A 72,089-nucleotide genomic window follows, 5' to 3' on the forward strand; every position below is an offset into this window, starting at 1 on the left:
TTACATCTGCAAGCATAGTCCGAACATCAGACAGGATGGCATTGTCTCCCTCAATCCGTGCAATAGCTACTGCTATAGGTTTCAGGAGTTTCAGGCTGCTTACCACTCTCCCAAAATACATCATCCAGGAGGATCCTCTTGATGGGGCTGTCCATATTGTCAGACTGTGATATGGACATTTCTTGGAGAGACTCCTTCCCCTCCAGGAGACTGTCAAACATGATGACAACACCATGCCAACGGGTGTTGCTGGGCAGCTTCAATGTGGTGCTCTTATACTTCTCACTTTGCTTGGTGAGGTAGATTGCTGCTATAACTTGATGACCCTTTACATACCTAACCATTTCCTTGGCTCTCTTGTAGAGTGTATCCATTGTCATCAGTGCCATGATGACCTTGAGGAGCAGATTCAATGCATGAGCAGCACAGCCAATGGGTGTGATTTGAGGGTAGGACGCCTCCACTTTAGACCAAGCAGCCTTCATGTTCGCAGCATTGTCTGTCACCAGTGAAAATACCTTCTGTGGTCCAAGGTAATTGACGACTGCCTTCAGCTCATCTGCAATGTAGGGACCGGTATGTCCGTTGTCCCTTGTGTCTGTGCTCTTGTAGAATACTGGTTGAGGGGTGGAGATGATGTAGTTAATCATTCCTTGCCCACAAACTTTTGACCATGTCACGACTTCCACCGAAGTCAGTCCCTCTCCTTGTTCGGGCGGCGTTCGGCGGTCGACGTCACCGGCCTTCTAGCCATCGCCAATCCACTTCTCATTTTCCATTAGTTTTGTCTTTGTCTTACACACCTGGTTTCAATTTTCACCTCCCCCAATTACCTGTTCATTATTTAACCCTCTGTTCCCCCATGTTTGTTTGTGAGTGATTGTTTCTATGTAGGAACGGCCGTTATTGTGGGCTCTGTTTTTGTATTACATTTATTATATGTTGAGTAAAATAAGTTTATTTACTCATATCTGCTGTCCTGCGCCTGACTCCTATACACCAGCTACACATAGACCTCCTGACAGACCACCCATCATAGATGATTGCAATACAGTCTGCTTTCTCTATGATTTGCTTGACCTTCACTTGAACTCTGATCCAGCATCCAGCAAATTAGTAGATAACGCATGTCTGGTTGGAGGGGTGTATGCTGGGCGAAGAACATTCACAAACTTCTGATTCCAGGAGGACCATGAGCTGTTGCTGTTGATAATGTGTCTGATTCATCATTTTCACCTCAAATAGAAGTAGAGGGACTTTTGTCAGAGGTTGCTTGTTGTGAGCACTGAGGGAACTGTATGCACTTGGCCAGATGATTCTGCATCTTTGTTGCATTCTTCACATATGATTTGGCACAGTATTTGCAAATGTACACAGCTTTTCCTTCTACATTAGCTGCAGTGAAATGGCTCCACACATCAGATAGTGTCCTTGGCATTTTCCTGTAAAGATTAGAAATAAATAAGTAAAAAAACAACAAATAGAATTCCATGTACAGATAAATAGTTAAGCAGTTAGATTAAACAACTCCTTTGTAAGATAAATGTTTTAAAATGACACATGTATGGAAACAGGTGAATTAACACTCCTCAGTTAGCAGGCACAAGCAAGCTAAAACCCACTTTGTAGCAAAAATTAACTAGCAGAAATTGTTAACAAGTTCGAAATTATTTAAACAGACTTTGCTGTAGGCTACTATGTACTAGTTAACAAAAAATCATGTATGTCATATGAAATATATTCCCGCCACCCAGAATTGTAATCAAAACTTACCAGAAAGCATGTAGTAGTGTGGGCTCAATAGCATCTCATTAGTGTGCAAGATCTTGGATATCAGCTGTACATGTGATGGAAGAGCATGCAGAGGGTTGCAATTCCATTGAATTGGAGATAGTTTAACCAAAATATACCACAAGACCTAGAATTGCCTTATGTGTACCCCACAAAAAAGGTTAACTGCTTTAAGCTAACTTTTTGGATGAATTTAAGCAAAATTCACAAAATTCCCGGGCTTAACTTCCCATGGAAAATGTCCGGAAAAATTCTGGAAATTTAACGGAAAGTTTCCAACCCTTTGCAACCCTTGTCAGTGCTCTCAAAATCAAACAGATGGAGCTAGTCTGGAACAGAAGGTATGTAAAGCTTGGATCACTAGTTGGAATTGTCATTCAATTCTTTTTCCAATTGGCCATCTTTGAGTCTTCATAAGTGCTGTTTACTGTGTGTGTGTGTTGGCAACTTATAATGTTGAACCTGACACATACTACTGCTTGTGAAATTCACTTAGTGAATGAATGATTGATTGGATATCTTTTGAGAAGATGGCCAGAATGGTCACTGATACTATTTGATACTATTTTTGAAATCCCAACTACTATCTGGATATTCACATATTTCAGTTTCAATAATACTTAGCCACAGCGGTGTTCATAGAAACTGAAAAAAACAGACAACATAAAAACACTGAAACAATGACAAAGACCAAATAGTATCTAAATAGGACTGATGCTTTTGGCAAGTTATAAGCTATACAATCTGAAAAGTAAAACAGTATGAAAACAGTATGAGAGATGTACGGTATGTTACAAATATATCGTTATACTGATACTCTGAGAGCAGTCTGCTACAGTCTATGTTTAAAAATCTGTCAGAAGCTTTCGAGGCCCAGTTCAGTTTTACTCCTCAGAGCTTAGATATTTCATTGAGTCCATCCAACTGAAGTGCTATTGAATCTAGTGTAAACCATAGGGATTTTGTCCAGCCAAGTAATATTCCGCTCAACCTTGCCGCAGTTACCCTGTCAGTAGATCCATGATTACTGTACCCTGGAGTGGGCCGAAAAAAGCGGAGTATTCTAGAGTTTAAACTTGTGGTATAGTCACAACTGCTATTCTATCTGCATTTCATACAAAAACACGCTGTTCTTTGCAGATCTCGGCAGTGCTTTTCAAACCAACCACTAATGTCAATAAGTGAATGCATTACCAGTACCATTGTATCATTCAGATTCATTCATAGGGGATCATTTGGATAAACACTACTTAGGTAAAACATTAAAACAGTGATGTGGGAGAGGAGATTACCTGATTTTGTTCAAGTGTACATTTGATTGAGGACCTGATGGCTGCATTGCAGTAGAGAGAGAGCATAGCTACTTGAATTCCGAGCACAAACAGTATAATCTCATCACAGTAAAACTCCAAATATCCCTACAACAAACTTCAGCTGTCATTTACACTAGATGTTTTTTTTTGAACAGAAGTTAATGTCGGCTTGTACTTATGCTGGTTTCAAACCTGAAAACAGGGGGTTTAGAGAGGGAGCACTAGCTAACTATGACGGCAATGTCTAAAAATGTGAATTAAGAAGAACAAGTACCGTGATTTCAAGTAGTAAATTGAATGGATTGTGGCATCCACTGGAATAGTTTGCAGCAGCAAACAAAATGTGCTGTATTTAACATTGGTGCACAATGCTGAAAAGGGACAATTGCTTATCTCCATGGAGATCAATAATGGGTACAGGATCACTGTGTAAAGTGTCTGCAGGTTTAATGCAGATAGGATGTCATTATTATTTTCTTTCTCATAATGACGGTCATTATGCACGGACACTGATTGAATTCCATTTGTTACCTGCGTTTGAGCCTGGGTGGAATAATTACCATTTAAGTATCTCCATTAAAATTCATACATGAAATGTTCATGCCCAAACCTCCTGTTAAAAATAACTAAAATATTCTTTGCATGTGAAATGAATTTGATTATTACCCAAGGCCTGTTTTAAATACCTGATTAAAGACTAAAGTCTAACTGTATGAAATGTGTTTTCCACGTGTTGCTTTTTTGCTATCATTTCTCAGAAGATGCACAAAGAACAATAAGAAGAAATCACTGGTAGACATCGCCATCTTTCTCAGCCTTCTCACTTAATTAAAATGGATCTTCTGGTAAATGTAATCAATATCTAGCACCCAGTCTAAATTGGACATAGTACTGTTGGATAAACCTAAAGCATATCCCATAAAGATCAGGCGTTCCAACAGTTCTGTGCACGTACCATTAGACAATGCCATTTTGACAACAATTGCTGTATATTTGGGAATTGAATGTGGTCGTGTTCCATTTTGACAACAACTATAGCCCTCTAATTATGCCATCCATTTTATGCTGGTAATACTGGACAAATGATCAATTCAACATTACAATGCTGCACGGGGATGATGACAGGTGAAATAGTTATTTTAAACATCTTAGAGTCATTGGTCTATAAAAGTGTGTTTGTTTATCCCTGGGCGCATGCATTCAGCACCAACAAGAACATGTCACTTCTCATTTCCTGTTTTATTGGCGTTCACCCTGCACATATTTACCCAAGTGGAATTAAGTGTGCTTGTGTAGCAGGTAAATAAGGCATGCACTTCCCTAATACAGCCATCCTGCTGTAGCATTCTGCTGTGGCTGAGCATTGAGGCTGCAGAAGAAAACACGGTGGGGATCTGGTGAGACCCAATCAATCACTGACAGATTACTGGTAAAGCCACTTCCAGACCCATTCAAGAGGGACAAATGTAGAATTGCAACTGAACAACTTCTAGTTTTAAGCCAACAGTGGGTCTTCCTGGTTATTTATCAACGTCATTGCTGGTTAGCAGCACGGCTCGCTGTGCAACTGTAGTTCACAGCAGATAGAGCCGAGTGGCAGCACAGCTTTGAAAGGAGTGTTTATGCCCTTAGCTGTGGCACTGTCAGCCTTGTGGAATTTACTGTAAATCACATTGCTTTTATTGCAAGATTTAGTAGCTTATCCTCTGTGGGCTCTATTCACTTCAAGCTTGTCCCCATTAGGATTTTAGCCCCAGTCCATAAAGGGACTTGGCTACACATCATGAAATAATGTGAGAAAGCAAACCTTTCATTTTTCATTTTTCTGTTATTTTCTACCTGGACTCTTCAGCAGCCATTGAGTTTTATTGTGGAGGTTGCTTTAGACTTTTATTCTTTATCAAACCACTTCCTCCTCCAAAACTCTCTTATCAACCCCCCAGAGGGCCACACAATCACTGTTACTTTTATTTCTATTCATGGACCTTGGTGATTTGCACTAGCTTTATTTGTTAAGATGCACCTGAGGACCGCATTTTGAAATGACACAGCACAGTGCTTACTTTAAGTATACGAGGTACAAGAAGGCAGTCAATTAGAGTGATATTAACAACATTTACCCCCCCCCCCTCACTCCCCCCGAAAAAAGCTCAAAGGCAGCTAAATATTTCGTTTAAGGCTTAATATTTTGTTGACAGTCTAGATTTTAAAGTGAAAACTAGTCCATCTGTGTTTCGCTAGATACATGAGATAAGATGTTCTCATCTCTATTAATAATAGATTAACGTTAAGTTATAGATATCACGCATGGCAAAATAAAAGAGAACTGTCTAAATACAATGAACATAGAACGAGACAATTATCAGATTCCACAAAGCAGGGATCTAGACTAAAACATTTCCTATTTGTTTAAAATATCTCGAATGACACAATCTCCTTCTTTGAGAGCAGCCGTTGTTTGGTTTTCTCCAAAGCTAGTGTTTCATGGCAGAAATAATAAACCAAGAGCAGCCACTTTGAAGTGATCAGAGGTGACATAAGAGGCTGTAGGCAGAAGGTTAAAAAACAGCCAGTCACATGCCTCTGCAAACCCCTAACCTTGTTCCTGAGGAGATGAACAATTTTACTGTGTGAGACATATCTTGAGCAAACATTCTAGCCACACTACATTCTCATTGCGTCAAAGAGCTACTTTTTGTTACAGGTGTAGTGGGCCCAGATCGTAACCTCAGATTGATCTAAAATGTACTCTGATTATCATAATGTAGTGGTTTAGTTAAATATAAACTGCATAATATTGTTGAATTCTGCATTATGCAACCTGTTGTCTATATTATGTATGAACTATTTCAGTATATACTTCATATCTTGTATGAACTATTTCGATATGAATCATGTTGCAATGAACATTTTAGCTGAGCATGTTACAGTGGTTCGTTAGTGCAATGTGTTGTAAAATAACATACACTTGTATCGGAATTGTAACAGCATTATTCCTCAACCTATGTGTTGAAAACACGGTATAATACCACATTTACTGGGTTTTGTGTATCGTATTTTGTGAGAATGATGCATTTCCTTTCCATTAATTAATGATCTCTGAGGGTAATGAATGTTCATTTGGTCAATCCTAATGAATGATTAACAGTAACAGTCATGCACATGAACAAAGGTGAAAACAGGGAGAGAAAAAAAACAATAATTCCTGATCAATGTTCCTTTAAGTCTCTTAACTTGATCACCCACCGTAGGAGGTTTCAGATAGACATGAGCTGCATCCCTGATATGTGGGGGAGTCTAGATGATGTGTGTATCTACGTGCTGTAGCAAGAGTTCAGGGAGGCAGCTGAGCAAAATAATTTAGAATGTCCTACCTGCTGACACAAGGACAAAAGGCGCAGACAGAACATTCTCATATGAGGGAGGAGACAATGGACGTGGCTACACCTGGAAATGCACTGCGGTTGTTTTATCCCTGACCTCTAGAGCACACTGAGGCCATGTCCCAAATGGCACCCTAGTTCCTATATCGTGCACTACTTTTGACCAGAGCCCTATAGCCCTGGTCAAAAATCGGGCACAATATAGCCTAGTGATAGGGTGCCATTGCGGACGCAGCCTGAGATTGTCAGAGGCTGTTCTTAGGAGCAGACAGAGTCTGGTAGCTATAGCATTAACTGGGCATTGTAACACTCAGGTAGCGCAATCCCAGCACTGATGAGCAGCAGCGTGTTCTCACTTAATTCCAGGGTTGGAAACATCTCAAGCAGGAGATTAGTACCTGATCTGATTACATCTACTGTTCTGTCTGTACGCTCTCTCCTCCTTTGTGTTCACCTTGTATGATCTAAACAGCTTGAAGTAATGAACATGAACAGAGACTAATGTTTGTAGTCTCCTTTCTAGAGACTTTTCTTTATCAGTAAACTATCTATTTATCTTGCTCATCCTTTTCTTTCAAATGAACAATGCCATATTACCTTGCAAAAACCTTAAGAGATGGAATAAGGAGGGAATGATTGGAAAATTGACAAGCAACACAGAACAATCAAGGTAGGATATTCTTTCCCACAGGCTGCAAGCTATAGGTATTAGCTTTGCACCGCTGAATCAGTGCAGTTATTACCTTGCAGTGTGTGAGCTGGAGCTGTCATTGGTCAGAGCGGCACAGCAGCTGAGGCTGGGCTGCCTATGTGTACGAATTCTCTAAAGAACTCAGGATCTGCTGGAAGTGGCATGGGGAGGTCTGTGGGGAGTGCTCAAGGCTAAACCAATGCATCACGCCAAGGCCCTTGCACATGAATTTGATAGGGCATTGTGGGACTAAGGGTGCAAGGATCCAGATCCCATGTCTAACTGGGGCTACTCCTAGCCTGCCATCCCAATGGGCTAGAGAGATAACCTCCTCCCTTCAAGGAGCTGTGGAATGATACAAGAGAGATGGAATTAGGGATCTAATGATCAATGTCATATAATGTAACTAACATCATACTGAAATAAGGATTTAGCCAATACATTTCTGAATCAAGACAAGCAGGGAATATCCAGCATCTTTTTTCCCCAAAGACACATTTGACGATTTTGAGAATGCATTACTGTATCATATGTGTTGTTGTACACCAATAAACATTGTACACAGAGACTTTAATTATAATGAAATGTGTGTAGTAATTATATAATTACCCTAACAGATCAGTTTCAGATACTGGAATGCTATATGTTGATCACCAGTGCATTACCTATTTATAGCCTAATCATTATAGCCTTGGTTTTATAGCAATTTCTAATCATACAGGTGAATATATTCGTTCTTCATACTGAAACTATATATTTCATGTGAAATGTATTGTTCATAATGAAAAGCAAATCAATTATCCAATGTAAACGCAGCCTACCAATATATACTGGCACGTCAATGTTTTTGGAAGCGCTTTGAATTTGCCACCTCTGCTAGAATACATGCGCAGTGCGCCGCATTATGCCTTCTGTAGAGCAGCTGTCCAGTGTTTGAAATTCCAACATGGCAGAGGCTGTGGTCAGTCTTCATTTGACTTGGAATGGTTTCAAATCGCAAGCAGCCGCGCTTAACCTGAACACCCATTCACCAAGCATATCCAGTGGATCGATGTTACTCTAATCTTTGAAGCTGCACTGTCATATATACAGGTAAGAGTTAACGTGTCTCTATTTTAGATATGAACAATTAAAAAGAAGCGAAGCTGCACTACGTAAGAGAAAGCGCTTTACGGTATGCCTCTGGAAGCGTTCTCACGCATCATGCAGAATTGCAGGTTTAGAATCTCTGTGGTAGGCACATATACAGTTATCATGTATTTAAAACATTTTAGATAGGCATTTTCAAATACAGAAGTACTGCGAGGATGTGAAGTTTATGCCACCGCTGAGAATCACTCAGGCGCTTGAGCAATTAATGATTTCAGAATCAATCATTGTGATGAGGGCGATACAAATTGTTTCAAAGTAATTTTCAAGTGAACGCATGTATGATATTCTGAAGATAACAAACTTGCCGCGATAACTGCTTGTATGAGGTTAATAAATACGTACGTTGACATTGCGCTCTTCGTGGTGACAATTGACTGCATGTAATCTATTATTAAAAGTAATGGGACATCATGATGCTTTAATCGCTTCCTCTAATGGGGTTGCACAAAAAATATAAATATTTTTATGTCATCATACGAAGCCTCAACAAGGAACAAGGAGAACTGACATAGGCTTTACATTCGTGGTCATGTGTTTTGCCTCTCCACATGCTAGCCAAGAGATTTTTTTATTTTTTTTATTTTCTTTTTAATTATATGCATGTAGGTTAAAATGAATACCTGACGAAAGGGCCCACGTTTCAGGCAGTGATATTCGATAGCTGAGAGGAAAAGTGAGAAGCAACCTTTGGAATTCCTCCTCGTGAAAATTCCGATTCTGCTGTTTTCCTTTTCCCTTGTTTTTAGGCTTGAAGACATGATCACTAGCACCGGTATTTATGGTATGTTGGACTATTTCACTTATTGATTACATGATAACTGGGAGAAATTTTCCGGTGCGTTTATGGTGTATGCATGGCTCGTTTTAATGTTGAAAAGTTTAACACTGGATGAGGTTGCAATTTCAGAAATAGTTTGTTCTAGAAATATCATGTTTATCATGTGGATGCACTTGATCATATTTGGGATTTGCTATAATGTTATTTTAGTGTATGTGTTCAAAATTAAATTTTAACTAACCTACACTAGTATGCTACTACTAATAATGATAATAATAACAATAGTATAGGAATAGCATAATACTGAAACTAGCCTGATAATAATGATAGTTATTATTTCACATTGTGTAAATTAGAAGTTTGTGTGTAATTTATCTGTCTTTTGCATTCAAAATGTCTGGTTTTCGCATACTGTTCCATCTTATCTATTTTTGCATGTGTCCTAAAACGTATGTTCTGATGTATTGTCCTATTTAATTCACCATTTATCTTTACATGGTGTAAAATACTTCCCCTATCCGCATAAACAAAATGATAGGGAGGGTTTCAGATTAACATAATTTAAAAGTAGTATTTGAGAGTGGGAGACCAGCTCTTATGTCATAGGCAAAGTGATTGCCGGGTGAGGTATTTCTTCCACGTATGTTACAAGATCTAATGTATTTTCACTACTGTTTTCGCCTGTCTCTGATTGAATTAAACCAACACATTAGACCACTGGCATTAGCTCCAAATTGAATGGTCATGCAACCAGCATAGTCCAGGGGCTGTTTCCTCATTTAAGACGTTCATGCTTATGAAGGTGTTTGGGTTGTTAACTCTGTTTTTGTGGTGAAATGAATGGGTAAGTGGCCCATCAAATCTTTACATTTTGACATTTGAGCAGACGCTCTCATGCAGAGCGATTCACAGGAGCAATTAGGGTTAAGTGCCTTGCTCGACAGATGTTTCACCTAGTCAGCTCAGGGATTCGAACCAGCGATCTTTCGATTACTGGCCCAACACTCTTACCAGCTAGGCTACCTACTGTGTCAACAGCCGACCTATGCACCTGTTATTAATCCGATGTTACTTTGTATATGCCATTTCTGATATGGAGAGTTGATAAATGAGAGTTATTTAATACCAATAAATTACATGTTAGCCTACTTTCATGGCTACGGTCTGCCTCACAGACAGCAGAAGGTTAGAATTAGAGGAAATGATTGTGTGTGAACTTTCAGTCCAGGCGTGTATTGTGAAGTAGGCCAATGTGTGAGTTAATCAATAAGGACAATGATCAGCAGCACGACTCCCACATTCTGAAGTGCTGTTTAGGACCCCTCAAATCAGTCTTGTGTCGGGCTGTCTTTTTCACTTTTGAACATTATGGGAAACTTTGCTCATTCTTTATTTTAATATCAAAGCATTCACATTCAGCATTTACACATTATTTGTCTTCATCCGAATTGGTTAGCCTATTTCTATAGTGTACAGGGGCACATATTATGATCCACTGCAATCCACAGCACACTTCACAAGTTTTAGCAGTTGTTTGGGCGATTAAATACATTTACTACAGATTCATACTTCACATTATGATATTGACACACGAGGATACATCCTGTGTCAGAACTTCTTGGTTTAGCTGGATGAAGTTTTGATCCTCAAATTGAACACTTGTTTTTCGCAATACAGTAATCCAAAATAGTTGTGTTCACACATCTCATTTGCATTTATATGAGAGGGAATTAAATCATCAACAGAGAGCTGAAGTGTGTTTTCATTCCTCTTCAGGAAAATGTACACCACAACCACTTCCATTATGCTGGAGTGTTTTGCTGTAATGTGTTTTCATAAAAGTGGACATGACCATACAGTACACGTGTGTTTTATTTGGTATTTCTCATTGCTTTTTCACGTGCCTGATGGTTTTAGGTGAAACTAACTATTTGCATTCAACACTCGCTCTCAAGATGTAGCGGTGTGGTTTAAAAACTGTGAATTAAGCGTTTCTGCTTTCTTTCAACACATGAACATCTTACATTTTACATGTCAGTTATGAGTACAGTATTCTTTCATTTGGCTATTACTAGCTGAGGATAGAATAGATAAGAATAGATTACTAGGACCTAGTCCCATTAATTACTATGTCCTAACATAGTACCGGCGCCATAGGCTGCTGATAGGAGATTTTCTTTAGTCCTGATTGAACCTTTTGGCTTCTCCAGTGTGTGTGGTGAATGCCCTGACAACTCTGTTTATTTCTCATTTGGTTGCACTTCTGATTGTGGTTGACATGGATCCTCTAGTTGAGTTTTGCGCTGCGCTTGATGACAGATGCTGACCACTCCCCTTTTCACCACTCTCTTTTCGGCTTACGCCTGGCATGTTGACGTATTAGCAGAGTACTTATGAGCAAATACTGTAGCATGATAGATCATAGCTTTTGATAGCGTGACTACGTTCTACTACAGACTTATTGTTTTTCATTGCATCCACATTTCTTGCGACACCCTTCATAATTTGGGGTTTTATATTGGGAAAGATGCAGTATGTAATTGTTGCAATTAGGCAAATTACATTTGCAGTGTATATTTTTTTTAAACATATAGTTAATAACTTTATCATAAACAATGCAAATGTACATGCACACACTCCTGAATAGTTTAAATACATGTGTTGCCATCAGTCTTCTGTGTTGCTTAAACAAATGTATGTCATTTTAAGAATTTTTGTTTTTTCTTGTTTTTAACTTTTCTCTACATTACAACCCTATTGATTTTGGACAGCATGTATACGAATCATATACCAACAGTTAAGCATGCTGCTGATGAAAGAAGAGTGAAACTAGTAACGTCCTTGAAGTCCTAAAAAGGCTTAAAGCAGATAAAGCTGTAAGACTACACCAGCTGTATTTGGCGCATGTGACAAAACATTGATTTGATTTGATAGTACATGCATTTGATCCGAATAGTGCTGAGTCAGTGAAATTATATTTTTCATTGTCCATGAAAAGGTATTCTTGACCATTTAGAGTACTGTACAATTCAAATAGTATTCTTCAGCAACCCTTGAGAGAAGAACATAGGATATCAATTCTGGATGCTACTCAACAAGATTGGGATGCTATTCAATATGGGGATCTTTTGTAGCTCAGTTGGTAGAGCATGGTGCTTGCAATACCAGGATAGTGGGTTCAAATCCCAGATCCACCCATACGTAAAATGTATGCACGCGGGGCTGTATTTCGCTTTGGATAATCATATACCTACATTTAAGCATGCTGAAAGAGATGTGAAACTAGATAATGCATTGGATAAAAGTAACTTCTAAATGGCCTTCAGAAAGTATTCACACCCCTAGACTTTCTCTACATTTTGTTGGGTTGCAGCCTGAATTTAACATTGATTACATTTAGATTGTTTTGTCACTGGCCTAAACAGAATACTGCATAATGTAAAAGTGGAATTATGTTTTTAGATTTTTTTTGATCATTTAATTAAAAATGAAAAGCTGAAATGTCTTGAGTCAATAAGCATTCATCCCCTGTGTTATGGTAAGCCTAAATAAGTTCAGGAGTAAAAATATGTTTAACAAGTCACAAATTGCAGAGTGAAAAGAAGGAAGCCTGTACAGAATAAAATATTCCAAAACATGCACACAGTTTGCAACAAGGCACTAAAGTAACACTCCAAAATAATTTAGCAAAGCAATTCACTTATTGTCTTGAATACAAAGTGGTATGTTTGGAACAAACACATTACTGAGCACCATTCTCCATATTTTCAAGCATAGTGGTGGCTGCATCTTGTTATGGGTATACTTGAAATTGTTAAGGACTGGGGAGTATGTCAGGATAAAAAAATATATCAGAATGGGGCTAAGCAAGGCAAAATTCTAGAGGAAAACCTGCGTCAGTCTGCTTTCCACCAGACACTGGGAGATGAATTCACCGTTCGGCAGTACAATAACCTAAAACAAACCCATAATCTACACTGGAGTTGCTTACCAAGAAGACAGTGAATGTTCCTGGGTGGCCAAGTTACAGTTTGACTTAAATCTGCTTGAAAATCTATGGCAAGACTTGAAAACAGCCTTTTGAAAATAATAATGGGGAAATATTGTTCCATCCAGGTGTGCAAAGCTCTTAGAGACTTACCCACAAAGGTGATTCTAACATGTATTGACTCAGGGATGTGAATACTTATGTAAATTAGATATTTCTGTATTTCATTATCAATAAATTAGCATAACTGTCTAAAAACATGTTTTCACTTTGTCATTATGGGGTATTGTGTGTAGATGGGTGAGAGACAAAAATATATTTAATACATTTTGAGTTCTGGCTGTAACATAACAAAATGTTGAATAAGTCAAGGCGTATGGAAACTTTCTGAAGGAACTTTATATTATCATTATATATGATACCACCACATTCTCTTCTTATTGGAGCAACAAGTCCTCACAAAACATAGAAGGCACAGAGCCTTACGATATTGACATTTCTGTCCCCTCTCATTATATATAAACCTCAAAATTCACCGGTCAAACATGTTTGTTTTTTTAGCCAATATTTTAGATACTTTTCACTCTAGCATTTTCCTAACCAACACCATACATGATGACATATCATACATATACTGTATGTATACACTTTTTTAAGTTATGCAGTTGAATTGTAGAATGTAGCTGTTTTGGACACATTCATTCCACCTTGTCAGATGCTTGGGATCCCTGTCCAACAGTAAATAGCAGAGACCAACCTCTGAAGCAGAGTCTAGAGCCATAACATACGCACAAGCTTCACTGCTTCCGATTAACACCAAGTATGGAGATTGTAGACCACAGACAGTCTGGTAGAACCATAATGAAGCAGTGGGATTTCACCGTTGTCTGTAGATAGCGTACCTTCCTCCCTCAGGGAGCTACAGTATAGGGTGCATTATGATACGTGAGGGCTCGAATTGGCTTCAGTGGAAGATGTGACCAGAGCCATTTCCTGTGACACGGTGTGTGTATGAATAGGGCTGACAGTTTTTTATTGTCCTTTAATAGTGACAATTAAAGTGAGCTTGTGACTAACTTAAGTAACTCCTGTGTAAACACCCCCTGGGAGGTCTTGCGGGGCTGTTGTAAATTGATAACACGCTCATCCGTACTGACGGATACATTTGTCAGCAACTGTAACAAATCCCATTCAGTCTCTCCCGTCTCAATTCTAGACAAAGCCTTGTGCAAATGAAACCAGTACAAGGTTGGCATTTTTGAGCAAATATGTTAAGTGTTGTCTTTCGTGCTTTTCGTCTGAAAAGCGAGGGAGAGCCCAAGGGAGTGAGACTCATGCAAATAGAACAAATCCCATCTCTTCTCAGAGCAGCATCCCCCTCTTCTCTCTACCTCTCTCCCTCTCTCTCTCTCTGTCTCTCTCTCTTTCTCTGTCTCTTTCGTCTCCCTCATGGAAGCTTGCTATGTTATCTTTGTGTGTGTCTCGGTGCGCTGACAATTTCTCCAGTGATCTAAGTTGGGGTGCATTAGAAAGTGGAAACAGCTGTCTGTTGCTATACTGAGAGACGTGTGTGCTCTACTGCAAAGACGAAGGATCATGAATCCTTGACATCCTCCCCTCCCACCCCTTCTACCCCTTCTACCATCTCATTTAGACACAGGGACTGTCTGCTCGCTGTGTTTTTTTTGTTCTGACTGACAGCATAGCATAGGCATGTTCTAAAATGCATGTGGATTCATTATCAGTTGCTTGTGCTTACACTTCATATCTCCTTCCTTCTGCCCTGTTCTCTTATTTATGCATACTTTCTGGATCTAAAGACATACGTTTCTATTTAGATCCTTAATAAACGTAATACACTCACACAGGGATAACACTGGACATTAACTGACTCCGTTATCATACTTCTTGGCTTTATATCCAATAGATGTGGGTTAGTGTAGGCTACTTCTGATTGGCTATTGTGTTACTTCCAAAAACTCTTAGTGGTATTCATTTGGTCTTAAAAGGCACTAGGTCCATTTCTTTTGAAGCACTTGTCTTTGGGTTTAGCCTCAACTCAGATATATGCTTGACATTTACTGTACATGTTGTGGAAAGAGAAGCGTTTTTCAAACAGTTGCTTTATTCAACCTTTTCTGAAGATTAGTAGTTGACTGTTGTGTTTAGTGTATTTAGAGCCAGATTACCTCTAACCTTACCCTCACCTTAACCCTAGCCATCACACTTAAAACCATAACCAGTGGCTATAGAAGATAGTGAAATGAGGAACATTTGCACATAGAATTGTAATATGCATACATCCTTCAAGAGAATAGTGCGAATGATATCCGTTAGGCATGATACCAGGTAGCAGTCAGTCATTAACACATCAATTGTTTGACTGACCAACATGTTAGTCTGCATAACCTCATCCGTCCTGATCTTTTATATAGATCGTACTATTCCACAGTATATTGAGCTTACTTAGTGGCCGGTAATAACTTTAAATGATTTCAAAATTCCTACAGCAAAATTCCTCACTCAGGCCATGTATGTCATATGGCTAATTTAAATAATTTAAATGTATCATAACGTTAAAGCCCTTTTCTTGCCATTTGAAACAATGAAATGTAGGTTTTGTTTCATCTCCTTCACATATACCTGTCTCTGTCTCTCTGCACTCATAAAGAGTGGAGGCAGCACAGAGCCTATTAGGGATTGGTTAGAATAGACAATCCCCAGGTGTACTAAACTAGGTTTAGCAGTAATGCTTTTAATCTGGACTTGTAGGAGATTCATGTGCATTCATAGATTTGCTTCAGTAATGATCATACCTCCAGTGGCAGTGAGAGAGACATTTTACCTAAATCACTGAGGTCCTCATTACACTGTTTACATTTTAATTAGACATGCTAAACTTTTGATTTCTAATGGCCATAATGATTGGAGATTTTCTCCTCTTTAGTTCAAGGGAGGCAGAGGCTCCATGCTGAGCATACAGTTATACTGTAAGGGCAGGAGGAGCCTTTTCTCTGGTGACAGCTCAACGTGCTAGAAAATATATATATTTTTAAAGGCCCAGTGCAGTCAACATTTTATTTTTGTATCATATTGTACAACATCTGATGAGACTAACATTGTAAAAGTCAGATTGTTTTAATCAGTTTTATTTCCTGATAGTTGCTGGTTGAAAGTACAATCTACACAGGACCTAATCAGCAGGTTTGCATGGGCAGGAGTTTTGGCTTTCCATGGTGACATCACCATGCGGTAAACTGGTTAATATACCAATAACAAAAAGAGATGCAAATCTCTCTGCCAATAACAGCTAGTTTTCAGTTCCCCCCTTCCTACTCAGACCATGCCTGGAGCTGGCCCTGAGTGCTCTCTTAAACATGTTTGGGCTAGGGAAATTATTGTCAAATTGTTATCATATCAAGAAATCATCAAATATTTTTTGATATTTTTAAAATTACAGTATATTCTTATGTATTAAAAGTTTTGTTCTTGCAAGGACTTGTATAGATGCCTAGACGTGGCTCCCTAAAGCCGATCTTGCCATGTGAGGTAGCCTATGGGATGGCAGGAAAGGTCAGACACTCAAGGATTCTATTCAACAAATTCTACAATTGAATGATTTTCAAAATTAGGGACATTTAAAAAATTGTTAGAGTTTATCATTCTGTTCTTGAGTATGTAGCTTAACATTGAACAACCTTGGGAAAAAAGGGAGGCGCTTTTTCCTGCTTCAAGGTGTTTCCTTGCATAATGCTTTTAGAGTTTTCTATAGCATTTGAAGTACCTCACAAGAGGATAAGAGAATATGTTACTGTATTGAAATTCCACTTGTCTTCTCACAAAACACATGCCTAATCTTTTGAGCGAGGCCACCATCCTTGGTAGCCTCCAAGCCCAGGTATTCAACAAGTCTGGAACAGAACATATACTCGACTGAAGATTCAGGTCAAAGCTTCCAATTAACATTTTGTCTCTTTTTAGAGCTAGGGTAAATCTAAGATCACGCAATAGTTAACATTCTTTTATTTACTATAATATCCTCCTTGAGTGTTTGAAATTCATTGTATTATTCCAAGTTCATATTATCTTCTAGTCTCTTCATCTTGGTAAACTTTGTGTTGAATTGCAATTGGGAACATGGAAGGAGTCTGCGTGTACTGTAATTCAGCCTCCATAATCATAATTTGTAAAATGCCAGGTTGATTTCTTTTAATTAGAGATTTTGCCACAAAAGACATTAGTAGCTGTACAGCTTCTTACTGACTATACCAGAATAGATTCACATAATGACACCGTAATTGTGTAATTACTGTATTGAAATGAATGTCTCAATAAAGTTACACATTAATATTCAAGAGACTAGGCATGCGTTTCCGTGAATCTGAAAGTCAATGTTTTAGCTGCTTTCCTGTCTTGGAAATTCCTTCTGGAATGATGAATAGAGTCATCACTTTGACTGGTTAATTGTCTCAAATTGATATTTTGATGTTTCACTAAAGAACACATAAAAGAAGTCAAATCTTAATTAGGAAGATGATCATAGGGAGACGCGCTATCAGTGGGGCTCACTAACTTCACATTGATTCATTCATCCTCGGCGGAATTGTGTGGCTGACAGGTTGGCTGGGTGCCATGGACTAGCAGAGAGAACCTTGAGTGCCGGGGAGAGGATGGGTCTGAGGCCTGTCTGCAGGAGAGGAGAGAGGAGAGGAGAAGAGAGGGGCTGGTACACTGCCATGGAGGTTTAAGGCATCAGGCTGTGGCGGGCAGGCAGGCGGGCAGGCTGAGTGTGTCTGCGGTGTCAGTGACGTGATGATATCAACCAGTGCAGGGGTGAGTGAGTGCTACTGGCCATGGTGGTGGTGGTGGGGGGGGGGGGCTACACTACGTAGTGTGATTATCTCATCCTGCCTTCTGCACTGGGGAGCGCGCCACTTTAGATGGCCAAGAGACAAACTGCAGACAACCCTGGCTCATCCTAGTCTTTTTCAAGGCAAATGTCCTACGTCCTGGTTTTCTATTCGAGTTTAGACCAGGCTGCCTAGTTCAATAAAGTACACAATGAAACAAATGCTTGTGTCTAAAGTTAGTGTTTTGAAACGGAAAAGATTAGCGCCGAGAACAAAGTGGTGCATCGCTCTCCGTTGTTTTCATAAAAGCAGAAAGGTTTCGCATGAGCAGATGTGAAAAGCAGCCTATTTGTTGCCTGTTGATTGATATTGCTTATTTGGTAGACCAGCAGCAGCAATATATTACTGAACAGTATAATGATCATCCTCAAAAGACTGGAGATGGATTTTATTGCTTAGGATATTGCAAACATCATCCCTCTTACTACCTTCTTCACCCCAAGAAAAGAGTTTAAGATGACCCTATTTCTAGCCCCAAAGGTACAATATGTTTGGTTTCAAATGAGCTTAAAATGAGTTTCCATAAAGTTCATTTCAGCTCCTGCACAATACAAACACTCACTGTTGCACCGGGATGTTCATTTTTATACAACGGGTGGGTCTAATCCTGAATGCTGATTGGTTAACACGGTTTGTAAATACTGTACATATAGAATGAATAATTCCCCACTGTGAAACCTTTGACCCTACCAATGTCCTGTGCTCAAATTGTGTGGACTAGGTGTGGATAGACGCAAAGCCAATATATGTGATCAGATATCTAAAGTTACTTGGACTACCATGAGTCCTTTGTCTCTCTCTCAGCCACAAGCAGACTATCCCATTGGAAACGGATAGCCATGGAAAGGCTTGTTTTTGCGTGTGGCCTATTTGACGTTCCCTCTTAGTGTCCACATGGAATTAGATTAATTTAAACCAGGGAAAAAAATAGTCCTCATGAAGAGTTCAGCATCATCCTGGAGCTTTATGAGGGCTGACACCTCTTTTGTGTTCATTATCGGGAAATCACCTCAGGGAGTAGTGTTGACTTTGCATGGTCTAAAATAGCTGTTACAGAGCACTGTTCCATGCTCTCTGGTTCACTTAGATTCCTGGGCTCGGGGGAGGGAGGTGGAAATACCCAATCAACGTTTTGCTGAGAAACCTTAAACATTGTATTAATTCTGTCTGTTTCGAAAAGGGAATCAAGTCAGCTAAAACCTATATTGGCGGTCTATCCCTCTCTAGTATGTTCTGACCTTTATTCTAGTTAAGCTGGTGCCTGGAGGAAAGTATGGACTCTGAGGAGACTTCGGTACAAACTAATGCCCCCTTTCGGAGAGTGGTTACCCATATTATATTGATCTCATGTTCTCTGATATTGTTCATTTTTTGTGTTTGAGGGAGGAACATGATATTGAGTCTGGTTAGTTTCACTAACCATCGAATTACTGTGACTGACCAGTTGATTGGCACCCCAAAGTCAGCAGTACATACTGTATCGCTAAATCAAAATGTTCACTTCCAGTCCCGGCATTCGAGTGTCCTTCCTCTTTAGGCAAGGTTATATTATTCAAGTACTTACCACTCACTTAACTTCACTACCGTTTTCAACACTAAGTATGACCTAGGTTTCTTTGTTTTGAAATGTGATATTTAAATGTAACAAAGGGAAAAAGTGTTAATTAGAACGAGGGTTCTTACTCAATAACTATTTCTAGCCAAAATATTATCATATTATATTTATGGAACATGTATTAGATTTTTATCAGCACACTTGGCCCATGTAGATTTATCTCTATGCCAAACCCTGACTGAATGTGCACCCCCCACATATTTAACCGTATCCCCAGAGCCCTCAGCCACCCCTGTTGTTTCCATTATTCACTCCAAAAGTTTCACATAGTATGGGAGGCTAGGGGGGCAATTCTTTTTTTGTCTGACTAAATGTATCTAGAGCAAAGCCACTGCTTTATGCAAAATTTGCTCTGCCTTGGGAGGCAGCGGTTGCATGTAGGAGGAGTGAGTGCTTGGACAGGGGATGAGGCATGTACGGTGGCAGGCTGTGTGTGCCTGTCAATCTGTCACCCAGGCCTAACATTCATCCCTAGAGATACCTGGGGGAGACCCCACCAGCACCCAGTCTGCCTCAGCTGCCGGCCACGCGGTGACAACAGCTTCCCACAGAGAGGGGAAGTGTCGTTGTATATATGTAAACTAGTGACAGATGACTGGAGACATGCGGTCCGTAGACACTAGGGCTGAAAGTAAACTAGACTGCTTGTTTGCCTCTCTCTCCCCTTATCCCTCTCCATTCTGGACTAAAGAGACAAAACATCAAGCTCCACAACCGTGGTGGAATACATTGACAACAAAGTCAAAGATATGAATGAAAAGGATGCAAATCATTTGGCATGAAAGTGGCATACTACATGTGGAAGCTTGTGTTTCTTTTTGAAAGGCCTTTGCTAATAATTGCCTAGGAGTGAAGATTTTGTGTGTAGGCCTTCAGGCAGCTTTTCTAGGTCGCTGAGGTTATGAAGGTCAGTGTTACACTCCCAGCAGCCTTACTTCAACCCTCACTCTGGAAATAGAACATGCAACGTCACATCGAGCCAGAGAGGATGTGGATTCCAGGCCTCAGTGGCCAGAGGCTGCACATGTGGAATCTGCTCGGGTATTTGACCTGAGTGTTTGAAACGTGGAATGCTCCCTGTGGGTTGTTGTTATTTCATGCATACCCAAATGAACAGCTCGGTGATAGCCTTGTGCAGAGCGTTCGCGTATTGTAGAGACTTACTGTTGACTATTCATCAAGGGGACTCGTAAGCCTACCAGCCAAAAGCAGATTTGCTAAACATTATGCACACTAGCTGCAAGAGAGCCAAAATGGAATGAATAAATCAGGAACGTGTTATGAGGGAAATATTATCTGTAAAACATTGCCCTTTTGTAGGCTAGTCATCAGGATACAACAGACTATTCTCACCATAACAAGTTTTCAGTCTGAACAACAGAAGATGGGCTTTTAAGACTGTTTATTGCCCAGTGAGTGCTGGGTCAGGGATGATGGTAAATACGGAATGGGGTAGTGGACATAAATCTTCTTGATAAAGCAATAAGGCCCGAGAGGCCATGGTATCTCATGAAAATGGGTATTGCTATGGGGCGTTGTTAGACACTGAGTAACATTAACAATATACTGTATCATGGCCCCCAGTGCATTATCGCTTTATTAAAACACGTCCACCCACATTTCCATGAAAGAAAGGTGATCAAATGTTTCACGAAGATCCTGCCGCAAATCACTGTTCAGTTACTAAGCAACAGTACTAACAATACACCACCGTAGGACGGCAATATGTAGGAGCGCAGAGTTTAAACAATGGCTCGTGAAACCCCATAATTTCCCCATGAATACAACCTCATTGCCCACTACCATTCTCACAAACATCACGGTAGAAAGAGTAACTAGCAAGCTTCAATTTTGCTGTCACAATTTGTATTTGTGGCAAAATCAAATCAAACAGCAGTGAACTGTTCCAATATTGTCAATACTCTCTCAAGTAACTTATTTACAATAAGGTAAACTTCTAGTGCTGTTTTACTGGTCAGCTTAATATTATGGTTTGGAATTAATCACCATTAATTAATGAGGAGACGTCTGTTGCAACCAACATAAATGGACATGACAGAGAGGGATGGGGAGCGGTGTTAATTGGATGGCGCAGCGGTGACTTTTGCGTGAACTTTTTCTGCATTTGATCATTCTTAAAATGTGATTGCACCACATGATGGCTTAGGCTCACTTAGACTCGGAGCCATGTGTCTTTACTGTATGAGCGAAGCATCTGATGTTACGGTCTGTGTCTGCCGGTGGAAAAAATCCATCAGCTCTGATGAGATCCTGCACCTTAGAGCATACCCATGCCAACCTATTTATTTTAAGCCCAAAGACTGATATTGTGCTATTTTTAGTTCCACACAATTCAAAGAGACAATTCACATTTGAGCAATGGGTGGGTGACCTTAGGTTGTGTATATTGATTGGGATTTGTTTCTTAATAGAATTGTGTCTAATTAATTCGATTTTAATTGGGAGAAAGCAGAACATGCAAATGCAGCACATTCTGATTCGATCGTTATTTAAACTGCGTAAAAAAATTGTACATCAGCGTCTACTTAATGGAATATCGTTGTTCTTTGTTGCGCTTTGTATTGTGCTTTAAGAAGTAATCAGAACAGGTAATTCTGGTGTGGTGGAACAATATATATCTAATGGGTTAAGGATAAATAAGACATTAGAAAGACATCTGTTTTATAACTGCCTTGTCTTTTAATTATCATCGATGACCATCATTCGCTGTACCATATCTATTTAAAGCCCAAATGCAGGGATGTTAGAAATGAACTTTCGCCCTCAGTCATTTCCCAATTTGTAAAGGAATGTTTTGGAATAATTCATTCTACTGGGCTTCTTGGCTCATTTCCTCAAAATCACTGCCCTCTTAGCGGGCCGCCCCCTCCCTGTCATCAGCACCGCCCACACTGGTTTGCACTGGGCCTCACTAGACACCATGTCAATGCTCCAGACACCATCAGCCACCACCAGCAACCCAATCAGCAGTTTACTGCCAATGGCCTCCATTTCTGCCCATTAGGCTGACCAACGACCAATGTTAACCAGTGAAGCGTATTGTAAATGTGTACTACGCTAGTGTGCTGATGCCCCTCTGGTTCCTGTTACAGTAACTCACCCACTGGGCAAAAACAGGTTGAATCAACGTTGTTTCCGTGTCATTTCAACCCAAAAATCAATGTGATAACGTTGAATTAACGTGGAAAACAGATTGGATTTGCAAAAAGTAATCAACTTAAAGAGCATTTCGTCTTTTTTTCAATCAACTTTTAACCTATATGCATTGATATGGTGATTTTTTGTTGTTGTTGATTTCACGTTGGTTGACAACTCACCCAAATGTAAATCAAAACTAGACGTTGAAAAGACGTCTCTGCCCAGTGGGCAGAGATCCCAGTTCCATGGTTTAAATGATCCCCCATTCTTTCCTGAGATAATACTATAAATTCTACAATATTCTGGATTCTCTTGAGATTTTGCAGAAAGCTTTTGGCAAAAAACACCCCAATTTGTATTGATTGGCCACTTGATTAATGTAGCGTTCTAGCGATGACAAGTCATGGAAGAAAAACAGCCCTGAAGTGCATCATTCATTTTTGGCCCGACGTTTAGTTCGAGGGAGGCACACAGTGTTCCCATTAAAGTCAAATGTGTTTATAATGCTTATCACTGCATGTTTGTCAGTTTGCACGCTGCTTGTTGTCTCCCCTTTGCTCAACTCAGCTTTTGTCTTCTCAATTGCATTAGTTTAGAGATGTCTTTTGTCTCGGTTGCCAATCAATACTGAGATGACAGCTGAATCCAGGCAGTGAGAACTCATACACAGATAAATAGATCTGTCTGAATCAGGAGGTCCTAAGGACCATCCAGCACAATGGGACTGCCAAGATTTACTGAGGCTATGATGTTTTCTCCATGAAACTTCTGACTAGCTTTGTTAGAAACTTTATTTGTCTCTCCACTGAATAGCCGTGATATATTCTCGGCTGTAGGGCTTTAACTATATCCACAATAAAACACCAGAGCAGATTGAAAATTACGTAAATGATAGGAGTTTTTTTTTTTTTTACTGTGAACTGAGTGATACATAGTACACGTAGTAATCAGATTCTATGGAAGTGTAAATGTACTGCCCTCGCCACAGAGCACTTACTGGGCAGTGTGTGCCGGTGGGCGAACCAATCTCCCAGACAGCTCTCTCCTTGTAAAAGTTCCTCTTTATAGTTTCCCTACTTCACTTCAGTAACTTTATTACAGTATAGCTGAGAGATTTCTATTTCATATTGACCTAAGATTGCTTCAGTTGTCTCATTTCACCTTTTGTCTGGCTTGTGTTGGAGAAATGACCTTCCTCCACACCGGCAGTCGATAGTGACCATACAGTAGAATGCTTCAGGGAAAGTTAGTTACGGTGACAGACAAAGTTCCTTTCTTGGTTCGTTTAATTAAATAGTTTCAATTAGTCTTCTATTGAAAACTGTAATTGTTCTATAGATAGGAGGTAATTGAATAAAACAATAGCCTTGTCGTCTTTTGTGTAAAAGACAACCATTTTATTGTTATTGCTGGCCTGTCTCTATCATTGTCTGTACAAAGGCCTCTTGATAGATGTAGTTTCTGTCATTTCTGCACGAGTTTGATAGAAGTAACTCCCCCTCCAAGTGAACTGTGCCGAGTTGCATCGTTCGTGGGCCTGGTTATGTTGGATTTATTTTTCTTTCATAGAAGATGGGATCTATTCCAGCATTATTAAACTATGTGGAGGCCTTTTCCTTACGGAAGAGCTGAGTTCACTTCAAGAAAACCCCCAAAAACTATTCCCCTAGTAGAGGAAAGGTTGAGTTAGCAATATTTTGTTACACACAGTGTGGATGGAGTTGTGCAGCACAGAGAAAAGGAGATGCTGACCAGGGGTTGTTACTTTAGTCTTTTAAAGTGTGTTTGTGTTTGCGGCGCACCTAGCAGAGAAATAGCACACCCCAGACTGGCCCTAGAGTGAGGAGACGTCCTGAAATGTAGACATCCACTGCTGAAATGTCTGTCACTTCAGAAAGTATTCACACCCCTTGACTTTTTCTACATTTTGTTGTGTTACAGTCTGAATTAAAAATGGATACAATTTAGATTTATTGTCACTGGCCTACACCCAATACGCCATAATGTCAAAGTGGAATCATGTTTTTCGAATGTGTTACAAATTCATTAAGAATGAAAAGCTGAAATGTCTTGAGTCAATAAGTATTCAACCCCTTTGTTATGGCAAGCCTAAATGAGTTCAGGAGTCAAATTTGCTTAACAAGTCACATAATAAGTTGCATCGACTCACTCTGTGTGCAAAACTAATGTTTAAGATGATTTCTGAATGGACCCCACAGTCGAGCAGTGAATTTCAAACACAGATTCAACCACATAGGCCCGGGAGGTTTTCCAATGCCTCTCAAAGAAGGGCACCTATTGGTAGATGGGTAAAAAAAAGGCAGACATTGAATATCCCTTTGAGCATGGTGAAGTTATTAATTACACTTTGGATGCAGGTGTCCTTCCTAACTCAGTTGCCGGAAAGGAATGAAACAGCTCAGGTATTTCACCATGAGACCAATGGTGACTTTAAAATAGTTACAGAGGATGTGATAGGAGAAACTGAGGATGGATCAACAACATTGAAGTTACTCCACAATACTAACCTAAATGACAGAATAAATAGAAGGAAGTCTATACAGAATTAAGATATTCAAAACATGCATCCTGTTTGAAACAATGCACTAAACTAATACTGCAAAAAATGTGGCAAAGCAATTCACTTTTTGTCCTGAATACAACGTGTTATGTTAGGGGCAAATCCAATACAATATGTTATTGAGTACCATTCTCCATATCTTCAAGCATAGTGGTGGCTGTATCATGTTATGGGTATGCTTGAAATCGTTAAGGACTGGGGACTTTTTCAGGATAAAAAATAAATGGAATAGAGCTAAGCACAGGCAAAATATTAGAGGAAAACCTGGTTCAGTCTACTTTCCACCAGACACTGGGAGATGAATTCACCGTTCAGCAGGACAATAACCTAAAACACAAGCCTAAATCTACACTGGAGTTGCTTACCAAGAAGACAGTGAATGTTCCTGAGTGGCCGAGTTACAGTTTTAACTTAAATCTGCTTGAAAATCTATGGCAAGACATGAAAATGGTTGTCTAGCAATGATCAACAACCAATTTGACAGAGCTTGATGAATTTTGAAAAGAATAATGGTCAAATGTTGCACAGTCCAGGTGTAGAAAGCTCTTAAGAGACTTACCCAGAAAGACTCTAACGTGTAATGGCACAGGGGGTTGAATACTTATCTAATCAAGATATATTAGTGTTTTATATTTCAGAAATGTTTTACAAATGTTACACTTTTTGTTCTACTTTGAATACTTTGAGTATTTTGTGTATATTGTCGACAAAAGTAACAATTAAATCTATTTTAATCCCACTTTGTAACACAACAAATGAGGAAAAAGTCAAGGGGTATGAATACTTTCTGAAGGCACTGTATATGGACACTGGGGAATAGTGGCATTATTATTTTTAAAAAGTTGACTGTTTGAATAGCACAAGTAGATTAGTAGTTTGTAAGTCTGCCAAGACCGTATGCTGCTACCATTCTGGCCCATTTCCATTACCTGTCTTCCTAGGCTTACTGTAGAGTTAGCTCTGGCCTTGAAACAGAGCAGTGCGATGCCTGTGGATGATGGTGGTCAAACCTATCATTGTAGACCTAGCGCCTTGTAAACAAAAATCCATAAACTCTTTCCTGCAGATTGGTGTTTTACATCAACATTGCGTTGGCAGGAATCAGATTATTAACACTTTTAGTCCGTTGTAAAGTCTAGTGGGTGGAAGTGTGAAGTAATCACAGTAGTGAATCGGACCAGTGAACAAGGAAATGTGTTCATTTCCAATGGGGCCGGCCTATTGGTTTGTGAATCAAATGACTGGCTCCTCGTGTCATTAAACCGCTGAGATGCGGTAAAAATCTGATAAGTGATAAATGTGTTAAACACCCAGAATACTTTCTTCCTCCTCGTTTTTTCTCTTTATTGAAGACATCCTTGTGGGGATAGTACTTCTGGGACTGGGAATGGGGACGTCGGTGAGAGTGTGGATTTTGGTCAATGAGCCTTAGTGTAGCAAGGTCGCCGTCCTCAGCTCCTCTCCTTTGAAGTGTGTAAGAGATCCCCGAGGAGGGATGGAGTACCCATCCTTGAACAGAGTTTGCGGAGACTTGCAAAACCCCTGCTTACATTTTCTTAACGTTCTCTACGGTTAAGTAGAGCACATTTGAAACAATAAGTAGTATTCTATCATTCTTCAGCTTCACCATTTGTACTGTATCATACTGTAAGCCTAATTGTATTATTTTCCATACAAGAACATTGGATTGTTCTCAGTTTCTGTGTTGAGGGCTGTTGATTTGCATGTCTGAGAATTGAACTGTACTTAAGACGTGTAATGGAATAGGTTGCCTTGCGTGTCTCTTGGCCTCAATAGTCATGGTTTAATGAGCATCGCTTGGACAGAACAATGACGGCTCGGAAACACTCTCAACCCCAGGATTTTGTATTACGGTTAATCAGAAAATGGCAAATACAAGACACTTGTTTCTTTCCAAAGCCTATAAAATGAAACTAATCGTCATTTTGCATAATTCAGAGTAGAAGTACTGTTCACACTTGGCACATTGAACCATCCTCTGCTCTCATACGTTGGAACAACCCATTTGATGCCTCTAAGCTCCGGTGAGTTTGTTTACAAATGACAGATCAATATGTTATTATTATACTCTCTGTAGTTCAGATGTCAGCCAAGATAAGTTTCTCCTGAGAATCCCCAATAGTATCCAAGGATAGAGAGTTGCTCAAGTTGTTTTCTTATTCAGTCAGGGACACTAATATATCAATGGCTCAGTATAAAAGTCAACCCGAACATGTTATATAACGATAGAACTGTGCTATATGTGAAGAAAGTATTCTTATCTTGGGAATGAGGAGTAAACCTTTTTCGACAATATGGAAATGTGTGGATATGTGTGTTCATTAAAAGTATCGACTGATCTGTGAGTTTGAGAGTCCGCGCTAGTTTCATAGTTCAGTCATGATGCGAGAACACGCATACACTTGTGTTGAAGTATGGTTGGGTTCAGCCCTGCAATGTTCAGAGGAGAGTTTGATGTTCTAGTTTTGATGTGTTAAACTTTCAGTCAAATCTAAGACATGCTTTTTACTTGTTCATTGAAATGACTTTACACTAGTGTCTAATTTAATGGCATACTCTATTGCCATTGTGGAGAGAATCATATGGATCCCCGTGCAAGTTTCACTCAAATGAATTATTATAACAATCTACACAGGCAGATAAAACAGGACAAGAGGTATTATGTGTAGGGATTTGCATAATGATGATGATTCATTGCTGTCCTTCAGCATTTCTGTATAGCGTTTGATGTTGAGGTCGAAATGTGTGCAGTACTTTATGGGCACACATATAAAGTGTGGAAATAAGAAGCTTTGTGCAAATTCAAAAAAAAAAAGACAATCATCGGCCAATGAGAATGCAACGGTAGAAGAGTTGAATAGGGATGGAGATTGGCGCAATACATGCATGTGCTTCCTTGTTTTGTCCGAGAGGGAGGGAGGGAGGGAGGGAGGGAGGGCTCCCAGACATCTAGTAGTGTCTGTTGTCTCTACCCACAGTGTCTGTTGTCTCTACCCACAGGATTAGCCTGCTTTGTGCTCATGATACTTTTAAGAACCGCCCCAAGTCAGGCTGCAGAAAATGGAACATTTTGACATGAAGCCGTTTCAATTATTATGATGTGGCTATAGTTTTCAGTCAAGCCAAAAGGACTGTGTAACGTGTGCATGTGTGTGTGTGTGTGTGCGTGCGTGCGCCCGCGTGGGTTTCTGTTAGATCTTAAACTGCCTTTTTTTGGTTGGGAGTCTCAGTTTGCTGGTTTTCATTGATCTTCATTGATCTGGTTTTATTTTATTTATATTTTCAATAAGTGATTGTGTTAGTTTAATTTACATGTACAGTATAGTATGTCTTTCATGTTCCAAATTTGCTGTGAAAAATTACTCAGTTTGGGACTTAAAATCTGATAAAGACCTTTAGATAGTAATTATGGAGCCTCTTTGTCCCAAGCCTCTACTAGACCAACCTTGAAATAAGTCACTTGAAAATGATTATTGCAACCATTATAAGATAATGGATAGTCATTACACTCCTGCTGTCATGTGATCTTGAAACATGATGCATCCATTGTACTTACCGGCCTCTTAATATCAGAACATACTGTTTGTAATGATTTATAGTTACTACAATTTAATGTGCATTGTGTCTTGGTTGTTGGCTCAATAATTAGCACATTTTATCTGATAAATGACCAAGCAGGAGGCGAAAAGCATTTTTTTTTTGCTCTATTAATGTCAGTGGGAAAAAAACTGACTGGATCTGTTGTTTTGAAGAGAGATTCATTTCCACAATAATAATTCAAGCCTCGACATTTCTATTTCTCTCCTGCCGTGTCTGGGTTTATGACTTCCTTTTTCCCTCTCCACCTGATATAAAAGGTATACAATTCATTGTTGGCTACGTCAACTCTCTTGAATAATCAAGGTGCTATTATTGTTTGTAACCCATTTCAATTCAACCACAGACAATGACAATTTGTTTAGTAGAATTGATGTAATATCACATATTTCCTTATCCTGAAGCACTGTAAACAAGTTCCTATGTCGTCCATCTAACGCAATCCGCTGAAAATAAGCACCTGTGCCTGATGGCAGCCTGGGTATAAATAAAAGCATTGGGATACAAGTTGGATACAACTGAAGTATATTTGGAGACTTGGAAACCTGTTTGTATTTACTGTATAGTGTAGCAGGCCCACGTGTGCTGGGTAAATGCCACAGTGAGACACTCGCCTCTATTCCCTCAGGGATATCTTGTCGGAGGTAAGAGTGCTTTTGCTTCCAGGGAAAGGGAACAGGCACATTGTATCACTGAAGGAGCTGGCTGCTTTGAAAGGAATAATCTGTGTTTACTAGATTGAAATGATTACAGCTCTGTGACAGCGGGCTGCCTCTGTGTCTCTGAGAATAGCATCATGAATATTACTGTGATTACAAAGAGTGGCCTTGTCACAGGAAATTGACTGTTTGATTGACAGGCCAACTACATTAATGTAATAATGATAAGTGCACTGTAGATTTACACTCATATCCCGATTGCCTTGGAATCGTCTGGAATCTGTTAGCTAGCTTCCATTCTCTTAATCGGTGTGAAAGTAACCACAATTAACCACAACACCACTGTGATGTTGACTGCTGTCTCTGACCATATTCAAAGGTAATTACTTGATTAATTGTGGTTTGAACATTTAATTAGATTACCATACCCTGGAGGTAAGGTGAGGTAAGGTGACAAAGTCAGTCTGTTGCACTGTTGAATCCTGAAAGATGTATTAGTTGTTATGAGTGTATGGTTCATTTGAATCATCAGATAGCAGAAAATGATCCGCACCAGCGACGAACAGAGCACCTTGCACTCTCCTCTGTCAAATTCATTGACAGTGCAGTCTGGCTGAGAAATGGATGGGTTGAACCCGTGAAAAGACAGTGACTGAGGAAGGCATATCTTTACTAAATGAGGGGTTAAATGGTGCCCTGTGGTCTAAAGATTCGTCGGAATTACTGCCACATGGATCCCTAAATTGAGTTTAGATGTTCTTAACTTTATATGTGAGATGAATGGGCTTCAGTTGCCAATACCGATTACTACTAGATATTGCGTTACAGTTCTCTCTCCCTTCGAAATAGCTCGAGTGAATTTGAATATGAACGAGCTTGTTTTTATTTATACATGTAATTAATGTCTGTCGACGGTATTTGCACGCTTGTCATATCGAGTGGTCTGTGTTTGCAATATAAAAGCAAAAGCTCTCGTAATTATGTTTACATCCACAGATGAAAATCCCAGGGCTGTAATGATCAGTAATTATAAAATATTTTTTCCGGCGTGTCTACTGCCTCAGCTGTAACTATATATTGTGTGCTGTGGACTGCAGAGTTTGTGCAGCTTAATTATGACATTGTACACGACTAAATGTACCAGTCTGCTTCAGCCCTGCAAAACACTTCTAGTGCATAATCACGCTCAAGTCTGACTTTAAAGAGCTCATTACAGTTCGTTTTCTAAAGAGCGGCTTATTAAACACAGTTACCTAATAAGCATCTTTGGTGGTGCAAATTGCTGGAAATGTTAATGAGTCTGATTAGGCCACGTTTCAATTACGACAGCTAGCTGTTACCTCAGCCCTCCCCCACCCCAAAAGAGCTAGGGAGAGGAGACCAGCTCTTTATGCTTGGGAACCTCCTAGAAGGCATTGCCCTCTCTCTCTCATTCTCCTATCTCCCTTTCTCTCTCTCACTCTCTCTCTCTCACACACACACACACACACACACACACACACACACACACACACACACACACACACACACACACACACACACACACACACACCTACACACATACACACACAACTCGCACACAAAAAAGGAAAATAAAAAACGCTCTGCCACCTCTGTGCTTCCTTTCAGCAGCCCAGTAATGAATAGAGAATTGTGCAAGCGGCAGTCCAATTTGCGCACTGGGAAATTGGATGGACAAAGCGGAGATCCAGTGCTGTTTGCTTAAAAAATGGCCAAGGCTACCAAGATTAATAGTTCTCAAAAAGGTCAGTGTCTCTGTTTCATCGGAGATGATCACAGTAGCAGAAATTAAACATCACGCAATATCAATGCTTTGTCCTTCGTGATGTCTTTTATTAACATTACGAGTGTCAGATTCAATACAACAAATCGTCATATGTAACTGTCACTAGGGACAAAGAGATTTGGAGGGTGCCATCTTGAAATTTGACCAACAGAGGAGACTGCTAAATTAAACAAAGAGTTTTGTGAGTTGCTAATCAGTGGAATTTGAGCTTAACGTTAAGCCCTCAGGCTGTCTGAAAACATTCCACTAACGGAACAGTCAATAATAATACCAATTGCAAGACAGAGAAAGGAAGCGGTGGATGTTGTTGTATTTGTATTTCTATAAATAAGGGATAATGGATGGTGTTCTAACGCAATGTGGACGTAGAAACTCATTATGCAAATCTAAATGATACTGTATGTCTATGGGCTAAAACAACATCAGGCATGGTTTGTGTGGCATGTGTGTGAATGTTAATTTACTAACCGAAAGGTTGCTGGATCGAATCCCCAAGCTGACAAGGTAAAAATCTGTCGTTATGCCCCTGAACAAGGCAGTTAACCCACTCTTCCCTGGTTGGCTGTCGTTGTAAATAAGAATTTGTTCTTAACTGACTTGCCTAGTTAAATAAAGGTTTAAAAAAACACAGTTGTCCATGCTAATGTCTCCCATGATGTATGTAATCACATTTCATGTGGTTATTGGTTCAGATTGATGTCTTTCAAGTGTCCTCATATGCCCTGACTGAAAGTCATTGCTAGGCAATGATACAATTTTCTAACCGGACCAAGTTTGTTTATAGTTTGTCACACACGTTTCAAAGTGAAGTGTTCTGTCACTTTCTACAGAGAGATGGATGGCTCTCCGCCCTCATCCACAGTTCAGTAGATGTTCACTTACTCGCTGTATTTAAATCATTTGGCTTTTTTGCTGGCTTTCCATTTCATTAAGCAACGGATGTTAAGGGGTCTGATCTGAAAACTTTGCAAGGAGTGCCTCTTGGTTTTTAAAAAGGATTTAAAGGAAAAATATATTTCTGCACTATGTACAGTTATTTGGACAATGGTGATATTGACAATGATACAGTGGTGGAAAAAGTACCCAATTGTCATACTTGAGTAAAAGTAAAGATACCTCAATAGAAAATGACTCAAGTAAAAGTGAAAGTCACCCAGTAGAATTCTAAAAGTATTTGGTTTTGAATATACTTAAGTATCAAAAGTAAATGTCATTGCTAAAATATACTTACGTATCGAAAGTAAAAGTACAAGTATGAATAATTACATATTCCTTATATTAAGCAAACCAGACCTCATAATTTTCTTGTTTTTTGGGGTTTACAGACAGCCAGGGGCACATTAACACTTAGACATCATTTACAAACAAAGCATTGTTTAGTAAGTCCGTCAGATCAGAGGCAGTATGGATGACCGGGATGATGTTCTCTTGATAAGTCTGGGAATTAGAACATTTTCCTGTTCTCCTAAGCATTCAAAATGTAAGGAGTACTTTTGGGTGTCAGGGACAATGTATAGAGTAAAAATTACATCATTTTCGTTAGGAATGTAGTGAAGTACAAGTAAAAGTTAGAAAAAATATAGTAAAGTACAGATACCCCAAAAAACTACTTACAGTTGAAGTCAGAAGTTTACATACACCTTAGCCAAGTACATTTAAACTCAGTTTTTCACAATTCCTGACATTTAATCCTAATACAAATTCCCTGTCTTAGGTCAGTTAGGATCACCACTTTATTTTAAGAATGTGAAATGTCAGAATAATAGGAGGGAGATTTTTTTTTTTCCAGCTTTTATTTCTTTCATCACGTTCCCAGTGGGTCAGAAGTTTACATACACTGAATTAGTATTGGGTAGCATTGTCTTTAAATTGTTTAAATTGGGTCAAACGTTTTGGGTAGCCTTCTACAAGCTTCCCACAATAAGTTGGGTGAATTTTGGCCCATTCCTCTTGACAGTGCTGGTGTAACTGAGTCAGGTTTGTAGGCCTACTTGCTCGTGCACACTTTTTCAGTTTTGCCAACTAATTTTCTATAGGATTGAGGTCAGGGCTTTGTGATGGCCACTCCAATACCTTGACTTTGTTGTCCTTAAGCCATTTTGCCACAACTTTGGAAGTATGCTTGGGCTCATTGTCCATTTGGAAGACCCATTTGCGACCAAGCTTTATCTTCTTGACTCATGTCTTGAGATGTTGCTTCAATATATCCACTTAATTTTCCTCCCTCATCATGCCATCTGTTTTGTGAAGTGCACCAGTCCCTCCTGCAGCAAAGCACCCCCAAAACATGATGCTGCCATCCCCGTGTTTCACGGTTGGGATGGTGTTCTCCGGCTTGCAAGCCTCCCCCATTTTCCTCCAAAGATAATGATGGTGATTATGGCCAAACAGTTCTATTTTTGTTTCATCAGAACAGAGGATATAGATACTTTTGTACCTGTTTCCGCCAGCATCTTCACAAGCTCCTTTGCTGTTGTTCTGGGATTGATTTGCACTTTTCACACCAAGGTACGAGACAGAACACGTCTCCTTCCTGAGCGGTATGACGGCTGCGTGGTCCCATGGTGTTTATACTTGCATACTATTGTTTGTACAGATGAACGTGGTACCTTCAGGCATTTGGAAATTGCTCCCAAGGATGAACCAGACTTGTGGAGGTCTACACATTTCTTTTCTGAGGTCTTGGCTGATGTCTTTTGATTTTCCGATTATGTCAAGCAAAGAGGCACTGAGTTTGAAGGTAGGCCTTGAAATACATCCACAGATACACCTCCAATTGACTCAAATGATGTCAATTAGCCTATCAGAAGCTTCCGAAGCCATGACATCATTTTCTGGAATTTTCCAAGCTGTTTAAAGGCGCAGTCAACTTAGTGTATGTAAACTTCTGACCCACTGGAATTGTGATACAGTGAATTATAAGTGAAATATGTCTGTTAAACAATTGTTTGAAAAATGACTTGTGTCATGCACAAAGTAGATGTCCTAACCGACTTGACAAAACTATAGTTTGTTAAAACAAGAAATTTGTAGAGTGGTTGAAAAACGAGTTTTAATGACTCCAACCTAAGTGTATGTAAACTTCCGACTTCAACTGTAAGTAGTACTTTCAAGTATTTTTACTTAAGTATCTTACACCAATGATGTATGTTAAATGTGATAGACAACAATTGTTGAAGACTGTCTCTGGTGCCCAAATATGTATTCTATTCGATATATTTGCTCATGCAAAATCATAACTTTATATTGTTAAGTGTACTGATAATGTAATAAAAGCCGTTCAAATCAGAGCCAGAATATTGTTTGAGGCCCTTATACACTTGAATGTGTTGTTGCAGAAAAAAAATGTACCACTTCAAATATCTTACTTTTTGTATTGCTACCTCACCACCCACATGCATCAAGAGGACTTTACTAAGAGGACTAATAACCTAGAACATAAAGGATGAGTAATGCTAGAAATATCAAAAGGTATGAAGGTACATCAGTGAAAGTAACTTTTTGAATTCCCAAGACAGCTACAGTACAAACAGTCCCCTGGAACACCAACAACACTGAGTGTACTAAACATTAGGAACACCTTCCTAATATTGAGTTACACCCCCTTTTGCCATCAGAACAGCCTCAATGTATTGGGGCATGGACTCTCCAAGGTGTCGAAAGCATTCCAAGCAGGGATGCTTGCCCATGCTGGCTCCAGTCTTTCCGAAAGTTGTGTCATCGGCTGGATGTCCTTTGGGTTGCGGACCATTGTTGATACACGCAGGGAACTGTTGAGCGTGAAAAACCCAGCAGCGTTGCATTTGTATGGTAATAAGTTCTAGCCTGGAACCTACTACCAGACCTCGTACAAAGGCACTTAAATATTTTGTCTTCCTCTCAAAGGCACACATGGACAACCCATGTCTCAATTGTCTCAAGTGACATCAATAAGGGATCATAGGTTTCACCTGGAATCCCCTGGTCAGTCTATGTCATGGAAAGAGCAGATGTTCATAAGTATTTTTTTTGAGTATCTGTACTTCACTTTACAATTTATATTTTGGGCAACTTTTACTTTTACTTCACTGCATTCCTTTACTTTTTACGCCCTACATTTTCCATGACACCCAGAAGTACTTGTTACATTTTGAATGCTATACAGGACAGGAAAAGTGTCCAATTCACGCACTTATCAAGAGAACATCACTGGTCATCCCTACTGCCTCTGATCTGACAAACTTTTACCTTTGATATATATTTAGAACCAAATACTTTTAGACTTTTACTCAAGTAGTATTTTACTGGGTGACTTCCACTTTTACTTGAGTAAATTTCTATTGAGGTATCTATACGTTTACTCAAGTATGACAATTAGGTACTTTTTCCACCACTGGATTTGCCCCAAAAATAGCATTTTGTATTCAGGAAAAAAAGTGAATTGCTTTGACACATTTTCTGCAGTGTTACTTTAGTCCCTTGTTGCAAACAGGATGCATGTTTTTGAATATGTTATTCTGTACAGGCTTCCTTTTTTCTCTCTGTCAATTAGGTTAGTATTGTTGAGTAGCTACAATGTTGATCCATCCTCAGTTTTCTCCTATAACAACCATTGAACTCTAACTGTTTTAAAGTCACCATTGGCCTCATTGTAAAAACCCTGAGCGGTTTCCTTCCTCTCCGGCAACTGAGTTAGGAAGGACATGTGTCTTTGTAGTGATTGGGTGTATTGATACACCATCCGAAGTGTAATTAATAACTTCACTATGCTCAAAGGGATATTCAATGTCTGCTTTTTATTTTTGACCAATAGGTGCCCTTCTTTGCGAGTCATTGGAAAACCTCCCTTGTCTTTGTGGTTGAATCTGTGTTTGAAAATCTCTGCTCGACTGAAAGACCTTACACATAATTGTATGTGTGGGGTACAGAGATGAAGTCATTCAAAAATCATGTTAAACACTATTATTCCACACAGAGTGAGTCCATGCAACTTACCATTACAAAAGGGTTGAATACTTACTGACTTAAGACATTTCAGCTTTAAATGTTTTATTAATTTGTAAACATTTTGAAAAACAGAATTTCACTTTGACACAATGGGGTATTGTGTGTAGGCCAGTGACCAAAAATCTCAATTTAATCCATTTTAAATTCAGGCTGTAACAAAACAAAATGTGAAAAAGTCAAGGGGTGTGAATACTTTCTGAAGGCACTGTGTATTCTTCTCTGTTTCAAATGGCACTGACTTGTTATGTCTCTCAGAGATCAGTGTCTTGTTTTATAGATTGTATTGCCTGTGAATAGAGTTTCAGCTAGTCTGACAGGGCTTTTTTGCCTTGTGCTTTTCTTAATCATTAGCTTGGATGGTTGACAGCCATGTGAGCCATAGCATGGATTTCTTTGACTAAAACCTTGTAAATTAACACAATTAGCGCAGCATCATCCTGCTAATTAGCTCCTGGTGTCTGGTTTGGCGGCTGGGCAAGCGGCTGGGAGGGAGTCATGGGGGAATCCACATTCTCGTCTGTTACTAGACAAACACTGCGCTGTAATCCGCCGCTGGATGCTCTCTGTTGGTTTCCTAAAGCCTTGGATAGGGATAGCTACTGGGCAATTTCATATGATGCTGATGCACGTGTGGCTGGCTAAGGAAGGGATGGTTTTGCAATGTGATTCTTTGTTTACTAATAGAGGTTCAAGTCGGATTAGCTTTGATAAAGCAATGTGTGCATGTGTGCAGTTTCAAATCTGTGTGTGTGTATGTATGTGTGTGTGTGTGTGGCTGTGTATCTGTGTTTCTTTTAATCCTGTAAACACAATGATCTGTTTCTTTCTTGGGTATATCTTTCTTTGATAATCCCATGCTGAGTCTAAAATGACAGCATATGTAACAACTTGTGTTTGCAAATTGAGTTTAGGACTAAACTCGATGGTGCCTTTTGAGCCCTGGAGGCAATGAAAAAGATAGTCTGGGAAGCGAGAAAGACAAGTACAGCATGTTTTTTCTCTCTCGCCATGTAGACTGGGAAGCAGTAGGCAGACACAAGGCCGTTGTAATTCATGCCGGGCAGTGGGGTTTGTGTGATGAAAGCAACAGAGCGCTGCCTGGGAGATTGCTTTGCTGCACTCCTCGAAGCAGATTTGAAACTGTCTCGGAATGCCTTAGATGAGAGTTGGATTATAGACTGACCTGCAATGTCTATGTCATTCTGTTCTGTGCAGGGTGCATTATACTGTGCTAACCAGGTGCTGGGTCCCAAATCCACACACTGCCCATGATGTAATTGCTCAGCAGTGCCTATTTTACAGTAGAGGAAGTTAGTTGTATAATGGTATTGGGATTTGGGATATATTTGTCAGTTCATTCATTGCTACAAAGGCAACTTTTCCACCACGTTAAATGTACCAACTTCTAGACGCAACATACTGACAACACAAGAAAACTGACAATAAATAGCAACTACTATCTGATGGTATTTTTGACGCGTCTCTCTTTTTGTCTGGTGTTTAGGCCTAAAGATGCAGTGGACCCCAGAGCATGCACAGTGGGCTGAGCAGCACTTTGATATCTCCTCCACCACACGCTCTCCTGCACACAAAGTGGAGGCCTACCGGGGGCACCTGCAGCGCACCTATCAGTACGCCTGGGCCAACGACGACATCTCTGCACTCACCGCCTCCAACCTGCTGAAGAAATACGCAGAGAAGTACTCTGGGATTTTAGAGGGTCCGAGTGAGCGAGCGCTGCTCTGCTCCTATTCCGATGGCACTCCTGGACTCTTGAATGGACGTAAGTCAGAGAGTGAGTCCTGGCAGGAGGGGATTTACCCAATGAACTGCGCTCCAGATGTTATATCTGTGAGCAAATCTGGAATGACAGCTGCCCTTCCCCCAACAGACGTGTCGGCCAGCATAGGTAGCACCCCAAGGGGGGCCAGCAGCTTGACCGAGCCCAGCTATTCCAGCAGTAACTGTGGGAGTCACACAGCCACCAGTCTACACTCTGGTCTGTCCGCTCAGGAATACGCTACGGGTTACAATGGCTCCTACCTGCACTCTAGTTACAGCGGGCAGACCGCCTCAGGCCTCCCCTCTCCATTGCACAATGCTGGTCTCCTACAACCCCCGCCCCCACCCCCACCACCTCCCCCTACTCTAGTGCCCAGCTACAACGCGGGGTCTCCCAACCTCTCCAACTACAATTATCCTCCGACAGGGTATCCCCCACAGACAGCTGTTGCCCCTAGCTATAGCCCTGGGGGAGCTCCACCTCCCTCTGCCTATCTGCCATCAGGCATCGCAGCTCCCACGCCCCTACCCCCCTCTACACTCCCTGGCTATACCTACCAGTCCCATAACCATGCACCAATTGCACCAACACCTTTGAATGGCAGCTCAGCCAACTCATTGAAAAGAAAAGCTTTCTACATGACGGGGCATGGAGATATGGACTCCAGCTATAGTAATTTCAACTACAACCAACAGCGCTCCTCTCAAAGCCCTATGTACAGAATACCAGACAACAGCATCTCAGACTCAAGCAGAGGGAATGGATTTGACAGGAATGCTGATCCGTCATCTTTAGCATTTAAGCACACGAAGCAGCCAATACCCTCAGATCAGCAAAGAAAATGTTGCAGTCAGTCTGGCCGAGCATTAACCCCTCCCTCCTATGGATCAGCCAAAAGCTCTGTGGGAGGCCTGAGATCGGGCGAGTCCTTTGGAAAGTTTGGAACCCCCATAATGAGTGATCACAGTGAAGAGCATAGACAGCTCCTCTCCCATTCCATAGCAGGGTCGGACATTGGCAGCGCTACCTCATCCAGCCACACCGCAGAGGAGCAGCTGAAGAACAGTGATGCCAACCTCGTGGAGTTGGTCACCACAGAGATCCTTCAGCCCGGTCCCCCAGTAGACTGGAATGACATTGCAGGTCTGGAGCTGGCCAAAGCAGCCATCAAAGAAGAGATTCTGTGGCCCATTCTGAGGCCAGACATGTTCAGTGGACTTGCCACATTACCTCGGAGCCTCCTTCTCTTCGGACCTCAGGGAACAGGCAGAACACTGCTGGGCCGCTGCATGGCCAGCCAGCTGGGGGCTGCCTTCCTGCGGCTCAGTGGCTCAGCCCTGGTGACCAAGTGGCTGGGGGAGGGAGAGAAGATTGTCCAGGCCTCCTTCCTGGTAGCCAGGTGTCGCCAGCCCTCAGTGGTGTTCATCAGTGAGGTGGACATGCTGCTGTCGGCCCAGCTCAGCGAGGAGAGCCCAGTGAATAGGATCAAGAGCGAGCTCCTCATGCAGCTGGACAGTGTGCTGACCACAGCCGAGGACCACGTCCTGGTGGTGTGCTCCTCCAGTAAGCCTGAAGAGATCCAAGAGTCCCTGAGGAGGTACTTCACCAAACGGCTTCTCATCCCCCTACCTGACAACACAGCACGACACCAGATAATCAGCCAACTGCTCTCACAGCACAACTATTGCCTCAGTGACAAAGAGTTGTCACTGCTGGTCCAGCGGACGGAGGGTTTTTCGGGACTGGACATGGCCCGGCTGTGCCAGGAGGCAGTAGTAGGACCGATACATGGCATCCAAGCTTCTGACCTCTCAGCCATCCATCCCAGCCAGATGAGACCAGTCTCTTACCAAGACTTTGACAATGTATTTAGCAAATTCCAGTCCAACATATCCCAAAAAGAACTGGACACATACACCGAATGGAATAAAATGTTTGGTTGCAGTCAATGAAACTGAAGCATTCGAACATGTGGGAAGGAAACCCCTTTCAGAAGGATACCATTTAGAATTCTCAGTAAACAGGAAGTGGACAAGAGAATAATACAGGTAGTGGTGACTTTAACACCTGCAGTACAGTAAAGGCGTAAAGGTAGGCCTTAGAGAAGCAGAGGCATGCTTTACACAACGGCTGGCAATCTGCACACAACACATAGAGAAATATTATGTTGATGCTTGAAACTGATGAGGCCAAGCATCGCCTACCAAGGTGCAAGTGGGTAGACTTTGTAACAGGATGGAACCCCTGTGTGTATATATCAGTTTGCTGTTCTGGAGATTTAGTTGCTATCAAGTGCCTGAAGTGGTGCTCTTTTATTTTATAAAATTATCTCTTCGCCTCACAATCTACATTGATGGCATGTGCTAATATAAAAAGCTTTAATATGAGACAAAAACTACAAAATTGCTTTTTTCCATTGAAACAGTATTCCTCAACTGTGTCTGTTTTGCTCTCTCTGTGGACAGTAGAAAGTACAAGTGTCACTGGTAATTTGAACCCTAATTTATAGACATCGTTTATTTTGATGTTCTCTCTTTATGAAAACTCAGGAAAGTGATTGTGATATGTACAGTACCTCAAAGATTGTTTCAAAGCACTAAACATTTGGCTTGCGTTTGAATTTGCATTATCAAAAAATGGAGGGTTACGGTACCTCGAAAGGCTAAAAATGAGTATGACATTGAATGTACCAGAGTAATTCTGGAGTATTTGGAAGACAAAAGGAGAAGTGTCGTGTTTTTCTTTTGCAATTTCCCAAGTGAAGAATCCTATTGTGAATAGAGTTTTATTTGATATGTGGCAAAGATGGAGGAATGACGTTTCTTTGATCAACTACAACACATTCGACCGGCCTTCATCGACCGGCCACCGTACATTAAGAGAACACATTTTAGGATGTATTTTTTTGTTAAACCTCATCTGTAGGAGAAAGCATAACATATGTATTTGTCGAATATTATCAGCAGCTTAAGTTTGTATCTCATCTGCAGATAAAACTGTCAGGCCACTTGCGGAGAAATGGGTACGGCTGAAAGCGAGCCTCGTGAGGTTGAAACAGTCCGTTTCCCCCAAGGTATTTCATTGCATCCCGCTGCTGTTTTATCATTAATGAAAACAAAGGATTATGTATGCCCTAAGTTTTCTACCTCAGTTTATTTGTTTTCTCTGAAAGCAGAATCGAAGGGTATGGCAAGATGACAAAGCCTATTTCGCTTATTAAACTATGAAGCCTTTTGAGGGAACAAAAAAGCTGCCTTGCTGACAACAAAATCAGCTTAAGTTAGTGTTACGCCAGTGTCGTTCCCGTTCATAGACACCTATGTACATGGAGTATTCATTTCTCAGAGCATGAGCAGGTTGGTCTTGAAAAGGGGTCTGGAGACGTGTGGCTGTTAGCCCTATCTTTAAGCCCTTGTTCTAGGGTCATTTCTTACAGCAAAGCTATGTTATTACTAACTATCAGTGTTCAGTAATATGCCAGAAAAGGGGTAATGGAGACACAAGGCCTGATGAATGCATGAAAAAGCCTTGCATTTGTTTTTATTTTTTTCTTCCTTTTCTTTCCTATAGCAGTATGAAAACTGTTAGAAGGCACTAGTGCATTGAAAGGGATGCCCTACAGTACCACTGAAAGTACTATCAGTACAGTGCAACTGCACTGAGGGATCTTGCGTTTTTGTTCACCTGCATTTCAAAGTGATATTTTCCCAATTTGTGTTTCATATATCTTATATTTACATATATCTTAAATTGTTTTGCTCTTACTCAGCTTATTGTGTTTACAATTACAAAATATATTTGTTCATCTCCAATGATGGCACTTACTTTGCTATATGGCTTTTATTGCCATAGATAGATAGGATAAAAGTCCCCTGAAGTTAAGTGTAGTTTACCAAATGCACTTTTGAAGCTTTGTTTAGTCATACAATAATTTGTTTTCAAGTCTCCCTTGAAGCCAAAGTGAAATCAACAGTTTTATTTTGACATAAGATATTTCAACTGAAACTGGCAATTACTTACTTTAATAGCGAGTTAAGCAATTTTGCTTATGCCAATAGGGCATGTTTATTCATGAATTTAAGGCAAAGCAATTAAACATATTGAAAAGAGCTGTTCAACAAGTTATTTATACATTACAGTACACTACATTACACTAATTATAAGAGCAGTAGAACAGGAAAAACTAAGGGATGAGAAAAAAACTTCACTAACACATCCAAACAAATACAGTTTCTCGAAGTCATTTAGTTTGGAGGACAACAATGTGAAGGATAGGCCTTTAAGTACCACGAACTGGCTACAGAAAGGTTGAGAAGCACATCTATTCTCCTTCATGTCTGACAATGTGAATCACTTGAATGTTGCTTTCCAGCCTGTATCACTGTCCCTCTGGGTGGGTTTTGTACGGCGCTGCTTTAGATGTGGGCTTCATCTTTACGTAGTCTTATCTGTTTTCTATTTAAACGTCCTTCTTTATAACCATTTCTACCTCATTGCTACATATTGTACATGTAGTACTTACGTTCTGTCTTTTTGAATGTCATGCATTTGTACAAAAATAAAGAAACAAAACAACAACAAAAAAACGCTAAAGGAAAAAAATGGACAAAAAATGAACAGCTTACCACCGAAAGACAGTCCTTACACTGAACAGTATTAGCAGCAGAACGGAGAAGACACATTAGTAAGTGTGAAGTTGACGATAATGCACACATACTTGAGATACTGACTTCTATGGGATATATAGGTACTCATAATGCCACATTTCTGCAAGTATATTGTGGGCTGTATAGGTCTTTCTAGAGGGTCTCCAATGCAAATTCCGTTTTTAAACTAGAATGACTTGCTTTAATATTTTGTGAATTGTTGTAGTGCGCATGTCAATGTGTCTTTGTGTGCACTTACAATTCAATGTGTAAGTGTGTTGGGTTAACATATTTAGATATGTGAAATTACAAATTTATACATTTCATACATATGTACAGGAAATAAACTTGCACATATGTGTACTCAATGTACATTTGCTATTGATATATACATATTAAAATGCACCACATACAGTACAGTACATGTTTATATGTGTGTATGTATTGCCATACCTACAGTAAACGTCAATGTATTTTCATCTATTCCAAGGTACAGTACAAAAAAAAAACACATAAAATATTGAATAAAGATGTTTTTTTCTGGAAACCAAATGTGTTTTCTTATGTCTCCACTCTCTCATTGGTTAGACTCGATTGATTAGACGTGTGGACATGTCCATGTTCGCAATGTGTGTTTACAATTTCAGTTCTGACATTGATAATGTTAGTCAAGAGACATGCCATTTGGAAACGCCAGTTATTTATTGTATAATACCTATACAACGCACAACACATGGTGCTCTCTGAGACAATTAGTTTCTATTTATTTTGAAGGTTTTTGTGTCTTAATAGAAATTTGCCTAGACTGTGTAATTGTAATCCTTCCATTAACCAAATGTGTTGTTTTTCAGTCATTAAAATGTTATGATCACAGGAAAGGAGAAGGATTATACAATCACACCCCTTAGTTCATAGCTCCACACTGCCACTGATTCTCTTTATGTAAATTGCACATTTATGCGTCGATTTTCTATTTTTTTTGATGGTATCATTATATAGTTGATGGTATGTGCGTAGGAAGCTGCTGTATAATTAACATTAAGGAAAAAAAGTCACAGTGCCTTTTTGTGCCCAGTGCTGTTTCATTTGTAATGCTGTGTCTCTTTTTTCTGCAGTGGGCACATGAAAACAAGCTGTGCTAATGGACGCATTTCAACCGGATTTTCCTCCATTATACAGGAAGCAAACCGGGGCCTAATCAGAACAATGGCGGTTATCAAAAGCAGAGAAAAAGTGAAATATTTGTATTAGCTGTTTCCGTGTGTCGACATTTGTAATTTATGTCTTTAGTACTAATTATGGACAGAGAGAACAAGCATACCTCAAATAAAAGTCTGAATTCAAACTTTTACCTACAGTTTTATGGTCTATTGTGGTAGTAAATATGTGTGAAATGTTACTGATTAACCTAGATCAGGGATGGGCAACTGGCAGCCCGCGGATACTTTTTCTCTCTCAATTTTTGGGGGTTTTACTCGTCGGGGTCTCAACTTAACTCTTGAGAGTTAGAATAGTAGAATACACAAGGTGCAATTTCGAAATGTGGTTGCGCTTCAGCAGTTTTTCTCTTGTTGTGTCAGTCAATGAGTGTCACTCAATTAGCCCATGTCAGCTAAAACATTTTTTATATGCAAGTTAGTCTAGCCAGCTATCGGGGAATCTCCCCATTGATTTAGTTAATCACTCTCACTCAGATATCAAGTTAAAAACGTGAAACATTTCTCTCCGCCCTATGGAAAAATGTGTGGAATTGCAGGAAATTAGCTGTATAACTGCTCCTTCTTCTTTCCCGCCCCATTGCAATATTAGTGCATTTGTAAAAAATGTGTTCGAAAATTGCAAAATCTTTTCTCCACCCCATGGCAAAATGTGTAGAATTTGGGGGGACAAAAAGGCTAGGGCCAGCTCTGATTACATATGTGGGTATGGATGTGGGTTCTGCGGCCCCACCCCGGTCAAAGTTGATCATCCCTAACCTAGATGATGTGGGAAATTATTGCGACCTACCTGTTCTGTTGACCACCATGATTGTCTTTTGTGTTCAAGAAAGTCTTGAAGATAAGCTTCCAATTTTACAACATAGAACCCTATGCTTCTGTGCTCACAGTGCTACTGCAGATCTTTATGAGAGTGAAAAGGATCATTCCTTTTATAATGCATCATTTTCTATGTTAAGTCACAACCTATTGGCTACACATTTTCCTTGGGCAACTGTGCTAAACTAAGTCAATGTGGAATCTCCCACTTTGCCTATCTTGAAATGGGTAAGTGTCAATATTGCTACAATAAACATTTAGTATCAGACCAATGTCCTCCATACTGTAGCTAGACAATTGCTTGTTAATTCTTCTGTACGAATAGTAATTATAGTAGTAATAATTTAGTATTTAAAAAATGTAAATATTATTTTCCACCACAATTTTTTCACAACTTAATCAATCTAAATGATGGTCGGTTTCTTTCTCCTGTTTGTCACCCACTGTGCTTCTCTAGCCATTCCCCTGTCTGATGCAATACTAGGACCTGGTTAGCAAATATAGTTTCCTGATTCATCTGCTGCTGTACCTCCAATGTTGCCATTCATCAGATAAATGGTTTCTTTCAATCATTATTGATCCGTTTACACATTCACATTTTGGTAGACACTCTTTTTTTTAAAAATAACCTTTTGTTTTCATTTTTGACATATACTGTACAGTATATCTCACCTATCTCATTTATCAGACATTTGAACAAACATTTTGCCTTTTGCTCTTTTGTTTTCCCCCCATAACATTTTTTAACCAGAGCATTTGATGAGGAAAGAAACTCCATGCTGATAAGAGGGAAATCAAGTTGTGTCAAACAAATTACACTCAAGTTATTAGTGGCTATTTTGTAAATATCAAAGATCCACTTGTCCCAGTGTTCAGTGGTTCATTTGCATTCTGATGAAACTGAAGTGGATGTGTGTGAACTCCGGGGTTATCTGCGGCGCTGCAGCGCTGAGCAGCCGAATCAGACAGCCCAGCAACCACATGGCTCGAGAGGATGAGCCACGGACCTCTCTCAAATCACTTCCTTCATAACAATTAAAATATGCAAAGTGATAATTTTCCTTAAGTAGCCTTAAATGTGCAATCTATTTAAATGTGAGGGAAATTGCCTAAAGCTTTTGGTCTGTGTGGGGGGGGGGGGGGATGAATAAATTATGCAAATAACATAAAGGACTCTTGAAAGCCTAATTTTTCTGTAATAAGCATACTGTTTCATTTAATATTTTGCCTCTTATTAAAAATGACAGTTCTCTTGCACTGTCTGATGGCTATATCTGACACAAGCCCATGGAAATGACTGCTAGACTATAAATGCAAAAATAATTTTGGTAGCTTTTACATGATGGTTACATTCACAAAGTAATTATGCGCTGGAGAGTCCAGAAATAAGGTTTAATTACACAGTAATCGTCTCTGATGGACACTGGGAAGTGTGAGCACTGCCAGACTGCAATCCATCAATGCCAAACCCTGGCCACTTTTAATTCCTCCTCATTTGCATCATAACCTCCGCACCAAGTTGCACAAATGCTGTTAAATGTTAATAGGACCTGTCTTTCTACTCAAAATGAATGCTTAAACCATTTCATCTCTCCCCCCTCGCTCTAGTTCTCTCCACCCTCCCTCTCCAACATCCACAGTCCGTATCTCCTCTCTCTCTTTCCATTCTCCCGAGCCCCCCCCCCCCCCCCCCCCCATAACTAGCTCCTCCTCAGGAGGAGCGTTCAGTAGATGAGACAGTGCATGGTCACTGCTGTGCTAATTGGGAGCAGCATGTAAAGTTTTATCTCTCAAGTGCTAACAAACCGTACAGACAGTGCCAATGATGGGTCTGCGTTTTGTGTGTGTTTGTGTGTGTGTGTGTGTGTGTGTGTAGTAAGTGTTGTCCACAATGTGGTGTCGTGTGTGAGTTGGCCCTGAAGTCATATTTAATCCCTATCCTAAGGGACCAGGCAAAATTACATTTGTATTAATTGAAAATTGTAAGTGGTGTTGTGTGTGCAGCAGACAGATTACCGTTCCTCTTTAGAGCTCTGTGTGGTTGATTAGAACTAGACTGTCTCATTATCTGTGTCTCAACCGTGCATTAAAATAACACCCTTTGTTTTACTAGGGATTACCTAGTGTGTGTACTCTATACAGCTTTGCGTTCATTGAGGTGGTATTAAACACAGTAGTCTACTGTACCACGACAAACACAGACTATACGTTTTGTCATAGTCTGTGTACACTGAGTGTGCAAAACGTTAGGAACACCTTCCTAATATTGAGTTGCATCCCCTTTCTCCTTCAGAACAGCCTCAATTTGTCGGGGCATGGACTCTACAATGTGTCAAAGGCGTTCCACAGGGATGCTGGCCCATGTTGACTCCAATGCTTCCCAAAGTTGTGTCAAGTTGACTGGATGTCCTTTGGGTGGTGGACCATTCTTGATACACACAGGATACTGTTGAGCATGAAAACCCAGCAGCGTTGCAGTTTTTGACTTAAACCGGTACGCCTGGCACCTACTACCATACCCTGTTCAAAGGCACTTCAATCTCCGACTTGCACATTCACCCTCTGAATGGCACACACACACAATCCATGTGTCAATAGTCTCAAGTCTTAACAATCCTTCTTTAACCTGTCACCCCCCCTTCATCTACACTGATTGAAGTGGATTTAACAGGTGACATCAACAAGGGATCACAGCTTTTACCTGGATTCACCTGGTCAGTCTATGCCATCTTACAACCAGAATGAGATTAAGCTTGTTTTGCCCATACAAGTAGAGCAAATCTTGATTTGAAAAAGTAATCAGATGAGAAGAAACAAAACGCATCAGTGATCAGAAATACCGAGGTCATTTATGGAGACAGCAAAAACTGAGGATGATCACTTTGTAAAAAACATGAATAATTTAATATTATATATTATATATTAATAACGGTATCAGTAAACATGCCTTTTGCAATACATTACATTATATTTGAAACATACACTTTTGAAAGGGCCACACGTTCACTGTTTCTCAACTCCACCAAAGAAAAATAATCTATTTACACATTTTCAATTCAACCCAGCATTTATATGCATTCAAACAATTCCCAAACCAATCGATACAGCCCAGCTGCTTCAACCCCCTACTGTAGGATCTGTGATTTGAGCTGAGCTCTTGGAGCTATAGAACTCTATAGCCCGGTTCTCTTCTCACCCCAGGCTAGATGGAGAGAGAATCACAGAGTCTTGATGACTCTGAGACTTTGATAGCCTCCAGCTTGCCTGCCACTGCCCACCTCCAATTAACAGTCAGCTGAGCCGCAACCAGTTAAGGATCCACAACTTTTCCCTCTCCATCTGCCCATCACCAAGGAGGATAACTGTCTGACTAGGGGTCCAGGGGTCAGCAAAGCCAGGTTTAGCAGCACGGGATAGGGGAAAGTGAGGGGAATCTCAATGTATCACCTGTAGTTTATCTAAGCTACAGGTGACACTCGGGCCGCCCCCAGGTGGTGAAGATAGGAAACAACATCTCCACTTCGCTGATCCTCTACACTGGGGCCCCACAAGGGTGCGTGCTCAGCCCCCTCCTATACTCCCTGTTCACCCATGACTGCGTGGCCATGCACACCTCCAACTCAATCATCAAGTTTGCAGACAACACAACAGTAGTGGGCTTGATTACCAACAACGACGAGACAGCCTACAGGGAGGAGGTGAGGGCACTCGGAGTGTGGTGTCAGGGAAACAACCTCTCACTCAACGTCAACAAAACAAAGGAGATGATCGTAGACTTCAGGAAACAGCAGAGGGAACACCCCCCTAACCACATCGACGGGACAACAGTGGAGAAGACATAAAGTTTTAAGTTCCCTGGCGTACCGTCGGCGTACCTATCACGGACAAACTGAAATGGTGCACCCACACAGACAGTAGTGGTGAAGAAGGCGCAACAGCGCCACTTCAACCTCAGGAGACTGAAGAAATTTGGCTTGTCACCTAAAACCCTCACAAACGTTTACAGATGCACAATTGAGAGCATGCTGTCAGACTGTATCACAGCCTGGTATGGCAACTGCACCGCCCAAAACCACAAGGCTCTCCAGAGGATGGTGCGGACTGCACAACGCATCACCGGGGGCAAACTACCTGCCCTCCAGGACACCTACAGCACCTGATGTCACAGGAATGCCAAAAAGATCATCAAGAGCAACAACCACCCGAGCCACTGCCTGTTCACCCCGCTACCATCCAGAAGGCGAGGTCAGTACAGGTGCATCAAAGCTGGGACCGAGAGACTGAAAAACAGCTTCTATCTCAAGGCCATCTGACTGTTAAACAGCCATCACTAGCACAGAGAGGCTGCTGCCTATATACGGACTTGAAAACATTGGCCACTTTAATAAATGGAACACTAAATTTAATAATGGCACTTTGATAATGTTTACATATCTTGCATTACTCATCTCATATGTATATATTGTATTTTATACCATCTATTGCGTCTTGCAATATATACATATTCTTATTCCATCCCTTTACTTAGATTTGTGTGTATTAGGTAGTTGTTGTGGAATTGTTCGATTGCATGTTAGGTGTTACTGCGTTGTCGGAACTAGAAGCACAAGCATTTCGCTACACTCGCAATAACATCTGTTAACCATGTGTTTGTGACCAATACAATATGATTTGATTTGATTTAAGCTCTGCCGAGGGTCAGTCTTTTTTCTCTGGCTGCAGGAATGGGAATGTCCCTGTTTCTCTGGTTCGATAACAAGCAGGTGATCATACCCATCCAAACGCAAATGTCTAGAGGTCAGCTCCCACCACCTGCCATTTCCTATATATTTCCTATACTTATAGGAAATTCTGGGTTTGGACGTCATGATATAGCCTAAATGTATACCTATATACAGCTATATAATACCTCAGATCATCATCCTTCACTGGCTCCACATTTCCACAAAGTGCCTAAAGTGTCATGTAGTTACCCTTTACTTTGGTGAAATGTGGCTCTGAAGAGAGATTTAATGATGTGGTGATCAGAGAGGATACCTGCACTGCTGCTCCTATGCAATAAATAGCCTCATTAATGTCAGCAAGAATAAGCCATTATTTAAAAGCAATGTTTTAATCATTAATTTTGGGCTATCAGAGTAATAACATCATAGTCATGTTCTAATTTGGTGGCAATTACCTTTTTTTTGGGGGGGGGGGGGGTTGAATATCCAAGTAACATTTTAATTAACAACAATAAATTAAGATGTTAAACCAGAGTGGCACGAAATTCTGACTGTTTGATTTCTCATTAATATCTTAATTACTATTTGGAAATCCCTAATTGACGTATTCTCCGAGCAGTTATTTACTGTAGGTCATCACAAATATAGTTTTACACAAAAGAGAATATTTTCCTTCCAGCTGAAATACCATGGGCTGAGGCTGACATGGCCAGCTCTTGGCTCTAGGACCCAGGCTTCTCTTTAGTCTGTCTTAACCCTTGACTGAGAACAAGTGGTGCTAATGGGGAGCAAAGACAGAGGAGAACATGTCCAATAACCACACATCCTGTATCCAAGGCGATCATTGGAAACACAGAGCGTCACTCTTTCAATTTCATCCCTTTTTCCACCGGCAAGCCTCCCCTCTCTAACGTCATTATCTGCACCAGATCTGCTGGCTCTTTTGACAGGGGCTATGTTATCCAGGCACTAGGGAAATGCAAATTGATTTCATATCTGCAATGGCATTTTTAAGGCTTCTAATGTCACACGTACTGTCAATTCCAGGACCTGGATATGAAAATCATAGGGAAATGTCAGAGCATGGGAGGACTCCGTGTCCTGGGGTTTGTGTTTAACTGTGATCATCAGCTAGTGAAACAATACACTTTGTGATGTTTCATGGCACAGTCTCCCCGATTCCTTTCATCTCACTAAGAGTGGGTTTCTCACATGCACCATAGCTGACTGGAGTGCCTGCCGACAGACATCCAGACTTATGGAAAATATTATAGTACATTTGTTGTTGTGGTTCATCCAATGAAGTTGCTATGAAAATACGTTTTGTCAAAGGATATTACACTAAGCGACAGATACATCGGGAGCTATTCATTGAGAGCTGTTCAATTAAAACTGTTTTTCAGGTTGATTCAACTTCATAATAATTTGCAAATGCTCTGTCGAGGCGTCTGCACTCATCTTAATTCCGAACTGGCAAGTACTATGTGTATATTTTATAAATAGGAGGCAGAGACTTTTTTAAAGGTGCCGACCATCCTTGCACTTTGAGTTAAGGGATACTGCAGCGTTCGTCTCAAAGGATCTGATAGCAGTGGAAGGAAAAGAGTGGGAAACGAAATAGTGGAAAGCAGATGGCTAACGATGAAGGTCAAATCCGATTGAGAAGTTTGTCAAAATGTGATGACATAAGCAATCTGTAAACTGTTATTGCGCCATGCTTGAGGTGCAGAGAAACATATTGAAATTACAAAAAAACACTGCAGCTGCCATCATACTGCCAGGAATGATTGCCCCGAGTGTTTTTTCTTTGTTGCCTCTCTCTCTCACTCCCCTCCCCTCCCTCGCTCTCTTGCACACGCATGGCTGACTGCCAGATGTGAAGAGAAGCATATCTGGATTTAATGATATTACAAACGGCTTTCTTTATGCTCAATAATAACTAAATTATGATTGATACTAAACTGTCAACATTTTATCTGATTCAAATGGACTTGTCTGTCATCCTGTATTGAGTCATCAACTTCCATTGGTTATGAGGCTCGTTTGCATTATCTAATCATCTGTCTCGATGGGATGTCTCGGAGGCTGATCAGATAACACTTTTGAATAGTGGTGCAACAACCGTGACAACAGAATCATGCTGTGGAGATTGAGAGGGTCCCATTACGACTCCTACTTATGGCGATGTCTGAACTTTCTTTGTACATAAACCATTGACTCTACTAAATCCCTCAGCACAGCCACATTTTTATTGATTAAAGCCACTTCCACGTCTCTGTCACAGAATAAAGAGACGCTTTATATTCTCCCCTGTCCAAATTTTAGGGCTCTCTATCAAGGCCAGTCTGAGCCACACAAGTCCTACAGTATGTGAAAAAAGAACCAAGCACCAGATCACTAGAATACATTGCTCTATTTTCAAAAGCTGCATTGGGATCCTGTCAGTGAATTGATTTACTGTAATCGTTGAAATCAGTCTCAATAATCTGCATTTGCAGAAAAAAATCATTTGCAGAAACAAATCAGACTAGTTTATGTTATGGTATGGCCCCCTGCAGTAGTGCATTGACCAATTTCTTATACAATCACTGTGATGAAAACATAAAAGAGGTGTCAGTTGAGGAGTGTTAAGCAGGCATAGAGCCTTTGAACCCTGGTTTCATTCATCTGCCTGACATCAGGGAGTCTAGGTTTGGCGTGACTGGAAAAAGGTTTTCTTTTTTAAATTCTCCAGGCAGAACCACAAATTAAGCTCACTTCTATTTGACCGAAGATGAGACCCAGCCCAGAAGTGAGAAGCTCTAGTCCTCCCAGCCCAACTTCAGTGTACAGTGCAGGAGTGAAAAGGTGACAGGGAGAAAAGGTAAGTACTTCACTGTATTTACGTGTTTATCTTACGATTTTTATTGACAAAAGCCATGAAGGATTAGAAAAAGAGTATTGAACCCCAACTGTAGGACAGAGGCATTAATGTATCGCCAAAACAGAGGTCTTTTAATTTCAGATTTTGGTGTCCCTGTCTTGGACGTTGCTATTAGATAGACACGAAACACTGCAAGTCCACATAGAAAATGCTTTTTCAAATTAATACTGGCATTCACTCAAATCTTACTCGCAACTCAACTGTGAAAACGTGTCCAAACTGGAATATATATTTCCATACCACTCAGCTGTTTATTGATCAGTAAACTGGATGTTTTACTCAGGTTGTGCTGCATTCTCACACTTAAACTGAGAGGAGTGAAGAGGAGGGTGGATATGTTCTTGCTTGAGTAAGGGTACGAGAAATGTGGCATTTCAATCTATAAATGCAAATACCTCTTCCCCTCATTTGTGATGATAATGTTTGGATGTAAGTTGATTTTGAGGGAGAATAAAAAATACGTTTTTTTAAGCTGGTGGGTAGAATATATTGATTGAGGATTCTTGCAGCTTGCAGGCGATACATATTCATCATGGAATATGATTTTGAAATCGAAGTGGGGATGGATCTGTTTCCTGGCACTTTGAACTTTATTTTCTGTTTTTTCTGTTTTTTTTTCTGTTTCGATAAGACCAAATAGTTTGTCCAATGCGTTTCTTCTGATGACAATCTGTGTGCATTAAGAAGTTACATCTGGAAAACGTAGTGGATGTCTCTCTCATGACAAGCAATCACCCCTAGTAAGACACTTCTCATCCTGACAGATTCTCAGGGAAAGATTATCTGAAGCTATTCTGAGCACATTCAAAGGCAAGGGACCATGAACTCCCCTTGCGAGTTCATTATCATTCTCAGGTTATCCCAGGCCCAGTGAATCTGGAACGCAGATGAATTAGTGAGAATTTAAAAGTCTCTGTGGTCTGAACCCTCTCCAAATCTCCTCCAAGATGAAAGCTTCATAGCCATGGCTTGTGCACCGTCGCTCTCCTCGTCTGAGCCCCCGTGGAAGTCCTCTGTCTACAGACCTAACCCTAACCCTCCTCTCCCCCACCCTCCTGAAACGATACAGGCAGTTAATGTTGCCTAACATCTCCTGACCGCGGGGTCTGTCGTGAGGGAGAAGTTGTGCAAGGCTGCAGGACTGAGTGTGGACTGAGCCTGCGATCACTAGCGCTTAATTACAGTGCTAGCTGTGGTGCCGGCACCAAGGCATCAATGATCTCTCTGCAGGCAGGCCTAGCTGCCTCTCAACTCAGCCTCTCTGCAGCTATCAAGGATCTCTGTATTGCCTGGCTGCCAGTGACTGTGTCAAGCTGTGTTATTTCACTCTAGTATTTGAACAGGAATTGATCAGTTACATGATTTTCTACTTCATACTCCTAAATAAGACAGTGTGTTCTCACCATTAGACATCCCTAATACATGCAATATGTCACTTAATGGTTTCCTTCAACTAGTAGTGGCATACCACTAGGTTTTGGGGTTTTGCTCCAGAGATTATATAATATTACAAAAAATGTGTAACTTTTAAAATGACATATTTCAAATTGCCATGGAACTGAAACAGAGCGTACGGATTCACATTGATATCCACAGGTTTCAAAACACAGACATGGCTACAGTACATATATACCGTACAGTACAATTTACCACTTTGTTGTGCTCACATTAGGCTGGTTATCAAACCCGTATTTTTCTCACAAAATCTCTGAAACACAGTAATGGTCTGTCTGTGTGGAGTATTTATACTCTTCCCTGCCTGCCTGCCAGGCCTTTGTAACAGACTGCAGAGAGAGGCTGCCTCTCTCCATAAGCTCATTCAGCATCACACCCTGCCCTTGTGCTGGACATCAAATGACCAGCCGACCCCCTGAGGAGCTCTCAAGTTTCTTCATTTCAGCAGCCGCTCTGCTCTCCCCCTGGTCCCTCCCCTGGTCAGCAGCCGCTCGGCTCGGGGACAGAGAGAGGACATCTGCTTGTCAGAGGATAAGGGACAGACTGGCCCACTGTCCGTCTGTCACAGGATCAGATTGGGCAGGTCATCTCTCCGACTCCTTATTATTCACATGAAAATGTATCTGATATGGGCTTTTGTTTGTGCCTTGTGCCAGACTGTCCAGAAAAAAAAGGACAGAGGATAGCTAGCTACAACCTTGCCAGATTGACCTGGTAGACATAGTTGAGATATGGTTCAGGAGGTCATGACTGCTCTCAAATAATGTTGCTCGACAATATTACGTGTATTTCAAACATGTATAATTTCTAATTAAAAATGATTTTAGTGTCAGCTATGGGCTGGGATATCCCTTGTCAAATATAAAAACAGAAAATCCATAAATCAAAGCCATATACAGTACTTCACGCTGGAAACAGGTGGTCTCTCTCTCTCTCTCTCTCTCTCTCTCTCTCTCTCGTTCTCTCTTTCTGCCTCTCTCTCGTTCTCTCTTTCTGCCTCTCTTCATCTCTCTCTCATTCTCTCTTTCTGCCTCTCTCTCTCTCTCTCTTGCTCTCTCTTTCTCCATGTCCATTCTGTAATGATTATCTCTATCCAATTACATGGAGATTTTGACATCCCATTCTGTCGACGAAAGACGCTACGATCGATAGAAACATAGCTGCATAAAAATCTATTTCACCGCAAACAGCAGGAGGGAGATTGAGCCTCCTGGATCAGGATGCCTTTGGCCTTGTCTCCTGTCTAACCTGCTCAGTCGTTTGTTTGATTCCTAAACTTAATATTGGTGTTCTTTCTCCTGAGATTTCCACATCCCCTATAAAGTGCAAGCAAATGCATTTGAGGGGGAGGGGCATCTTACAAGAACGACATACAAACGCTAACGAACGACCAAACTGGTCGCTCATTTTTTTCCTTCTTCCTTTAATTACATTTGCAGGGTCCTAAATGGTCCCAGCACATTCCCACGTTGGTATATAACTGTGATAAATTGCGAATCACTGCTTTTACGTTCTATAGATTTACGCAATTAAATGTGATTACGGCTCGTTACATGTCGAGCTGTGGCCGTGGCATAATGATACGTGTTGTGTCTGACACAAGTACAGAGGGAGACACCAGGGAGGACTGTAAGTGATCCTGCAGGAGTGACTGCTGGCCAGGAGCCATGCCCATGTGAGGAGCATAGAAAGCCAGTATAAAGAGGCTGCTGCCTGGCCGTGCTAGCTGTGCCTCCTGGCCTGAGCTGGAGGTGAAAGAGAAAGTATCACACTCTCCTTGTCAGCTGCAAGGGTAATTACTGCTGGCTGAAATTACTCAACATTTGTTTATTAGCTCCCCAGAGCACACTGTAAATAGATGGTCTGTTAGAGTCCGATCGCATTAAAAACCCTGCTACCTCCTCGCAGCCAGGCACCACAGCAAATCCCCGGGCTCCTGTTTGCTGTAAGCTAGCCTGCTGCTCACTTATTGAACAGCTAGAACCAAGCAGCCATGTTAAATGTGATTGTTTTCCATTAGCTACATCCTGTCTAATACCTCATTGTGCGTGGCAATTACTGAATTCTGCCATGCAACATCAGATTCATTAGCACACTGTATACTCCTACAACACTAGCAACCTGCTACTCAAACCTTTTTTTTCCCCTTTCAGTTTGTTATTCATGAGCTTCGGGTGTTTTAATTCAATATTGATTTCCACCTACACTTGTGCTGTGTGTGTGTGTGTGTGTGTGTTTGTGTTTGTGTGCGTGTCCCTCCACGGTTGCTATGCATTTGTGTATGTATGCAGTGATTGAAAAACTTGGGAAGGCCAGATCCATCCCTGTATTCATTGTGTTGGATGGTTCCTGTCAAAGATGACATTCTAAAACACTTGACCCACAAAAATGAATTCTTGGCCGGGGCCCAGTGACAGTGGAGAGCAATTCATTCTCCTAAAATGTGAGGACATAAAAAGCAGGGGCATCCAATAGTCCTGTCAAAGGAAACGCTAGGGGGTATAAAAAATAGAAAGGGAGTACGTTAATGTAGAACAAATGTGAATGAATTGTATTTAGCCTAAGAGTCTAAGCTGTAGAGAGACATTCTATGATTAGGAGAGACAAATTCCAAAGAATGCATCAACAAACAACACAGACTGATACCATTATAATAGAGATATTTTGCTTTAAGATGCACTAAACAGCCATCCTTTGTATGCCTGTGACAGGTAGATAGGTAGCATGGCTACCTAGAAACCAGCGTATTAAAATCCCCTCTTTGTGTGGCATCCTCCCTTCCTCTGTCTCTAATGTCCTCCTAATAAAAGCCACCGCTGAGGCGACTGTGCGCAAATAAGATTCGGGAGCTGCTGGACATCTATCATATCTCTCTGGAGCAACATTACACACACCTAATGGGCACTCTTCGCTTCATTATGAGATTAACTCTCCACATTTCTGAAGTGATTTCATCTGTAATGTGACAGAGTCTGGCTGCTTGGCCAGACAACTTGTATGCATGCTGTCCTCCTCCCTCTTTCTCCTCCCTCTTTCCTCCCTCCCTCTTTTCCTCCCTCCCTTGCTTTGCCATATTGTTATTCTTACGGTGCCTCTGTCTCAGGTCTTCCAGGGAGAAGAAATCTGATAATAGTGGATCTCCTTTGAGACACTGCCAACACTGTACATTTGACCGGCGGACCAGATGGCCGTTTACACCCGGGGTCTGTGAGACAAGCAGCAACGCAAACATTAGATGTCATTTTGCATTTTTAAATACATATCACATCCTCCCACCTGCAGAATGTCAAAAGCACATACTCTGATGCCAACGGTCATAGAAAGTGCACGCCTCAATAATGGATTTATTTCTAAATGACATTTGAAAAAGAGCATGTAAATTCCAAAGTTAAATGAGGACAAATAAGTCAAGTTGCCTTTGTAGACTTAATGAACACAGTTGGCTGTTATATTATTTGGGTTAATTCATTTGGTGTAATGAACAACCTGAGATACTCAAGGTCTACTGAAATTCTGTCAAATCCAAATATTTATTGCCGTTAATTGTTCCCTATGACAAACTCATTTATATATTTGGAGGTTGAATATCTTCCATTTTATTTGTGGGTAGGGGAATGTCACTGATAGGGCATTGGGCCACCACAAGCCGCCAGAACAACTTCAATCCGCCTTGGCATAGATTCTACAAGTGTGTGGAACTCTATTGCAGGGACGCGACACCATTCTTCCACAATAAATTCCATCATTTGGTATTTTGTTGATGGTGCTGGAAAACACTCAGGTGTCTCAGGCGCCACTTCAGAATCTCCCATAAATGTTCAATTGGACTGAGATCTGGTGACTAAGACACACACACACACACACACACACACACACACACACACACACACACACACACACACACACACACACACACACACACACACACACACACACACACACACACACACACACACACACACACACACACACACAGATACACACACACACCCTTTAAGAGAGGTCCTTTGAGACCTCTCTTTCAAAGTCACTGAGATCATTTCTTCCAGTCATGGTCAAAATAATGTGCAACTAGGCATTTTTATACATGACCCTAAGCATGATGGGATGTTAATTGCTTAATTAAATCAAGAACCTTTCAATATACTTTTTATTCCTCATTTACACAAGTGTTCCTTTATTTTTGCAGTTGCCTACAGTATATCTCCTAGCTATATTTCTATATTTGTTATTAACTAGGGCTATAGGTTTATCCTGACCATGTCACCTGACTAGAAACACCCCCAATGGCCCTCGTTATAGCTTATAACTAGGGCCCAGAATTCTTCCTGACCAGGTCACATGGTCAGGGAACACTCAAGGTCCTAATCATAACCCTCTTCAGTACAGCTAAAATTGCCAAAGTGAGGACAATACACGTGCCATGGCCAGCACTGCCACCAAGTTAACACAGAACCTCTGAAATCAAATTCAAGGCAGAAATCTAAAACGTCTCCATCAGCATCTTACATATGGAATATTCTCACAGTCTATAGCTTAAAAAAACATGATGGATTAAAAAAAAGGCTCTTGGAGAGAATCAAAGCAGAAGGAAATGAATGGGGAGTATTTAAAATGCAAAAACTCCTCTCCTTTTTCAAAGGCCAATATCAGAGGGGTGGGGGTGGGGGTGGGGGTTAGTCATCTTTGCCGGTGAAGAATTTCATTCATCCCAACAAGGCCCCTGAAAATACAACTGAAGTGCAAGATTCTGACATCTCTAAAGTGAAATGATAATTGCCTTTAAAGACCAAGGAGGAAAGAGAGAGGAGATGAAAGATAAAGAGTGCGTACTAAAGAGAACATTAGGATGTAGAGAGAGATGTTCAAGCCATAGAGACAAGCCACATAAATAGTCATGAAATGAGAACTTTCTGCCTTGTATTGAAGTTGAGAAATACTCTGGGAGAGGCCAGCAGGCCAGTCTAAATAATCCTAGACTTAGCGTCCCATTCTGAATCCCATATTAGCTGCCGAGATTTTAATGTAAATATGCCATTACGCCGTTATAATAGTGATCAGACTGCGTGGCTTACAGGTCAGCCAAGCCACTGTTAATTTTGCAGGCAAAAGCTTTTTTTTCCTCTCTCTTGAAATGTTAATAACTTTCTATTAGTTAATGTAGCGTGACTAAAATTCAAATTAGACATAATTTATTTTAATATCTGTGACTAGCTTGCCTGACCATTTAGCAATGGTCTCCTGCTGAATACAAGATTCTAAATTGGGGTAATTTGCATTAGATGGTTGAGGCACGCCTTGTCTCACAGTTGTGCCATTGTGAAGTCAAGGATGGTTCATTTTGCTCCTTGAGGTACAAGTATTCAGAATTGAATAATGCTATCCGTCACATTTAATGCATGTAGCAACATTTGTGGGACAGTGCTTCTTGCTGTGGTGTTAAACAAGCGAGTGAGCATTAGTCCAGTTTGAACCAATACAATTTCACATTGTGGTATATTTTTCAAAAATAAATGTTGGTATATTTATGAACTGCTAGTTGGTGTTGTGAACTCACAAATTAACTCAACTTGCTTTCCAAACATGCCATGCCCTCTCTGATGTCATAGAATCTATGGTCGACATAAAAAGACAACTAAGAACACAATTGATCTAATTGGCGACGTGCATTAGAGGAGCGTTACATGTTACACATTTATGACGAGTGCCTCTTTGACTTGTTTTTGCAAAGTTGTTGAAACCATGTCGGTGGCACTTTAAATGCAGGCTGTGCTGACAGTGGGTGAGCAGGATAGGAGAAGCCCAGCAGATTGGAAACATCTGGGCGATTGTAGGGAGCACTCCCACATCCCACAGAGCTCACTGAGATTTGACAGTGCCCTCTGAAGTGACAGCTCTGACCTCGGCTAGTGTGCATGCGTGCAGCTGCCAGAGACAGGACTGCGTGGCTAAAACACAGTGGTTGGAGCCAGCCGCTCAGGGCACTGATTGGTACTACAGCCAGCCACGGGCTTGATAGGAACATAGTCGACATGCATCATTTCAACAACAGTAAAATACAAACTCTTGTTGAAATATACTTATTATGAACGTAATAAAAGGAAAACTACTCCTTCAAAAATATTTACGGGGTACAATTAAGATGAATGAACCATAAGAATGTAGCGTGTATGTATGTGGTTGTGTGTATGTCCCTCATTCCGTTCCTTTTAAACTGAATGCAACAATTGTCAAATTAAGCTGCAGTATTGCTGTATTGGCCAATACACAAGCCACAGTATATATACAATCTGTAATGGCCAATTTGAACATAAAATATGATTGGTGGCTGCAGACGTCATGAGTCCTTAGTTACTTCATACATTATCATGATGTATTACTTATGTTGTCCACCACATTTCCCTCCTTCCTAACATACAGCTGTATCAAATCCAAAGACGAGGGAGCAGCTGCACACATTTATGTAGAGCAGATGTTCTGTGAGAAACCTTAACTAAATAATGGGAACCAAACCGTGCCTTTTAAATTCTACCTGACAACAACTCTTCTGCAAGCTTAACCAGACCCACATTGACACATACTCTGTAACATAACAAGCACATATACCAGTGTTTTTTTTGAAGCACTCTTCTTGACCTAAGAGACAAAATGTTGCTCTTAAAAAGCTAATTTCCTGGAACTCTACACATTTTGCCATGGAGCGGAGAGAAAATGTGACCGTTTTAAAGTACATTGCCTGCAATTCTATACATTTTGCCGTGGCTTATGCCGTGTTCTTATGCTATCTGGGTTAAAAATTCTTACAAAATCAAATTGGGATCCCACGCTATGACTTAGGATTCCCTGACTATCTAGTTTTATTTTGGTGGTTGTTAGTTCTCAAAGATGATCTTATTTAAAAAGATTTAACTTCATATCTGGTTTTAGTCGTTTAGTCGTTTAAACACTGAAAACGTTTTACCATCCCGTAAAGTATTTGCGGCCGCGACTTAGCAGCGGCGGCCCACCTAAATTAAAATAAGGGAAACATTGCACACACAACTTTACTACATATCTTTATTTTGAGTAATTGAATGTTGGCATTTAGTCAAAACATAACTACAACACTGTTTTGTTTGGAGTGTTGGCATAGTTTCTAAATGTCTAAATGTGTTCGGTATTTAGAGCTCACATAGTCTAGTAAAAATCCTACAGCACACCTTTTCTTATTGCTCTGTCTTGCATGCGTCTCTCTACTGAAACATGCTATTATAGAGTTTAGCTCAACATCACTCTATAACCATATTAATATTCATGTTTATGGTAATGAACATTGTTTGATGGGGAACACTGATTCATATTAGATTCATTAATGTAACGAAAGCAAGAAATGATCAGATAGTATGTTTCTGTGTCCTTGATATGCAATCAGGGGTATTAAACAGACTTTAAGGGAAGATAGGTGTGTCTGAGATACATTCATCGGTGGCAGTATATATAAGTTTAAAAAACGGACTGAGAAAAGATTGCTGAGAACATACAATGTTATAGATTAAACAAAACAGAGAGCGAAATGGATTTCATTTGCATCAACCTCATCTTTGGAGAAGAGCTCAACTGCTTACCATTATTCAAAGATATCTTTTAAATAAGGCCCAAATATGAGGGTGAAACCAATTTAATGAACGGCCACCAAAGACGTTCGTCAAATGATCTATATTGAGATTTTGACTGCATAAGCCTCTTATCATGGCTGCTACAAAACACACATCATTCTGTTTCACCACTGAATTTGAGAGATATAGAAACACAATAAATGTGACATTTTAAAGCTAGGCTTACTTGTTAATTACAGAACCATTTTAAATTGAACTTAGGGAACTTAATAAGAGCATATTTGGGTTGAGGAATGTGCTTAGCTCTGAAAAGGGAAAAGTATCTTCCCACTGATGCTTTTCACAAGAGATTGACTAATGGTCTAGAATTCTATGTCATTTTATTTAACTTCTAATCGAGTTGTATTCCAGGTGGGTTCCTTCTTGGGTGACTTACAACTTTAGTTTTGTGTATAGCATGAACATATTATATTTGATTTTGATTTTGTATCACGTCTCATTTTGCATTAACTTGAACTTTTAGCCATAACATGCACTATAGGCTGCTTTGTAAATTGAACAAGCGACAGTCAGGAAATCACATGTGCATCAAGCAGGGGGCAATGAGGACAATAGCACCCAAGCGGAAGACTTCAATTATATCAAAGAGAAGCAAATTAATGCATCTTCTTTAATTGTCTACTGATAATCCATGACAGCGTAGAAAGAATTGCACAAACCAAAGTAGGATGCAGCATTACATATGATTCAGTATACAGCATGTATGTCTGTTAAACTACAGTATGTGTAACATTATTCATTATACTGAACTAGGTATAGTGTATCATATAATGTATATTGTATGTAGTGTATACAGTATATACACTAAGTGAATATAGTGTACAGTGCATTCAGGAAGTATTCATACCCCTTGACTTATTTCACATTTTGATGTGTTACAGCCTGAATTCAAAATGGATTAAATATTTTTTTTAAATCTCACCCATCTACACACAATACCCCCAAATATCTATACATCCCTATGTATCATACTTACACAGTTGTCCTTCCTTAATTTACAGTTAAGGTTATCATGCTCTGTTTTTCAGTAATAATCTGTGACCTCCCAGTGAGATGTGAACGCCCCTCAGAGGTCTCTCACTGGAGAGGCCTATCATTGTTTTGCCACATAAGTCACCACCCCTTCCATTAATGAATGGTGGAGACATCACATCTATTGTACCTTGATTAAGACTTTAATGTTAGCAATTATTCCTAAGTCAAATGAAACATAAACAGTCTTTTACCTTCTTGACAGGCCTGTTTAACAGTCCGAATTCAATAGAATTTTGCCTGATGAGTTGTTACAGTGCGGCGCCGGGCTGGGTCCAAGGATTAATAATCCCAAAGGTTAGCCAATGTTAATAATTCCATGGGAATAATTCTAATTGGTACACTTTCTGATAAAAAACACAATCCCCTTTTAACAGTTACATGAAGTAGTAATCATCAAGTCATATATTTGTTGCGGGGTTAAATTGACTAATGTAACCCTGCCCGAGCCATCTTTCTTCACTACCTGTTAGCAGTTAATATAATATTCATTGACTTTGTACATGCATTAAATAAAGTAGAGCGGTACACACGCTCTCAAAGATGGATGAGCAGCACACCTCAGTCATAGCAGCCACATTCATTTAGAACAGAGGGGAGATTTCTGTTGTAGAATAACTGTAGTCGGGGGTTGGTAGCCAGTTTGAGAGAGGGAGAAGAGGACCACCACTAGTCCACCTGACAGTGACGAAGAACGTAGGCACGTGCTGGCAGTTTCCTCTTGAGCCACGGTCGAGAGAGAGGAAAGGAACTCCGAGGAGAGAACAGCCAGTGGATGCATACTGAGATTTACCAATGAAAACACTACGCTTTCAGTGAAAACTCTTTCTTTGAGCTCTCACAACAACACCATACTGCTGTGTGCTCTTTATAGAGCAAGGATAGAGTATAACATAAAGTAGGTCTGTTGGAGGAAGAAGGACACAAAAGAGCTTCTAAAGTATAGTACATGTAGATAATTCGATTGAAGTCACAGTCGTTTCATTCGACCACTTCTTCCAGTCTTTGATGTTGATTACAGTCTGTGTTCTCTATGGTCATGCCGTCTGTCTGTCAGAGCGGAGTGCAGTGAGGCACGGCTGAGCCCAGGGATATAAAGGAGGCCATGCCTTTTAGATGACTGGGAGATGTGAACACTGGATATTTATGCATTCAAGCTGCCCTCTGCTGTTCACAAACTCAACGACAAGACAAATGGATTAGAACAATGGAAAATCTAGCATTTCATGCTAAGTCTGGCACTGCCAATGAAATGCATCTATTTCAACCAAAGAATAGAGCACAGTGAACAGTAGAAGATGTGGGTGGATTTCCAAATACGTTTTCAACTTGTTGTACAAGGTGTAATTTATGACATTTGATCCAAATTATACTTTGTTTTATAAATAACGACACAGGTACATATCGGTGGATAATTAAAATGATAAATTCACACATGCAAAGCTTTTCTGGGTCATGGCAAATAAAAGTGATTATGTTCCTGTGAGAATTGAAAAGACACCAAACAGAACATTCAAACATGATAGCCTATTGAATTGAAAAAACATACAAAACATCTCTTCTTAAACAACCAAGACGCTTCTTTACACATAAAATATTTGTGGAGGAAAGTATTTTTTTCTGTTGTAAAAGCATTGCATGCCGGTGTATATCTGTCAAGCGCCTCAATGATGATAGGGACCTTAGAATAAAAGGACTGTTCCTTATGTTGCTGACTGTACACCTGTGGATAAGACTTTCAGTTGGTGATGTAAACAGCTTAGCTACAGGCTAGCTATGTTCGCAGAATACAAATTTCACAACAGAAATGCAAACTTACTTGATACTGTACCGCACAATAGGTTCCAAGGCTTTAGCACCAGGATATTCCGGACCCAACTTCCTGTTTATACTGCATCGTGATGTCTTTCAAAATCTAACATTAGTTTATTACAAAGTCTAACCTGTCTGAGTCAAAAATACTTAACTTAACAATTTACATTACTTTGAGAACAGAACCCTTTATCTTGGTTGAGGGGATTTTTTATTCTTTAACACACTATCTTTGACCTTATAAAACAATGCAAATGTGTTTTTCTACCAGACAATTAGATTATTATTGTGCTGTTCGGAAGGTGCGCGAGCTGAATGATAATAAGGCCCAGGAATGCAATTGGTCCATATGCTAATTATGGCAACATATTTCCCCTTCATATTAACATATCATCTGAATTTAGTACCTGACACAATTGTAGAGATCAACACAGTTGATGTGTCAGCTACATGTATGTGTTGGCTTGGAAAATCTGCTGCACTCAAAGTCAAGTGGATGTTAATGCCCCACAGACCCGTCAGTCCGATTTACCTCACAAAGAGGGAGCACATTTGTGCAATGGCTCCTCTTTAAAAGAGGAAATTGTGGAGTTTAACCTCCAAATATTATCTTTTTCCTTTGCTCTTTATGCAGGGAACGGCCGTACATCCGCCAAGAATTTGACACAGTCAAGACGCTGATAATCCCAACTTTTTAAGTGCTGATAAGACAACCAATTTAACATAATTATTAACCGGCTAGTAGGAATGGTTAGTATCTTCAGACATTTAATATACATAGGTGGATAGGTAATTTAAATCATCTTAGCATTTTGCTTACAATTACCACACAATAGTTTAACAAAATTCTGCTTAGAATGTGGCATTATAAATATAATTGGCTCTCGCAGTCAAAGCTACTGGTACACTTATAAAATCACACACCATGAATAGGATTGTGTGCTAGGCTGCTTTAAAGAGGCAAGGCAGACGAATCCTTTTCTAAAACAAATGCTTTTGACCAACGCTATTATTACCTCAGCACTTAATTACTTTTTTTGGCTTTTTGGTTTAATTGCTTCAATAAAAATAATCTATAACACATTTTTTTATTACACTTTCCAAGTGACCTATGTAAAGAGAGTTTTATTATGCAGGCAAAATAATTAGCCTGTCACAGTCCAGTTAGGGGCTATTGTCTAGCTATCCTTTTCATTGCTATTCCTGGCATGACCAACATTCCAAAGTACTTATTTATTGCTCCCATAACTTTCTGAATAGCAATACAATATGTTCAGCACGAGCACATTTGGGCTGTCTAATTTGTCCATTCAGTGTCATGGGGAGGACAAACTCTGGGGAGAATCCTGAACAATACCACTAATATCTTTAAAGAACCTAATTGACAGTCTTTGCTGTCTTTGCTGCTTGCTAAAATACACGACACTGCTCGTCCAACATCTCATTCCAAAATCATGGGCATTAATATGGAGTTGGTCCACCCTTTACTGCTACTGTATAACAGCCTCCACTCTTCTGGGAAGGCTTTCCACTATATGTTGGAACATTGCTGCAGGGACTTGCTTCCATTCAGCCACAGGGGCATTGTCATGCTGAAACAGGAACGGGCCGTCCCCAAACTGTTGCCACAAATTTGGAAGCACAGAATCATCTAGAATGTCATTGTATGAAGTGGCGTTAAGATTTCCCTTCACTGGAACTAAGGGGCCTACCCCGAACCATGAAAAACAGTCCCAGACCAATATTTCTACTTCACCAAACTTTACAGTTGGCACTATGCATTCTACTGGCATCCACCAAACCCAGATTAGTCTGTCAGACTGCCAAGTGGTGAAGCGCGATTCATCACTCCAGAGAACACGTTTCCACTGCGCCAGAGTCCAATGGCGGTGAGCTTTACACCACTACAGTCGTCGCTTGGCATTGCGCATGGTGATCTTAGGCTTGTGTGCGGTTACTTGGCCATGGAAACCCATTTCACAAAGCTCCCGACAAACAGTTCATGTGCTGACATTGCTTACAGAGGCAGTTTGGAACTCAGTAGTGAGTGTTGCAACCGAGGACAGATGTTTTTACGCACTATGCGCTTCAGCACTCGGCAGTCCCATTCTGTGAGCTTGTGTGGCCTACCACTTCGCGGCTGAGCCGTTGTTGCTCCTAGATGTCTCCACTTTACAATAACAGTACTTACAGTTGAATGGGGCAGCTCTAGCAGGGCAGAAATTTGACGAACTGACTTGTTGGAAAGATGGCATCCTATGACGGTGCCATGTTGAAAGTCACTGACCTCTTCAGTAATGCCATTCTACTGCCAATGTTTGTCTATGGAGATTGTATGGCTGTGTGCTCATTTTCTTTTACACCTGTCAGCAACGGGTGTGGCTGAAATAGCCAAATCCACAAATTTGAAGTGGTGTCCACATACTTTTGTATATATAGTGTATGTTAAGATCTAAATGATAAGTGTGTGTGTGTGTGTGTGTGTGTGTGTGTGTGTGTGTGTGTGTGTGTGTGTGTGTGTGTGTGTGTGTGTGTGTGTGTGTGTGTGTGTGTGTGTGTGTGTCATCCCTTAACTGTATTGATTGGAGGGGTTAGTAAATATGTTGAGATATCAGGGGGATCTTTGCCTTATCTGAAGTCTCCTTTGAATTGATATTTGCACAAATTTAGGAACCCATTCTCTCCCCCCATCTAAACAGGGAATCTCTTTCCCCATACTGGAACGTAAATTGTGATGCAAGAATTGAGGTTTCTAACTGCTCATCATTGGAAAGACAGGGAAATTAAAATGGACATAATCAAAGCATGTTAGTTACGTGGCCAGATAAATGACGTTGTGCATTACATGTATCACTAATATACGTAGCTAGATTAATTGTTAAGAAAATAAAGATTTGGCATTCTAAAATGTTAATGTATACCAATTTAACCTTGAGCGGTTCATAATTACTTTTAGTTCCGACTGGTTGACCATGGCATTAGAAGGCACCACATTTACAATACATAACCCTTCTAAGTGATTTCGGGAGCTTGTTTTGTAATTGCAACCTTCTGAGTGTAGCATTTTCAAATCTATGACGTCGTTGAATCTCATGAATAAACACAGTCTGGCTTCGACTTGCTTCCTTGCTTGGATTTAACCCTGTTTAAAATCAACAAACCAACATAGAACATTTACAGTATGTGCAACAGTAGAATATATGTATATTCTATGATATAAACTGATCCAGAATCAATTTGAAAACCGTCGAGGAAACAAGCCTAGTGAACAGGTATGAGATGTTGTTTGGCTGCACTGTTACTGGTTGAAACAGTATGTGTTGTAAATGTGTTGTACATCTCCAACTGCTCATTATAGTTGCCTCTCCTCTTCCCTCTCACCATCTGGAATGGTTTAGCACAGACACATCAGTGCTAAACTGGACCAGCAGCCAGGTAGAAACAAACATGTTGATTCAAACAGATGTATCCACGATTTGCCAAAGTTTTCTCTTCGACTCTCACAGGAAGAAACATGGAGTGATTTCAAAGAGCTGAAGGTATCAAAAGCTACTAATAGTCATAGCGGTGGTAGGTTGTGAATATGTGCTCTCCCCTCCCCCACTAGATGACTTGGTGCTGCCTATTCCTTCGTTTTTTGGGGTGGCCTTGTCAGTCCTCATCATCTCCCAGCAGCCGTGGCCTTCCCTCATCCTCCCCATTGCCTCCCCCAGCTCCGCAGGCTCCACACAGTCTATTCTCACTACAGCCTCTTACTGGAGCCTTTGAAGAACTGGATCCCTCCAAGGCACGGAGAAATATCTACAACTACACGCAGTCAGAAAATAACATAGGCCTTCATGTGGATATTGTTTATGAAGGCATCAAGTCTACAAATCTGGGGGCTCGTCATCGTCTGCCAAACTGGTGAAGTAATTACAAAATTATTATAGTTTCATTTGAATGTTATGGCTGAGGCTCAGCATGTGTGCTCCTACAATGCTGCAAACATATCGCTGGTGTTCTATTCACTGAGAAGTGTGTGGATGGCATAAACTTGATAACGCCTGTGAAGAAGGTTTAACCATGTCATACTGAGATGGCACTGGCAGTTGGCCATATCGACTGCAGAACACGTTGAAATATTCTCTGCATTTCCAGGTGGACTTCTGCCTCAGTCAGTATGTTAGAAGCTCAAACCAAACCCTGTCTTCAGACTCCCTGTGTAGAGGCTGAGTGGGGAGCAGCGGGACGGCCCTGGGACTGGAGCAGGCTGTCTTCATGCTGGGCTAGAGAAGAGGCGCCCAAAGCATGGACAATTAGAGGGGTCCCCAGTGCCTCTTTGCTCTCTGTGTGCTTGGTGGGCTGCGCTGTGAGGCACTGTGAAGCACTGGGGGGCTGGCTGGGCCCAGCCAGAGGCACTGAGCTTGGGAAGGCCTGCTCTCAATAATCCCCCTGCCCCAAGAGGCTGTCATAGCGCTCATGCAGCTGGAGGCTATATGGAAATGGACTGAGGGCTTTCTGTGGGTTTTACCTGTTAGAGGAGTTCATCTCCGAGAGACACTATGAAGAATACCTTGTTTCAAATACTGTGCCGGGATCTATCAAGTCAAAATTGTATGCTAAAATGTGTGTCAATGAATTCGATCAGATGTTTAATACGATACGGTACATCAAGGCCTCTACAACATATTTTTTCCTCTGTAATTACAAAAGTCATGGATTACTTAGATTAAATGTGCCATGGGACATCATGAACAAATCAAAAAGGAACACATGTTGACAAAGCAGAATATGATGCCCTTCTATGACATTTCCATTTGAGTCACTTAGCAGTAGTGAGCGCTGGTCCCCCGTAGGAATCGAACCTGCAACCCTGGTGTTGCAAGCACCATGCTCCAACTGAGCCACATGGGACTGGCAAGCAGCCGGATAGCTCTTGAAATGAACATTAAACTATTTCAAGGCAGTCTTTTTATGCTTTGATTAGGCTAGAATTTCTACTTGAAATTCCCAAGACCCCTGGCATAATCTATTGGCCCAGCCCAATATATATAATATATGTAATATAGTAATATCGTAATCATATGTAATATATGTAATCACCTTGTTGTACAACTTATAGTGAGTTGTCCCATATGAATATGACCACAGTCAAAACCATTGCCCCTAATTACGGCTACATGCCCAAGAATGTAAGGAGAAACTTAGTGTAAATGTAGAAAGGTCTTTCAGTCTGCTGCCACTGGCTGTCTCAGTCCCTTAATGTATTACCACCTGCAACCGCAATCACCGCTGGAAAATGTAAATGACGGTAATTCAGAGGAGACCCAGCACCGAACTGCAGAGAAACATTGGCTGTAATGAAGCTGACCGTCGGCTAGCTCTGATCTGAATGTGATGGGAGAAATTAGGGGTGGGAACAGGTCAGGGATGGAGTTGGAAAAGGGCAGCGCAGCAAATGAAACACAGAAAGGAGGAAGTCTGCTGCCGACTGTTGACGGGGCTGTTGTTTACTTCGTGTCATGTAAGCAGCGGCTAGTGGGGTTTTGTTTCGATAAAGATGAGATTATCAATGATTTGTGTATGTTTTTCAGAATCTAAGAGGGCTACAGGGCCTGTTCCCACAGCAGGGGAGGAGGTAGAGGTAGGATTGGCTCTGACTGTTCACTTCTCCAACCTAAGGTTTCTGTTTTCTTTACTTCCGACCTCAAACCAATGAGTGAAAGTAACAACCTATTTTGACAATGTTTTTCCCTATCCCTATACACCATAGCCTTTTGGTGGCCCTACGCAAGATTTTGTTGGGTAGCCCCCCCCCCCCCCCCCCCCCCCCCCACCTCACAGGCAAAACATTTTAGTTGTCCTTCTCTTGAGGGCAGATACAACAAAAATATGTTTTAAAGTTATTTCCCTGCAATTCTACACATTTTGCCAAGGGGCTACAGAAAATGTTGCAGTTTTATAACAAAATTCATGCAATTCAACATTTTTCCATGTTGCAGAGATGTTGTTTTTCTTCAGTTTTACAGTTGACATCCTGCAATTCTGTCAATTTTTTTCATGGAGGTGGAGAGAAATGCTTGCAATTTGAAGCAAATTTTCTGCAATTCTACACATTTTGACATGACTTATGCCATGTCAATGGGGGCCACCTGGAGGTCAGGGCCCCCGGGCATGTGCCTTGCGTGCCCTCCATGCCCGGTTGGTGTTCTGTTTTTTTTTGTTGGGAGCCCCCGGCCTGGACCGCCTACGTAGCTTTTTCTGGGGCCGGCCCTGCCCATATCCCACATAGGATCATCAAACATTTATGTTTAACAATACATTTTATTAAAAAAGAATTGTGAAACATTTTTCATGCTTGGTTGTGGCCTCCGGCTGGGACCGTCTATGTCGCTTATGCCTGGGGCCGGCCCTGCCTATATACCACAACGGATCATAAAATCTTCATGTTTTACAATCATTTTCAGTAAAAAAGGATTGTGAAACATTGTTCATGCTATAATGGCATAACACACTCAACTAATTACAGTAATATTAGATGCATAATGACTATAACAATACACAAAGTCTGAACTTACCACATTTACAATAGAATTAGTCTACTTCTATGTTTACAAACCTTTGTGGTGTTCCTCCTCCTTTCGTAACATCAAGAGACATAAGACAACCAGCACCAGGCCAGAGCCGAAGACTGATGTCTGCTAACTGATCCCTGAGATTGTGATAGACAGCCACTGACCACCACTCAACTGGCCCTGGCTTCTCCACACTGCTGAGCACAGCAGGTAGTGTGAAGGCTTGCTGAGATTCCCCAATAAAATGGACATTACAGGGATAAACAACAGGCAGCCTAGCAGAGGTGAATGTTAGGCACGTAGCATTCTTCCATCACACAATGTAGTAAGGTTCACTGACTCTGTCCTGTTTCACCATTGCAGCATAGACCCACACTGAGGTAGATCTTATTGAGAGAAAACACAGCTTAAATGACCACCAATTCACTCACGGTGAAGGCTACCCCTTGATCAAAGAGCCTCATATAAGTCGTACCGATGTGTAATACTCTATTGATCAATTGTGCTCGTTTGGTTTTACAAGGCATAAGGTGGCGATTCGAAATCGGTATGCCATCGAGACACTTTGACACAGAAAACCACTCTCCATCCATCCACACTGTTGATGAGTCGTGTCTCGAAATGATGCATTAGAAGACTTATGGTGTTAGTCTATTTGTCCTTGAAGATGTTAGAGCGTACCTAAAATAGCATTCGGGCGCTTTCCAAAAACAACTTGTATAATGCAGGTTACATGAGTGTCATCTTTATCTGGTAAACGTTCCCACGAGTGTTGGAAAGAAAGACTCCAGATCATTTACATGGCTAATTTTCACATCTATTAAAGAGATGAATGCTTTGATACTTTTGCAGTGTTTATCTGCGTTCTCGGGGGGTTCATTAAACTGAACACTCCCTTCGAAACATAATCTATTGCTTAATTAAACTTCCCAAATATGAAATCTGAACCCACATATCGGGATAGAAGTTATCGCTTTGTTGGTCCCTCATTTGCACAATATTTTAATGAACATGTTGTTAAGATATATTACAATT

The 72,089-nt window shown here is 40.6% G+C and overlaps 1 protein-coding gene across 2 annotated transcripts; it reads left to right on the forward strand.

The window, feature by feature from the left end:
• Positions 1-8,125: 8,125 nt before the first annotated feature.
• LOC129821311 (fidgetin-like) lies at positions 8,126-42,323 on the forward strand. 2 transcript variants are annotated; one of them, XM_055878831.1, is made up of 3 exons: positions 8,126-8,270; positions 9,077-9,111; positions 37,936-42,323. In XM_055878831.1, the coding sequence occupies exons 2-3, from the start codon at positions 9,087-9,089 to the stop codon at positions 40,164-40,166; spliced, it is 2,256 nt and encodes a 751-aa protein (XP_055734806.1). In that variant the 5' UTR covers positions 8,126-8,270; positions 9,077-9,086; the 3' UTR covers positions 40,167-42,323. The 2 variants fall into 2 exon arrangements, with proteins under 2 accessions (XP_055734806.1, XP_055734807.1); XM_055878832.1 differs by lacking the exon at positions 9,077-9,111.
• The last annotated feature ends 29,766 nt before the right edge of the window (positions 42,324-72,089 follow it).

Source organism: Salvelinus fontinalis, chromosome 23, assembly GCF_029448725.1.
Source record: "Salvelinus fontinalis isolate EN_2023a chromosome 23, ASM2944872v1, whole genome shotgun sequence".
Classification (NCBI taxonomy): Eukaryota; Metazoa; Chordata; class Actinopteri; order Salmoniformes; family Salmonidae; genus Salvelinus; species Salvelinus fontinalis.

What these genes read in the sequence shown, in the direction of transcription:
- LOC129821311 (XM_055878831.1), top strand. Translation starts at nt 9,087, where the DNA reads ATGATCACTAGCACCGGTATTTATG. An exon ending in CACTAGCACCGGTATTTATG is followed by an intron (nt 9,112 to 37,935) that starts GTATGTTGGACT and finishes TCTGGTGTTTAG; the next exon opens with GCCTAAAGATGCAGTGGACC.